This window comes from Perissodus microlepis, chromosome 9 (genome assembly GCF_051167445.1).
Source record: "Perissodus microlepis isolate ML-2025 ecotype Zambia chromosome 9, ASM5116744v1, whole genome shotgun sequence".
In the NCBI taxonomy this organism is placed as follows: domain Eukaryota; kingdom Metazoa; phylum Chordata; class Actinopteri; order Cichliformes; family Cichlidae; genus Perissodus; species Perissodus microlepis.
Genome location: NC_140469.1, coordinates 32,906,281 through 32,975,777, shown reverse-complemented (window position 1 = coordinate 32,975,777; position 69,497 = coordinate 32,906,281). Strand labels below are relative to the sequence as shown.

Genomic DNA, 69,497 nt, shown 5'->3' with positions numbered 1-69,497 from the left:
GAGGATCGGCCTGTGAAAAGTGCCGGTGTGCAAGCCTCCACGCGGGCACCGGGAATATTTGTTTGTGTTGTGTAAAAAGTGTGCCTGACCCCGCGGAGGGATCAGTTGGAGGACTGCTCTGGTGAAGCGGCTCTGTCAGCAGACCTGGAAGTCCCGGAGCGGAGCGCGAGGATCCGGACCGCGCCAGGCACGTGCCCGAGCACGGAGCAGAGGGCCGGGGTCAAGGGTCAGGTTAGTGTCGACCCGAGAGCGCCACGCCTGCAGGAAGAGGTTCCGGTTATTAGCCACTAAAGTTTAAAAGAGCCAAACTGTCCGTGACAGTGACGTCATCACCCTCATCACAGGGATGCTGACGGTGGTGGGCGTGTCTGTCTTGGATAACTGATGGTTATGATCGCTGTTTCATGTATTATGAATGTCAGACAGGAGAGAATAAGCTCCGCCCACAGTACCAGTATACCTGACAGCACCTGGAGCTGACGCCACACCCACCTCAGTTATTATTAATTAATTAATCTACAATCTGCTGATGAGTCTGAGTGGAAACAAACACACAGGTCACAACATACATGTCCAGTTTATTGAACACAAACACTAATGCTGACCCTTTGGCCCCTAACAATGACCTCATCCTGACCCCACCCCCTCCATTTTCCCTGTACAGTCCCACCTGTGCAGCTCATTACAGTCTGCTCCTGTTTCCACTGTGGGCCAAGCAGCAGTCAGAGCACAGAATCAAATCACACAGAAAAACACGCAGATGAAGTAAACGGAGTCTGTGCTGTGAGGGGCGTGTCTGCGGCGAGGGCTCAAATGTGATTGGTCCCTCAGCCAGATGACGGACATCTCCCTGATCCATGATTGGACCAGAGTCTGAGTTACTGACGTGCAGCACATTTGTTCTCCTCCGACGCCGACAGGAACTCCACTCCTGCCTCCGTCACACAGAAGGAGCTGCTCCAGGAGGCCTTGACCCTGGAAGAGAAGGTGGTGCAGTGGACGGTGAAGATCTGCTGTCTCCTCTGCTCCTGGTCGTGTCCTCCTTCGGCAGCCATGTTGTTTCCTGGCTCCTGCCTGAAGCACAGCAGCCGGTGGGTCACCAGCCTCTGCCAGGAGCGGCAGAGGTACGACCGCTCGGAGTCTGAGGAGGAGGAGGGGGGGACGCCGGGCCTCCTGATGGCGTGACAGGTGGCGAAGACAGTAATTCTGTAATCCCTGTGGAGTAGGAGGAGCCAAAAATCAGAAAATTAGTGAGCCAGAGTCCAGAACAGAACCACCACAGGCTCCACTCAGGCCCGGTATTTGACCCAGCAAAACACGAACAAACCAACATTTTACACAAACACTTGTCAGAGCGTGAGCGATTGACCAGCCAACACCCTGACCTACGGTGCTGACACTGCAGTTTGACCACCAGGGGGCACTCAGCACATGTGTTTGTTTGGCGTACCTGAAAGAGAAAAGCTGCGCACGTGACCGTGATCATATCAGAGCTCAGCGGAAGCCTTCAGAGTGGTGGTGATGTCACGCAGCGCACTGTAACGCATGACCTGCGAGCAGCCTGAATCAGTCTAACTCCAGGATACGGTGGACCCACCTGAGCAGGCGTCCCAGCAGCTCCGCACACCTGCTGAGCTTCTCCTCCTGTTTGGTGTAGCTGGCCCCACCCTCGCAGCGATCCACCCAATAAAACGCAGAAATGCTGTCTATGAGGATGAGCGCCAGGGTGGGCCGTGATGACAAGGTGGTCTCCAGGAAGTGGAGGGTGAGGAGGAGCTGTGAGGAGGAGTAGCAGTGAACAAACAGGAGGCGGGACAGACATGAGCGCAGCGCCGCCTCGTCTGCTCCGGCCAACAGCGCTAAGGACCCGGAGAGAAAGGGTTAGTGTGTAACTTCCTGTTTGTGTGTGTGTGTGTGTGCATGCGTGCGTGTGCATATACCTGCGCTCAGTTTGCTGTCCAGGATGCTGACCAGGTGTAACATGTCTAGGCTGTAGTCGGTGTCCACAAACACCACATCCACCTCCAGACCCCCAGCTGCCTCCGGCAGCACGCAGCGGCACAGCAGGTGATACAGCAGCTCCGTCTTACCTGAGCAACACACACACACACACACAGAGTTTACATCCAGGTTAAAGGTGGAGGCACTTCCTGCATCGTGAACTCACCTGTGCCCTCCAGCCCAAACAGCTCCACCACTGCACCTGAGAGCAAGAAACAACACATACAGTGAGACAGTCACTTGACTGACAGCATGTGTCAGCTATGAGTGGGTGGGCGTGGCCAGTCACCTTGGTCGGGTCCTCCGTCTTCCGGAAACAGACGAGGCTCAATATCCTTCAGGCAGCGCCGTGCCTCCAGACGAGCTAACAGCTGACAAGACGCACACACCGTTACACTCTGCTCCAGGATATACACTCTGCCATATTACACACTGCTCCAGGATATACACTCTGCCATATTACACACTGCTCCAGGATATACACTCTGCCATATTACACTCTGCTCCAGGATATACACTCTGCCATATTATACAGTGCTCCAGGATATACACTGTACCATATTACACTCTGCTCCAGGATATACACTGTACAGATCATTACACACTGCTGCAGCACGTAGACTGTACCACACTACAAACTAAACACGTGTTTTGAGGCCAGAGTTTCCGGCAGCATCTCCAGCTGTGCAGAGCTCTGCTCAGTGAAGGTCACAGCAACACACCTGTACCAAACTCGAACAGGTAACTGTCTGTTTTCGTCCTACATCACTTGAAAGCAGACACACACCCTCTGACAGTTACCGTCACGCGGTGCTAACAGCGCTCTCACACAACGTCATTCTCGCTAACAGCGCGGTCACGTGACACACAGGCAAACACGGGCTTCGGTTTCTCACCTGAGCGCCGCTCTCGCTCATCTCAGCAGAGCTCCTTCTCCTTCGGGACCCGCCACGGCTGTTTTGAACTGACTTCCGGTTTCCGCCATATTGCGACCTCCACAGCAACCGGAAACACGTGACCTCCACAGTAGCCGGAAACATAACTTCAGTTAAATCGACTTTGACAGGGAAAACTAAATTGTGTTTTTGTTACTATTGATGCTGCTGAAAAATAAATTTGGTTCTAAGTGTTCTAACACTCTGGGTTTATTTAAAAAAAAAATCAACATCCCTTCAGCTCGTTTGTGGCCATGTGGCCATGTTTTGTCAACGCGAGAGTTGAGCCTCGGGTGTGAAATGTATGGTTTTCAGGGTTTTCCTCGGTTTCCCTGGGTCTTTTCCCGTGTTGTAGTTGTGTGTCTTATTTTGAAAGGATTATTTACGCGTTACCATAGCGCCCAGAGAGCATTAAGGGGCAGAGAGGAGGATGTTACTCTCAATGTTGTTGGCGCATTTCAGGAGGACGCTGCTAATAAAATTACACAATTACACAGCTGAATTCGCATTTATTATATTTACAAAATACCACAGTTTTTGTCTTTGTCTGTATTGTTTTATTTTGTTTTATTTATCCGCAACACCTTAAAGTCCGGTCCGTGAAAATATTGTCTGACATTAAACTGGACCGTGGTGCAAAAAAGGTTGGGGACCGCTGCTGTACAGCACAGAGTGCGTTTAGCTTGTCAAATTTACATAAATCTTCGATCGCTAGCTGTGTGACTCTGTGCTGTATGTTTGTAAGTTTTCTCCTCAACAAACACAACAATGCCGACGAAACGTTTTGCACGGTTTCATTCCATAGTACTGGACTTATCTTTCTATGAAGGTTTGAACTTTAAGAGTGTTTGAACAAAAGAGAAAAGTGTATAAAGCATGAAGTCAGGGGTTTTACAGTCTTAAAACATCTATAATACATTTATAATCTATAATAATTGGTAAATGGTATTTACCGTTTACCATTTATAATAATTGTAAAAAATAAAGTTGGCTACTTCGCGGATTTCACCTACCGCGGGTTATTTTTAGAACGTAACTCCTGCGATAAACGAGGGACCACTATATTATTAATAGTAGAGTCTGGGACATTTAATTGATTAACATCAACATTATTGTGCACTATTATTTTTGTTCAAGGACAGCAAAAACTATAAAACTCTCTCTCACCTTGTTCGTTGCCAAAAATGGCAACTTTTGTGTATGTTTTTTTTTTTTTTACAAAATGCTGTAAAATGTATATTTATTAAAACATTTATCTACTTTTACCGACTTGACTCTTTAAATTAGCTCCAGTCCTTTTCATCAAAAAACCAAAATTTTATCTACATCCTTTTTTTTACACTTTAAATGCCAGTTAGGTCATATATATTACCAGTAACTTTTCAGATAAAACAGTAATAAAGTCCTAATGGTTTCATAAATCTTCGTATTTTTTTTTTTTCATATAAGCATCGGGGACAAGGCTGTCTTGCAATTGTTGAGGTCACTATAGTGTGTGCCCTATTTCTTCCAGGATCACTCTTCATTTGTAGGTTTTAGTGGACTCCTACTACTGTGAAGTGATTTTCATGGGACAAAGGCTTGTATTCCAAGATCTGGGAGATTGTAGAAATGAGCAGTGATGCCCTTCCTACCATCTTTCCAGAAAAATACGTGATCTGGAAGCTGTTAGGCTTACTTACAGCAGCAGCACTTTCTGCACCTGCATAAACTCCAGGACACATTTACTAACAGTTTTTGTTGCTGTATGTGCTGCAGCTTTGATTTTTTTACTATAACCATATTTTAAAGTAAAAGTGTTTTTAGCAGGTGCTTCAAAGCTAAGTTTGACTGGGAAACTCAAAGCTCAATAGTCTGCATCAACAAAAATTCACTGCAGTCAATTTATTCCAGTCTGTCTTGCAAATACATATTTGCGTTGCAATGTCATGCACAACACACAACTATTAGACCCTTAAGATCAAACCTGTGTCATTCTTTTGGTCCACTGCAGTGTAGTAGTCAGGATAGAGCCCAGAGGGTTAATATGTAAAATGTATACAAATATTATTGATTACAGGATAACACATTAATGTTAATAGCAACTGTAAGCTTTTTACTTTGAAGTTACAAGTATAAACAATGCTATTACATTTACAGTTACATTTCTTACTATAAGTATGGAAACAAGTGAACAACATTTTATAATAAGCTTAACTGGAATGCCGTACACTGAAAAACAAACAGCACATAAAAACCACAAACAAACAGCCAGTGCCTTCATCTGTCCATTAAGTGTCAAACATTGCATTGACCTGTAGTCCCTGCTCGTCAGCACATGCTTTTAAAAAGAGCTCCATGTCCTCTGCAAACTGAAAAACAAAGAGGAAGAAGTCCCTCTACACAAAAACACTGCAGATGACAGGCCAGGCAAACATCTGTTGATCTGTTTGAATGCCTCCTCATCATGTGAGCCTTGAAGTTTTTTTGTAAGAAGACTAAGACCACAGTGAGGGCGTTTCATTTCCATGGACTTTCCACAAGCCGCAGTTTCATTTAGCACAGAGGGAGGAGCACATGAATGTTCTACCGAAGATTCAGAAAATGGTTTAGATGCTGGAGACGAGACATCGAGAGGGAGATGGGGCTCCACGGAGAGTGCAGCGGGAGAGGGGCGGGGCTCCACGGAGAGTGCAGCGGGAGGGAGGCGGGGCTCCACGGAGAGTTCAGTGGGGAGGAGTCCTGAATGCTGACATGACAATAATTGCCTTGCCATATCCCCACGCTGTAGGACTGTCATGTTGCAGACAGGGCAGTGAAAGTGCACCGGCGTATCATTTTGTCTGTAAGAGAGAAAAAAAAGAAAAACAACAACATGTAATTTACAGTTTTTTCTGATTGCTTAAGCACATTTTTTGTAACTATTGGCTATTTTTGCAAAACTCTACACACAAATAAGAAAACCTGTCACCCAATTATCAAAACATTGTAGTTCTCTTGCAAAAGCGAACACAGCTAGATTAACTCTTCACACCTTCGTAAAAATGGTGTTTTCGTATCAAACAGTACGCACAAGCCATCATCTACTAAGCACACAATGCGCCAACTGCACACTGATGGTATGAATACAAAACACATCTGGCTTTTGCTTTCTCTGTGTACAGATGTCAATTTGAGGTCACACTTTTGTCATAGTGTCATGTAAACATACAAGGATCCAAACTTCAAGTATTGGTGTTTATTCACACTCATCAAAACCAAGACAAAGTCAGAACACAAAATAGGAATTTCACAAAAAAAAGGAAAACAAAAAGACAATCAGCCTACATCATGTCGTCTTTCTGGGTCCGGCCACAAAATTTCGTCCACATCGCATGCAATATCCTCCAGTCCAAGGCACCGGGGAAAATATCTCCTTGAATGCCGTATCCAGGCCTGACATGATGCCTGGTCAATATCTCCACATGCCTCCTCCATTGCCTGTAAAAGGGCTACCTGTTGATGAGGATGACGGTCGTACACTTTCCAGCGCCAGGCAGAGAAGAACTCCTCGATGGGATTTAAGAATGGAGAGTATGGAGGGAGGTTGAGTGCCATGAAGGATGGGTGGTCTGTAAACCAGTACGGACCAAAGCAGCCCTATGGAAACTAACATTGTCCCATATGATGACATATCGGGTCTGCTCTGGTCTCTGAACAGTGAGCATGTCATGCAAGGTGTCCAGGAATGCAATAATGTGTGCAGTGTTGTATGGGCCTATGGTTGCATGATGGTGAACAACACCATTTTGGCTTATAGCTGCACACATGGTTATGTTACCACCACGTTGTCCTGGGACATTGATGATGGCACGGTGTCCAATAATGTTCCTGCCACGTCTCCTGGTTTTACTGAGGTTAAAACCGGCCTCATCTACAAAAAGTAGCTCATGTCCCATTGCATCTGCTTCTAGCTCCATCACTCTCTGGACAAGACAAAACAAATGCAACACATCAGGCCCATGCACAGCACTACAGTATGCACTTCCAAATTCAGAACCAATGACACTAGCTTACCTGCACATAGTCATATCGCAGTTGCTTTACACGTTCTGTGTTTCTCTCGAAAGGAACTCTGTAAATTTGCTTCATTCTTATTCTGTGGCGCGCAAGTACACGACTTAGTGCAGAAATGCTTGCACTGTGTATATTTTGAAAGATGGTGTCATTATCAATTATGCGCTGCTGTATTTCGTGCAGTCTTATTGCATTATTGGCAATCACCATGTTCACTATATGGGTCTCTTGCTCTGGAGTGAACATTCTGCCTCTGCCCCCAACATCTGGACGTCTAGCAATTCTGTAAAGTAACAATTTCAGTATTTTTGCATGTTTGGTACTGTTGTGTTTCTCATTAGAGTATGGCAGTGCTACAAAGTACTAACCGATTCTCATTTCAAAATGTCCTAATGATGCTTGCCACAGTGTAGCGGCTCAGTTTAGGCTGAACCCGTTGGCCAGCTTCCCTCAGGGTCATCCCATGGTTGATGACATGGTCCACTATTGTAGCTCTGATGTCATCAGTTATTCTATTTCTTACTCTTCTTACCCTTCCTCTTTCCCCTCCTTGTCCTCTTCTTGCTCCTCCTTGTCCTCTTCCTCTAACCCTCTTGCTTCTTCACCTCCACGTCCTCTCCCTCGGCCTCCTCTGATTCTCACTCTTCTCACTCTTACTGCTCCTTCCATTGTACTCCACATAGACAGCTTACCTGTGGCCTGTTTATAGTGCTTAGGCTGATTGCAAAGTGGACTAATTATCTAAAACAGTTTTCACATGTGAAAGTGTGCCAGACAGTTGGCAAAATAGTGTTAATGATAGCCATACATGTGTATAATTTTGCTAGGAGTGTGTTGGAAATTTGGTAATTGAGTGTAAGCAGTGAGTTGTGTTTAAAGTTCTGCAAAAAGAGTGTTGTGCAGTGAATTGTGCCTACAGTTTTGCAAAGTGTGTGTTACAAAATTGCAAACTGAGTGCAAAGCAGTGTTTGTGCTTTTAGTTTTGCAAACTCAGTGAGTGGTTTTGCTATAAGTATTAATAGTTTTAGGAATTGTGCTGTAAGAATCACAGTTAGGGTTAAAGCCATCAGAAAAAACTGTAAATGTAGTTGTACAGAATGCAATCACTTTATCTAACAATCAGATTGTACATAACAACAAAAATATCCAAGCCGTCCTCAATAATGAAAGCAAAATGTTGTGGATCACAAGAGCTGTCAGGAAATGTGGTGAACAGGAAAAAAAATATTTAATGAAAACACGTTTTTCTCTTGCTGATGAATGAACTGAACTGTACAATGTGAAAAGCAGCTTTTAAGTCAACAAAGAGACTGCAGAAGTGCTGAAAAGAAGTGCATATTTATAACTTTAACTATGAGGTATATTTAATACCAACATACCTTTAAAGGCAAAGCATTTTTAATGTGTCCATTTATTTGCTCCTCAATCTTTGCCCTGACAGTAGGGCTGAAAGTGGGGCACAGAGGGCAGTGAAACAGCCAACACGTGGTGCATTCCTGCAATTCTGGCTTGGAGGCAGAATTCAAATTGACATGTTTATCTAAAACAGAGAGAAAAACAGATAAACACCATATACACATTTAAGTTCAGGTTTTAGCAGAAATAACACGTTACAGTTAGCATGTAAGAAATTTGGGGAGAAAATTCTTTACAAAAACATAATTTACCAGACACTTTTATTTGTGACATACGTATCTATTGACATATAACAGACAATTTAACAAATGCTAACTAAAATCTGGGCAATAAAAAAGCAGAACAGAATGGAATACAGAATAGTAGTATTTATAAATGTATAAATCTCTTTGTGACAAACTTTACAGTGTTGATGCAGGTGGAATGAAAGACGTGAACAAAGTGCAATATGCAGTAAATGGAACAATGTGCATTGATGTTACAGATAGTGAAAAGTAGTTCAATAACAAGCAAAAATCAAATATGTTTGAAACTGACCACTAAATGCTAACCAGAGGTGTCAAAAGTGCACATTCCTTACTAAAGTTTAGATACCTCGGGGGTCTGACCGTTGTTGTAACGCTAACAAAGTGCCAACGTAATCAGTGTAAGCAAACTAGATGATTTCTAAAATTATATAATTATTAACGGCAAATTTATACATGAAAGACTCTGTGCCAACCTTTACGATCCACTTGCAAGGTTTCCACAGTCGATGATCCATGCAGTGCTACTGTGGAGGTCACGTGTTTCCGGCTACTGTGGAGGTCCCAATATGGCGCTCCCAGTGGCTGCAGCCAGACCCTTCTCCCACAAAGACCGCAGCTGGAGCATTACCGTAATGTTTATAACACTGCGCAGCAGAATGACTCGAGCTGCAGCCCTCTGACTTTAACAAGATGTGCAGCCCCTCCCCCTTTGAGCCAGCGTCTGTCTAATTGGCTGCCCGTCCCAAACTGAAGGTGTGCTTCACCTGTGTGAAGTTAACGGCAGCATGTGAGTGATCACTGAGGCGCCAAAAGGGGCTGAACTAGTGAGGAAGACGAGAGGTCAGAGGTCACGTTACTGAGGCGGGCAGTCAGAGGTCAGTGACACTAACAGATGAGGCGAGCTAGCAGTGAAAGTGGAGGAGACTCCTGAACAGCAGCATCAGTCTAGTTTATAATCACAAACACAAAGGTGTTACCAGGGAGGCTGCTGATTGGACAATCGTGCCTTGCCTGTTGTGCTGTGTTAGATGATAAACAGCTCTGTTCTTGTGTTTTTCTCAGTGAGGCCGATTTTACCTGCACCACACCTGTCCTGCAGTCTGGCGTCCTCCAGTGGTCCTGAGTGTGAGGATGAGGATTGGTCGTCATGGTGACACTTTAAGCTATATAATCTGAAAACTGATTCTCATTTAAACTCATCACACAGTGACGATGATGATGATGGAGGACTCTGCAGGGAGGACTTTCTCTGTCAGGACTGGAACTACTGCTAAATACACTCGAATACTTCGGTTTGATTGTAGCATTTGTGATATTTGTACTACGCAGTGATGGCGCCAGGCTCACCTGCAGTACCTGTGACGTCCACCAGGGGGTCATGGCCCACATTGATTTAGATTACTCAGAGCCTGACGCGACCACATAAGGATATCCCCTCTCTGACATCATGCAGTTCCATGGGTGGTGCAGCCTGACCTTTGACCTCATTATTAGAAACCATGAACAGCAGGACAGAAAAAAGGAGCTGGACATTATTTCATTTTATTGTTCAAAAACAGACACACACACACCTAAAAATCACTGAAACCAGACTTCATAGAAAAAATTAAAACAAACATGTTTTACAAGAACGTCATCAGCCAATCAGAGGAGACGCTGCATTGTGACAGAGCAGGGGGAGATGGTCACCTGACAATCCTGCAAGTCTCTGTGAACCAGGTAAGTCTGCCTGTGCACACCTGTCTGTCTCTCTGTGGCAAAGGTAGCCTCAAACCTATCAATCATCTGTGAAGCCCCGCCCCCAGCCTTAGTGAGACCACCAGCCTTCATTCTTCCTCTCCTTTGGGTGGGTTTGGTTGCTGCACTCTGATTGGCTGTTCTAAGACCATGTGACAACTCCTCTGACTCCAGTAGGTATCTGATTGGTGGGCCAACTCTCCTCCTCCGCTGCCGCTGAGGCTCCTCCCCATTCTCGTTCTTACCCTGGGTTCCTTCTTTCCATTTGCCATCAGAAGCTCGAGCACTGCTCATGGCCATCCCAACTCTGTTGCCTTGGGAACTGTCTACGATGCTGCGGTGCTGATCGCAATGATGCAGGAACAGTCTGCTGGCACGGCTGAACTTCCTGTTGCAGATGTGACAGCCGAACGGTCGCTTCGGTCTGTGGAAGACAGACGTCTGCAGAGGAGAAAGGTCACGATTAACTGAAGGCTTTTCAGCGAGTGTTTTGGACATCCTGATAATAATGAATTACAGTCGTCCAGCCTGGAAGTAATAAATGCATGAACTAGTTTTTCAGCGTCACTCTGAGACAGGATATTTCTAACTTTAGAGATGTTGCACAAATGGAAGAAAGCAGTCTTACATATTTGTTTAATATGTGCGTTGAAGGACATGTCCTGGTCAAAAATGACTCCAAGGTTCCTCACAGCGTTACTGGAGGCCAAGGTAATGCCATCCAGAGTAAGAATCTGGTTAGATACCATATTTCTAAGCTTTTCAGGGCCGAGTACAATAACCTCAGTTTGATCTGAATTAAGAAGCAGAAAGTTAGCGGCCATCCAGGTCTTTATGTCTTTAAGACATTCCTGCAGTTTAACTCATTGGTGTGTGTTATCTGGCTTCATGCACAGATAGAGCTGGGTGTCATCTGCATAGCAGTGTAAATGTATGCTATGTCTTCTAATGATGCTGCCTAAGGGAAGCATGTATAATGTAAACAGAATTGGTCCTAGCACTGAACCCTGTGGAACTCCATAATTAACCTCAGTGTGTGAAGAGGACTCTCCATTTACATGCACAAACTGGAGTCTATTAGATAGATATGATACAAACCACTGCAGTGCAGTACCTGTAATACCTACAGCATGTTCTAATCGCCCTAATAGGATATTATGGTCGACAGTATCGAACGCTGCACTGAGGTCTAGCAGGACAAGCACAGAGATGAGTCCACTGTCAGAGGCCATAAGAAGATCATTTGTAACCTTCACTAAAGCTGTTTCTGTGCTGTGATGAGCTCTGAAACCTGACTGAAACTCTTCAAATAAGCCATTCCTCTGCAGAGGTCCTTCTGTGGCACGGTCCTTCTACCGTGCCACTATCGAGAGTGTGCTGGTGCACGCCATCCCTGTGTGGTCCCAGAGGGTCATCAGAACTCCCTGGACTTAATTGCCAGCTCAAGATGTCTCTCCAGAGCCAGGGCAATTATAAAGGACCACCTCCATCCTAACCACCACCTCTTCAACATCCTGCCCTCTGGAAAAAGGCTCAGATCCATCAGGTGCAAAACCAACAGACTAAAGAACAGCTTCTTCCCGTGGGCTGTCAGAACTCTTAATGCAAACTAGTGTGTAAAGACTTCCCCAACACATCCACCCTGACATTGCTGTTGATCATCTATGTGCAATATCTCAGTCTTTCCATGTTCTGTGCAATTATTTTGGTCCCAGTCTGTTTCAATGTTTCCTACACATACACCATGTATATAGTTCCACTCACATATGTATACATATACACTGTTTTTTATTTTATTCTATTTATTTAATTATTTATTTATTTTCCGCCTTCGTTGTATATTGGTTTCTCTTCTTTTTACTTTAGCACCTTTGTGGTCCAGCTACCCAATTTCGCTGTGCAAGAAACTGCACAATGACAATAAAAAGTCTCTAAAAGTCTAAGATGATCTGTTAGCTGTTTGACAACTACTCTTTCAAGGATGTTTGATATGAAAGGAAGGTTGGAGATTGGCCTATAATTAGCTAAGACTGCTGGGTCTGGAGATGCCTTTTAAGTAAAGGTTTAACTACAGCCAGCTTGAAAGCCTGTGGTACATAGCTGATTATTAGAGATAGGTTCAATCTTTAATATGGTCGACCTAAGAACTTAATGGCAGGTGCTGTTAGCTGCCTCCTGATTGATCAGTTAACTGTGGCTACCAACCTTTTTTGGGCTCCGTCTGCTGTGTGTGGGTTTGTTTTCTGTGTCCTGATTGGCTGTTCTTTGACCCCGTGACAGCTCCTCTGACTCCAGCAGGTACCTTATTGGTGGGCCGACCATCGTCCTCCTCAGCCTCCGAGGCTCCTTCTTCTTCTCGTCTCCCTTTCTTCTGCCCTTTTCAACCACGTGACTTATGTCTTTAACTTTAGCGTCAAGCCTGTCAATCATCTCTGAAGCCCCGCCCCCAGCCTCATAGAGGCCAACAGCATCTGATCTTTCTCTCCTTCTTGTGAGCTTGGTAACTGCCTCCTGATCAGTCTGATTGGCTGTTCCAGAATCATGTGACGTTTCCTCCAACTCTAGAAGGCATCTGATTGGTGGACTGACTGTCTTTCCTGGTCTCTGAGGCGCCTCCTCTTCCTGTCTTCCTCCCATTGAGGCCATGTGACCTGTGTCTTTATCTCCAATGTCAGAACAGTCAGTCATCTTTGAAGCCCCGCCTCCAACAGAGTCTTTTGATCTTCCTGTCCTCCTTGTGTGTTTGTTAGCTGCCTTCTGATTGGTCTGATTGGCTGTTCCAGAACCCCGTGTTGCCTCCTCTGACTCCAGCAGGTACCTGATTGGTGGGCCAACCATCGTCCTCCTCGGCCTTTGAGGCTCCTCCTCCTTCTCCACACAGACTTGTTGCACCTCCCTTTCTTCTTTTTCTTCCTCCTCCACTCTGCTCCTCTTTGTCCCCCTCCTTCCATTCCCACTCCTGTTCAGGGTCCAGTAGTCGACCAACCAGCTGGGACGTGTTCTCACACGGTTTATGTCTCTTGACCAATAAGGAGCCTCGGTGGGTGCTGTGAGGAGGGGCTTCCTGGGCCTCTGAGGCTCCTCCTCCTTGTCATCCTGGGTGGTCTGTTTTTCCTGTTTGTTTTTAGGAGCTTGGGCGTTGCTCAGGGCCGCCCCACATCCGTTGCTGTAGAGACCACCTATATTGCTGTGGTGCTGATCGCATTGGTGCAGGAACAGTCTGCTGGCACAGCTGAACTTCCTGTTGCAGAGGTGACAGCCGAAAGGTCGCTTTGGTCTGTGGACGGACGGGTGGAGGGCAGACGCCTGCAGAGCGGAAAGGTCAGACAAAGGTCAGGTGAGCGTTGGGTTAATTAAAGCTAACTAAAGACAAAAGGGGCAGAAAAGTCTGGCTAAAGGTCGGGAAAGAAGAGGTTTCCATTAGGGGTGGGTTTTGATTATCAATTTATCGTTTAAAATCGATTCTAGCTTGGATAAATTTATTTTGCCCGAAATGCCAGAATCTCAGGTTAAACCTCACAAAACTTCAACAACCACCAAACAGCTAAAACAGTAAATGAGAGCAGGATTCTGTTCAAAGATGGAAACTAGTGGTGTGCGGATCGATATTGAAATATCGATTGTTCCGATCCCAGTAATTTATGTTCTAGAATCGATTCTCATATTAAAATAACGATATTTTAGTACTTTGGGGTAAATTTGTAGTTTTTCATTAACAGGAACACAGTGGAAAGAAACTATATCATTCGGATCGTCTAAATTGGAAGAAACTACTTCCTCTTACGCCTTTCATAGTCATATGCGAAATACGGCTGTATAAATGTGTCGCAGCCCCTGGCCAGTGTTGCCAACTCCTCAGTAAGGAAAATCGCTATTGGCTATGCTAAAAGTCTCTAGAAGTCGCTAAACGACGTCATCGCCTAATTTGCATAATTGGTCATGCTAATATCATTGTAACCCACGTTGTAGGAGAGAAAAGAAGAAGAGACATAAAGTGAGTAAAAAACGTCCTAAATGCATTTAGAATTTATTTAGAATTACAAATTATTATTATTTTTTTTTTTAGCGATTATTGTTTTTTTTATTTATTTATTTTTTATGTCACAATTCCAACCTTATTCCTTTATCTGCGCTTGGACCGGCAAAAGTTACCCGAAATAGGCACTCTGGTGGAGTTACTTTGTGTGTGTTTAAGTAGTTTTAAACCTTGTGATCCACAAAACAACATAACAGTAAAAGAAGAACTGATTGTGTTACAGTCAGTGCGGGAGCAGAGGCTTCACTCATACGCGATTCATTTGCAGTTTGGACGCATAGGTGGGAACATCTCCTGCCCTGATAGCAGCTGGGGGAGGACTATCCTCCGCCCGTGAGCGCTTTGGCACGGGCGAGGTGCCCACAGCAGCACCCGCTGCTTGTTGAGAAGAGCGATACGCGCTTTCACATCAAAAAGTTGTCATAAATAAGTCTCCAATAACACCAGAAAAAGTCACCAGATTTGTCGCTAGTCGCTTTTTAGAAAAAAAATTTGCTAAGGGGCTCTGAAAACTCGCTAAATATAGTGACAAAGTCACTAAGTTGGCAACACTGCACCTGGCGTGCGCACTTACAACAATGGCTGAGCGTAAACAAAGTCATGTGTGGACATATTTTACCTCCACAAACAGCCAAGACGCGGTTTGCGATACATGTGGCAAGACAGTGAGGTGTTGTGGCAACACCACTAACCCTTGTCAAACACCTCAGAGTAAATCATATCACAGAATATGATGAGCTTATGTTGAGGCGAACTGAAGAGGAGGACAGGGACAGGTGCTGCTAGGGCGAGACAGACGTCTCTCATGGAGTCCTTTAGTGCTGCAGGCAGGCAACATGCTCAAATAGCGCACAACTTCAGGTTTTTTATTTCTATATGATTATACTGCATCATTAAGCAATAAGAACAAGTAGTCTGATGTCCTGTAATCATTGTGAAGCTATATTATTATATTATTATTACAATTACAATTACATAATGCAATTCTATATTGTATTATGAAATACAATGAAACATTACGTTTTTGTACAGAGTATCGGTATCGGATCAGTATCGTCGATACCACCCTGGATTTTACTTGGTATCGGATCAGAAAGGAAATCAGTGGTATCGCACATCACTAATGGAAACTCAAAACACAAAGAATTCACTCTGATTTTTGCTGTTTTGCTTCCACCATGATAAAATCACACTTCATGCACAGCTCTCTCCTCCTCTCTCTCGCTCTCTCTCTGTACTTCAAGAACAGTTTCCCGTCTAAAATCTGTTTTCTGCATTATTCGCTTGCTTGTTACGCACAAGTCTACCGTTGTTTACAGGCTGTCGGCCGCTGTTTTTTTCCTTTTACTTACTTCTGAAAAGAGAGCCTCATTTCTGCTGTTCAATACTGAACAAATTTAAACTTTTTAAAATGATGCAAAATTGCAAAACTCTCAGCTGTGTCTGTAATCAAACCTCTGTAACTTTGCTCTGCTTCACTTCAGCAGCATCAGGTAATGTTCATGTGTTGATTCATGGTTTGCTTTTGTTTTTGATCTACTGCAGAATATTTTTAAGGTCATCTGTTAAAATCCAGGCCAGGAAAATCACCTTCATGTTTTTCTGTGTTTTATCCTCAGTTACTTTGACACAAAGGCCTCTGCTGTGATGCTCACACCTTTGATAAAGTCTCGCAAGTGTCAGCTTTCTTTTTAGAGATATAAAAATATGGAAATTTACTGATACGTGATCAGAATTATATTTCTGACTGTCTGAGGCAAAATTTACCCGATTCAAATCGAATCGAATTGTGGATCGAATTGATTCGGGACCTCGTGAATCGAAATCGAATCGATTCTAGAAATCAGTGACGATACCCAGCCCTAGTTTCCATGGTTACCTACTCGGAACCACTCGCCATGACTGGTTTTCCACTACAATCTGGTAAGTACTTAATGTACATGGTCATTGTTATAGCAATTAATGTGCAACACCAATAAAGGTGGATGTCGAGGCGTGATGGACCCGCCGCTCGGTCTGTGGCGTCGGACTCGGGAACACGGCATTGCTTTTGTAGCCATTTCTGTCGCTGCCCAACTTCAAAAATGGCGCTTTTCATTTTTGTGAATGAGACGCCATCACGACTCATCGAGGGAAGCCACTGACTGGCCAATCAGGGGCACATTTTCATATTTGCTCGAATTTCTTGGAACGCCGGCCGAACAGCACCTGGTACCAGGAACTATGAACTAATGGGAAACCCTGAAAACCGCGGCGAGTCGATCCGAGTAGGTAGAAAAAGAGGCTGTAGTAACAGGTAAAGTTCAAGTAAAGGTCAGAAGACATGGGCTTGTGTTCTGTATCCTGATTGGATGATTGTAAAATATCTGTTATCACCTCTGACTCTAGAAGGCATCTGATTGGTGGACTGACCGTCTTTCCTGGTCTCTGAAGCTCCTCCTCTTCCTGTCTTCCTCCCGTTGAGACCATGTGACCTGTGTCTTTATCTTCAATGTCAGAACAGTCAGTCATCTTTGAAGCCCCGCCTCCAACAGAGTCTTTTGATCTTCCTGTCCTCCTTGTGTGTTTGTTAGCTGCCTTCTGATTGGTCTGATTGGCTGTTCCTGAACCCCGTGTTGTCTCCTCTGACTCCAGCAGGTACCTGATTGGTGGGCCAACCATCGTCCTTCTCGGCCTTTGAGGCTCCTCCTCCTTCTCCACACAGACTTGTTGCGCCTCCCTTTCTTCGTCGTCCTCCTCCACTCTGCTCCTCTTTGTCCCCCTCCTTCCATTCCCACTCCTGTTCAGGGTCCAGTAGTCGACCAACCAGCTGGGACGTGTTCTCGCACGGTTTATGTCTCTTGACCAATAAGGAGCCTCGGTGGGTGCTGTGAGGAGGAGCTTCCTGGGCCTCTGAGGCTCCTCCTTTTCCTGTCTTCCTCCCGTTGAGACCATGTGATCTGTTTCTTTATCTTCAGTATCAGAAGAGTCAGTCATCTTTGAAGCCCCGCCCCCAGCCTCACTGAAGTCAAAAACATTTTTTGGTCTTCGCCTGCGCTGTGTGGGTTTGTTTTCTGCATCGTGATTGGAGGTTCTGACACCACCTGTTTCCTCTGACTCCAGCAGGTACCTCATTGGTCGGCCAACCATCGTCCTCTTTGTCCTGTGAGGCTCCTCCTCTCCTTCCTCTCTTCCTCCTGTTGTGACCATGTGACCTGTGTCTTTAGCATTAGTCTCAGGCCTGTCAATCACCTCTGAAGCCCCGCCCCCAACAGCATCTTTTGATCTTCCTCTCCTTGTGGGTTTGGTAGCTGCCTCCTGATTGGTCTGATTGGCTGTTCCAGAACCATGTGATGCTTCCTCCGACTCCAGTAGGTACCTGATTGGTTGGCAGACTGTCCTCCTCTGCCTCTGAGGCTCCTCCCTCTCCTCTGCATCACCCTGCGCATCATTGGTTTGTTCTTGCTGTTGGTCAGCAGCAGCTTGTGCGCAGCTCGAAGCCGGTCTGTGGACAGAAAGGTGGAGATCCAGAGACGCCTGGCTGGTGAAGTTCAGACCACACACCTGGAGACAGGTAAAGTCGAAGGTCAAAGGTCAGAGAAACAAAGGTGATGTGACGTTCGAGTGAAGGACTGACCTGGCAGAGCTTCCACCATCTCTCTGCTCCTCCGTCTGCTGAGGACTCCACCGTGCTGCTGTCATCCAGCTCCTTCTGCTCCTTCCTCGGCCTCCCCATCTTCCTCCTCCGCACGTCTCTGCTCGCTCTGCTGTGATTGGCTGCTGTTGGCCCATGTGACTGCTGCTCAGACTCCAGCAGGTATCTGACTGTCGGGCCAACCATCCTCCTCCTTGGTCTCCGACCCTCCTCAGTCTTTATTATGACAGATTTGACTCCTCCCCTTTCTTTCGTGGTCTCCTCCCCTCCCCTCTCCTCCCCTCCCCTCTCCTCCTGCCCCTCGTTCTCCTTCCTCTCCTGGATCCGGGTTGTTTGTTCCTCTCCTCGCTTGCTGGTGTGGGACTCCTCATCCTTCTTCAGAAGCTTAATCTTTAGTCTCCTCCTCTTCCCGGCCGCATTTCCTGTGATGTGATTGGTCGATTTGTCAGCCAGTGATGACTTTTGTCTTTCACCACCATCAGGCCACCTCCCCCCCACCATCTTCTTCTTTTCTTTAAATGCCACATTCTCAGAGCAGAGTCGCTCCTCTGCAGGAGAAGAGAAAAGGAAGTTAATGTTCAAATACTGATTAATACAAAGAACCGATTTCATTTATCGCTCACTATGAAAGGATTCTTATAGTGGGGGACTTTAATATTCATCTGTGTTGTGAGAATAAACCCCTGGTCAAAGATTTCTTAAATGTAATTGATTCCTTAAACTTCACACAATTTGTGTCTGGGCCAACACGTAAGGGCCACACCCTAGACCTTGTCTTGGGCTACGGGCTGAATGTATCAATGACTGAAAATTGTGTTTTGCCTATTCTAGACCACTCAGCAATTTTATTTGATATTTTAATCCCTAAATCTCCAGCTTCTGAGAGGGGAAACTTGCCCCTCAGATCATCTCGTTATATTAGCCCCGAAGCATTGCTTGGAGTTAAATTACATCTACCTGATGTGTTGGACCCTATTTTTACCCAGGAGTTATGTGTGGACACCTTGACTGCGAACCTTAATAATGCACTTCTTGAACTACTGGACTCTGTTGCTCCCGTAAGGAAATTAAAATGTCAAAAAAGGAACCCTATGCCTTGGTTAAATGAGGAGCTCTTGAACTTGAGAAGAAATTGTAGAAAAGCCGAGCGTCACTGGAGATCTTCCCGACTAGAAGTATTTCTCCAGGCTTGGAAGGACTCATTGTCTTCTCTTCCATCAGCGATGTCGGCAGCGAAAGCAAATTATTTCTCAAATCTCATCATGAGTCATAAGCATAACTCAAAACTCCTTTTCAACACAGTGTCGCAGCTTACAGAGAGTAAGTCAACTCTCTGCTGCTCTAATCTGATAGCTCATGACTTTCTTACGTTTTTCAGAGACAGGGCTGAAACACTTAGAAATCAGATTACTCCCTCCTCAAGCTGTTCTCAGACTACTCAGCTGCTTTGCCAGTTGGTGCTGATAAACTGTTCTCTGACTTCAAGGTTATTTCCCTGTATGGATTAACTAAGGTTGTAAAAGCAGCTCGATGTACAACCTGTTCTTTGGATCCTCTACCAGCCTGGGCTATAAAGGAACTGTGGTCAGTATTAGGACCCTACATTCTGTTTCTTTTAAATACTTCATTGACGACCGGAGTCATCCCTGAATGTTTTAAATCAGCTGTGGTAGTGCCGATCTTGAAACAGCCTGGACTGGATGTTGACATGGTCGCAAACTATAGACCCATCTCACATCTGTCTTTTTTATCTAAAGTCTTTGAAAAAGTGGTTTTTAAGCAGCTCACTGAGCGTCTGTCAACAAGCAACCTGTTTGAAGCATTTCAGTCTGCTTTTAGACCAAATCACTCCACAGAAACAGCTTTAGTCAAAGTGGTAAATGATCTGCTGGTAAATGCAGACAACGATCGCACTTCAGTTTTATCACTGCTGGATCTAAGTGCTGCGTTTGACACTGTGGATCACTGCATTTTATTGGATAGGCTTGAACATTTTATTGGAGTTACAGGAAATGTTTTATCATGGCTGAGATCTCACCTGTCTGGGAGGTCTCAGACTGTTAGTTTTAAAAATGATCTCTCCGAGACCTGTGCAGTGAGGCATGGGGTCCCTCAGGGCTCCGTCCTTGGACCATTGCTGTTTTCTATGTACCTGCTGCCTCTTGGTGTTCTGTTACGTTCTTTTAATGTAACCTTTCATTGTTACGCTGATGACCTGCAGCTTTATGCTCCTCTAACCATTGGAAATTGTGCTGAAGTCTCTAAACTAGAATCTTGTGTATCTGCAATTAAGGGCTGGTTATCGGATAATTTCTTGCTCCTAAATACTGATAAGACAGAGTTGATGGTCATTGGGCCACACAAATTTCAGCACTTGTCCCAAAATTTCATCTTGAGAATTGATGACAGTGTCATAAATTGCAGGAACAAGGTAAAAAACTTGGGCGTGTGGTTCGACATGGTGCTCTCCTTCGAGTCTCATGTAAAAGAGATAACAAAGACCGCCTTTTATCATTAGAGGAACATCGCCAGAATCAGACAAGTTTTGTCAAGCGACACTGCAGAGGTTCTTGTCCATGCATTTGTGTCCTCACGTATTGATTATTGTAATGCTCTTCTTTCTGGGCTACCAAAGAAAAGTTTTAGAGGTCTACAGATGGTGCAAAATGCAGCTGCTCGAATTTTAACAAGAACTGGGAAATTTGAGCACATTACCCTGTTCTGAGATCTCTGCATTGGCTACCTTGTCAGGTTCGAGCAGATTTTAAGGTCCTGCTGCTCACCTACAAGGCTTTAAACGGATCGGCACCTTCATGCCTCTCCAACCTTCTACACCTTTATGTTCCACCCCGTGCTCTCCGATCTCAGGACTCTGGCCCTCTAAAGGTTCCTAGAGCCAGAACAAAGACAATTGGAGAGCTTTTTCTTTTCGTGCCCCGTTTCTGTGGAACAACCTCCCTCAAGATATGCGGCAGGCTGCTCTGTGGAGGTTTTTAAAACCAAGTTGAAGACACATTTGTTCACCTTATCTTACAAGTCTTAATTCTGTGGCTTTTAGTTTTTAAATTTTTACTGTTTTTAACTTGTATTGTGTCTTTTACCTGTATTGCTATGTATCGCTCTTATTTTTTTTATCTTTTTAGTTTCAAATAGTTGTACAGCACTTTGTTTGAAAGCGCTTTATAAATAAAGTTATTATTATTAGTATTATTATTATTAACCCAGATACTGACTGATGCAGAGAGCCAATCTCCTGTGAGAGGAGGCTGAAGGATGAAAGGTTGGGAGGTCAAGAACACATGAGCAGATTAAAGGCTTCCTGCTCTGAGTGGACTCGATCTTCAAACATCTCATTTAACCTGACACTTACAAAACCTACCCTCAGGTACGTGCACCTCCTGCTCCTCTTCCTGCTCCTCCTCTTCGGCCAGCCCCGGGCTCAGGGGAGCGATGAGTCCAGGAGGAGCAGCCGAGACGTCCGCAGGAGTCGGGGGAGGCAGAACAGAGTGCTCGGAGAACAGAGGCACGCTGGGTAGCAGGGCAGGGCAGTCGGTGCCGTAGGCGCCGCAGCGTGATGCCTGACTCCTGCAGAGCTGCAGCAGAGCGCCCCCTACTGATTCATCCACCTGGAAGGCGCCGCAGTGGCAGGGAACACCTGAGAGGGGAGAGGCGTACGTGTGAGCGCGCTCTGCTTCAAACAGTTAATGGGAGTGTCCAAATTCATGGGCTGCATCCTCCCGAGGACGCATTTGTAGAACGATTACATCACAGCGACACGCCGAAGGCTGTCCAAATTCGTAGACTCCTCCCAATGCAGCCGACAAACTTTTAACATATTTTCAGGCGAGAATGTGGCTGTGTAAACTTCCAATGTCTGCTCGGTTTATCAAGATATCACATATTTGCAAAAAGTGCTCCGACGTTTTCGGAGATGTCTGTTACCCACCAGCTCGACAGCTAGCCGGGAGCTCGAGGGTCACTGAAGCCACCGAGAACAGCAAACTCCCGGCACATCATGTTCAGATCACCGCGGTCTTTTGCTACTCAGGTTAAACGTAATATATAAATCACTTAGACAACCTAAAAATGTTATTGTTTGGCTTTTTTTTCAGTGTTTTATTTGCTCGTGATTAAATCGGTTTGGCTGAGATTAAAGTTATTAGATTAGATTAAATAAAACTTTATTAATCCCCCGGGTGGGTTCCTCCTTGGTTTTCACACAGCTGAATAAACGTCAAACAGAAAACTGGTTAAACAGAAGTGTGAGACGGTCGAGAGTTTACTCCAGTGTCCTGTTATATTTTAGACAGCAAGGAGCAGACGGCCGAGTTTATTAAACTCCACCGAGACAGCGGTGACGCTAATCTGAAGGCTCGACCGTCCAGTTTCACAGCCGTTTACTTCCGGCCTACCCGACCTTCTGAGGACCCGGCCTTCGCGGTCTACGTGGGCCGGGTCCTCAGAAGGATGCAGCCCATGAATTTGGACACGACTAATAACTCAATGTCAGCACTGCAATGAATTCTGGGTAAATTTAGACATCTGTGAGGAAGAAAACAGTGTGTCTGCTCAGGTGTGTTTACCGGGGCAGAAGGTATTTCTAATCAGCGGGTGTGGGACAGGAACAGGAAGTTCACCATCTTCTCACCTGTGAAGTGGCTTCAGTACAAAGCCCGTGGACTGTGACTCTACCTGTGACTCCACCCGTGACTCCACGTCTGTGGCCGGGTGAGTGAGACGCCCACAGGCTCTAAACCCGAAGGTGGCGCCCGGCGACGAGGCAAGCCCCCTTTTACCCAACATTCACAGAGACGCACCTTGAGTCCGTCCGCCGGCTCGAGCCCTCAGAGGAAACCACCCGGAGCGCCTTCTCCATCATAAACATGGCGTCAGCCAAAGACTCTCCACCCTCAGCTTCATCAGCTCCACGTGAAAGTGAAGCTTGTGTGGAAGGCCCAGAGCTGCAGGGGCAGACAGACGCCTCAGTATGTCCTGCTTCTCTTTCCCCGTTTATTTCACTGCTGTGTATGTGTGGATCTGTGTGTACCAGCTCTGCATGGATCTGTGTGGACCGGATCTGTGTGTACCAGCTCTGCATGGATCTGTGTGGACCGGCTCTGTGTGGATCTGTGTGGACCGGCTCTGCATGGATCTGTGTGGACCGGATCTGTGTGTACCAGCTCTGCATGGATCTGTGTGGACCGGCTCTGTGTGGATCTGTGTGGACCAGCTCTGCATGGATCTGTGTGGACCGGCTCTGCGTGGCCTCTGGGTGCCACAGGGGACCTGGGCCAATGTCTAGCCTGTGGAATCAGGTTTTTCCTTCCTCAGGTCGAGCCCTTCGTCACACACACTGTTATTACAGCTGCACTATGGTGCATTGCTATAGCGACCAGCGTAACGGCCTGTGTGTTGGCAGGCTTCCTGTGTTTGAGTCAGTGTGTGTAACTGTGTGTTTCACGCGCAGCTGGTTTGTTTTCAGTGCTGCTTTACAGACACGTTGGACTGGATATGAGTTTGAAGCTCCGTGTTTCAGAGAGCACGGTTATAAATCACGTGTCCCTGAGTCTCACCTGAGTGTCTCCAGCTTAGCTGCTGAGTCAGCAGATCCACCTGGACGGCGGCGTCCCTCCTCTCGGCCGCCTCACTCTGACAGCCCACCTCCTTCCTCTCCTCCCTCCTGTGTCCTTCAACGATCATCTGGAACACCTGCAGGGGGCGCCACAGAGGACAAACGTCATGATCACATCATACAGGGCGTCACACAGCTGGACGTCCAATCAGCCACAGGAGAAAGTTCAAACGAGCTTTGAGCCGACTGCACCACCCAGCATCTGTGGGTGGAGCCACCGTGACAGCGCGATGACATGACCTTCGGCTGATGACATCAGAATATTTACATCAGCGTTTCTCTTCCTTCAAATAAAAGTGTCCTGTCAAAGCGCCGGCTGTACCTGTGCAGGTAACAAGGAAGTGATGACACACCTGAGTCTGTGCTGGTTAAGCTGGAGGACACGCGCTGCCTTCCTGCCTCTGCTCAGTACTGTAACTGCAGCTGATTTAAGGTGGAATGACTTCACTCAGCTCAGATGGAAACACAGAAGTGTCCCCATGTCAGCTGAGGTCCTGCTAACACGGGGACATCACTGCAGAGACCGGAGCCGTCCACCAATGACAGCAGCCACAAGGTGGGCCCAAACCCACAGGGAGTCTTGGAGCTCCTGCAGGAGCAGCCTGTGGAGACCAATGACTGTAGAAAACATGGAGGACGCGACAGCTCCCCAAAAACGAAGCCAAAACGTCTCTATCGCCCCCTGGTGTCTGGCTGCAGTATAGGTCATAAACCCCACCTCCTCCATGTTAGCGGATGGGACTGGGGTCAGACTAAAATAAATTAATTCTCCTCAGATATTTTTTTTTCCCCAAAGATTCTTTCTTTTGTTTTCAATAGTTCTCATCACGCTGATTGATGTCCAAGGGGTCTCCTCTCCCATAAGTCTGATTCTAATTCCTACCGCGGTGATGTTAAATTGGGGTGAAACGTCATCATAGCAGCTTTGACTGGCAGCTGCAGTCACGGAGAAACTTGCGTATCTCTGTTCGGGAATAGCAGATAGAGCGTAGGCTCTGAGAGGAGGGCCAGCGTTTACGCTACGGAAACACGACCGAGTGTTTTAACCTGACAGCCTGAGGTGTTCTTCAGTAAACTGGACTACCCGACAGAAGGACCCGAGGCCCCGCTGCACTTTTTCGGTAAGTTAAACGTGTTTGTCAGCTAATCCGTAACTACCGTCCTTAGCTAGCTCCTGAGACCTAGCTAGCTAAGATGAGCACTCGGCTGTCAGGGTTCGTTTAGCTGTGCAGGTGAATGCATTTACTAAAGAAATCAAGAGAAACGCTCCGGGCTGCTCAGTCACTAATTACTGTTACTGTACTTTTATTACAAGTATTATACTGTAAAAGCAACAGGCTGCATCCTGCTTCAGCTCCTGTGCAGAGCTGATTATTAAATATCTTAAAACAGCAGCATGTTTTCAGTCTCCACATCTATAAAGACAGTAACAATTTTTTTAAAAGCTTGTACTTCAGTAACTCCTCATTAATCAGGAACTGTGGATTAAACTGTAGAATGAAAAAATGTAAGAGAAGAACTTCAGTTCCTGAGTGTGTGAGGACAGAAGAATCAGCTTTATTTCAATTTTGAGGGATAAAACTTATATTTGAGTTTGATGGTTCTGTTGTCTTTGTGATTACAGGAGCTGCCCTCAGATTCAGACGTCAGCACCACCCAGTGACAGCAGACAGATCATCCAACATGTTCACATGTTAACTGCAAAATGAACTGATGAAAACAGTTCAAAGGTTAAAGTACCACATGTGCTGCAGTGAAAGCTGCAGCTGCTTTATTGATAAAGTTAAAGACAAAAAAACAAAAGGATTAATCACTCATGTAACTGTGTCACTGTATATCAGCATCAACAGGACCTCAGTTTGTATCTCAGACCTGCACAGCTTCTGTTTTAAACACTTGATGTACTCAGCTGCATGAAGAGCATATGCGATTTTCTCTGACACAATTAAATAAAACCTGATGAAGGTCAAAGGTCGTCACTTGTATGTTGAACTACAAACTTGTCACCTGGAATTCTTTCACAGTTTTTTGCACATAGTGTTATTTACCATAAAGTGATGCAGAGTTATTCATGCCAGAGTAACCAGAGAGGATCACATATTTTTAAATATATAATAACTTTCTACAGGACTGAATATAATATCTTTATGTAAAAGTCCGGAGCCTCTGGGGAGTATCTGAGTATTTATAACATTACACAAACCAAAGGTCTCATCACAGTGTTGATGAAATGCTGGGTTTATCCATCTCCTGGGGCGGGCCTACGGAGGAGTGCTGAAGATTTCCCTGTGAGGGAGCTGCTGGTGAAGATCATGAGTCCTGCTTGATCAATGCGATGAGCTTCAGTGTTCCTGGTGTTTCTTAAATGATGCCTCTTACAGCGGGTCAACAGAACTTCTGGCACAGGACAGCTGTGATGAAAAAAAGGGAAGAAGTTTCTCCAAACCTCTGGACCCAGAAACCCAGCTTGGTCCTGATGGTCTCCCTCACTAGTTTCTCTCCAGGGTGAATGTAGCTGTTGCTATAATATGGACTCTATTATTAAATGAAAAGAGCAAATTAGACTACACTACTGAGACGTTCTGCTGATGTTTTTAAAGTCTCCATGTTACCAGGATGTAGAGGGCTCTGAAGATTTAAACAGTTTTAGGTCCATTACACTCACAGTCTTATGTTAAAATCTCAAAGGACAGCATTATATTTTTGATATTAACAGTAACTCTGGGCCTCTGTGGAGTGTGCAGCTGATCTCACTTAGAGGTGGGGGAAAAAAATCGATACTGTGTAGTATCGTGATATTTTGTTTGCTAATGTATCGATACAGGGACAGCAGAAATCGATATTTTGTTACAAAAAAAGTTTTTGTGGACTGGAACATGCTCTGACTTCAGAGCATGTTGATCAGCTCCTTTTTCTGAGCAGGAATCCTGACATTCCTTCACTGTCCAAATGTGTTTAATTTTTTTTTGGCAGCAATAAACATGTTTTATTTTAATTAAGTTTAAAACTTTTTTATTTAATGTAAAATTATATTTTGTTTTCATTTACTTTCAGATTCTTCAATTGCTGAATGGGCTGCATAGTTTTCATAAATTGCATAGTTCAGAATAGCTATAATTGTACCAGATGGTTGCATTCAGTTAAGTTGGACTAGACTGTAATACAAACCGTTCAGTTTGTCAACAATAAAACTGACTGAAATGAGAGAAAGACTGAGAGTGAGACTTTGTTATTAGATAAAATGAATATTGATAAAGTTTACCTTTATGTACAGAATCTGAATATCGCAAAATATTTTTAAAAATTGCAATAATATCGTATCGTGCGTTAAGTATTGTGATAATATCGTATCGAGGGATGTGTGGTGATTCCCACCTCTAATCTCACTGCTGTCTAAAAATGGATAACAAAACCTAAGAAGTGCTGAATCCTTCAATAACACAGACTATTAGAGTAACAGGTGTGTAGCATCACTAACTAGCTAGCAACAAGCCTCCAACACAGTGCGTATGCTAGCGGCTAATCTAACTAACGAATTAACAACAGAGTGATTTTAGATGTTGTAGAACTATAAGATGATAAGCTGTGTGTCTTTTTCATAACAGTGACGTGGTTGTATTTACCTTAGTTTAACGAGTCGTCAGTCGCGGTAAACCCATAAGCCGGGCTACGTAAAAAGTGTAGGGGGGCGTGTTTGCGGTCACGTCCAGCGGGTGTGTGGGTGGAAGCGTGACACAGTCGCTCCACCTCAAGTCACTACTGCGCAGATCCAAGATGGCAGCCTCCACAAGCGGGATATTTTGGCTTCATTTTTGCACAATGGCAAGATGGCGAGTTGAGCAGTCGCACGAATTAGGAGCTCGTTAAACTTGTCCCAGAATTTACCTTGTGTTCGTTATTGTTTCCACTCGAAAGTAGTAAAATGACTGCCCCAAGTATAGTTAAACCTGCTAAATTCAAACTCGACCTCAAGAAACAAGAAACAACATTGCCATGTGATGAAAAGGAAGACAGCAGAGAAGGAACGGATCATGACTAAGTAGCAATGGACGTAGCAGTGATGAGCAAAAGGGAACGGGGCAACGATTCGGTTCCATCTACACCTAATAAGAAACCTGCAGAAAAGAAAGCTAAGTCAGCAGAGATAAGTGAAAGTGACGAAGTCTCTAATGCTACTATATTGAAAGCGATTCTAAACCTTGAAAAAAGAGTGGACGAGCAGCTAGCTGACCTGAGTGTGCAATGCAAGAAAGCTAGTACGATGCTAGCCAGCCTAGCCAAAGCGGTTCAGTTCAACTCGGAGGAGGTGAAAGAATGTAAACAAAAGGTTAAAGAGTTGGAGAGACGAAACGAGCAGTTGACCAAAGATAACTACGATCTCAAGGAGAGAGTGAGAGAGCAAGAAAGGTACAAAATGAGGTGGTGCCTCCGGATTAAAGGATTAGAAGAGAAAAAAAGATGAAGATGTCAGATCGCTGGTTATTGGAATTCTTGGCAAGATCGCACCTGATATGATATCAAAGCTTGAAGAATCTGTGGATGTGGTGCATAGAGTTGGGAAGAAGATTGAGAATAAGGTCCGACAATCATCATTCTGTTTGCTCTGAGACATGTGAAAGAGGAGATTTGGCGTCGCACCAAAGATTCGGCTGTCTGTAAGAACGAGGGTTTCCACTTCGCTGAGGTGCTGCCGCGGGAGGACTGGGAAGAGACGAGGCGGAAAATTGAACAAGCCAGACGGGCTGGGAAACGGGCCTTTTTCCGGAGTCCTCATGGATACATCGAAGGACGGAGGATCGGTGACGTTGAATGAAAAACCTTATGTAAGACTGTATACAGTGGAATATTGTCAATGGGACAAAAGAGTTCTACTTAAAGTTAAAGATTATTAGTCACTGAGTTGGTGACAAGTGTTACGATTTAAACTCATATTTATATTTTTTTTTTTTCTTTTTAAAAACAATTATTATTAGTTATTTTCTTAGCATATTCTTGTTATGGTTCACTCAAAAATTTCTTTTGGTTCATTAAACGTTCGGGGTTTGAAGGAAATTGTTAAGAGAAAGGCACTTTTTTTATTTTGCAAGGGGCAAAAATGTCACTGTCTGTTTTTACAAGAAACTCACTCTGTGGATGCCGATGCTACCTTTTGGGCTAATCAGTGGGGAGACAAGATTCTTTTCAGTCATGGATCTAACAGATCTGGAGGTGTGGCGATTTGTTTTAATAAGTTCCCAGGGGAGATTATAACATATAAAGCTGATAGTGAGGGTCATTGGTTAACTGCAGTCTTGAAGAGCGAAGGTATATTTCTAATTGTTACAAATCTTTATGGACATAATAATGAGGGTCAAAATAAAAGTCTATTGGAAAATCTAACAAATGTTATTTCAGAGTTTAAAGTTATGTACCCCACAGATTACATCCTAGTAGGAGGAGACTGGAACATGACACCAGATGAGTGGATGGACAGATGGCCTCCTCGCTTAGGAAGGAGGCAACAGAATAACATTATTGAGAACTTTTCTAGTGATAATAATTTTACAGACATTTGGAGAAGTTTGAATCCTGGAGTTAAGAATTATTCATGGTTTAAATCTAATGGAGAAAGCAGGTCAAGAATTGATTATTGGTTAGTGAGCGATGACATTTTGAGGTGTACTTCACAATCTAAAATCTCCAAAGCACCAACAAGGATGAGATGTAGTAGCAGGGGATATTGGAAATTTAATGCCAGCCTTTTAAATAAGGACAAGTATTGTGATAAAATTAGACATATAATTACAGATATAAAAAATAATGACTCAGTAGTGGGTAATATACAGAAATGGGAATTTGTTAAATTCAAAATCAGAGAATTCACTATAAAATTCTGCAAATAACTGAACAGGGAAAACGGGAATATGAAAGTAATTTACTTCGTGAAATAACTCAGTGCTGTAGTACAGAAAAACTAAACGTGCAAGAGAAAAATAAATTGATGGAGTTACAAACTAAATTAAACGATCTTTACCTAGAGAAATTGTACTCCTCAGAATATTCAGCAGCTGATTCTGATCGTTTCTTTGATAAGATTCATAATCTCATCCCATGTATTGACAAGCCGTTCAAAGATCTGTGTGATTCAGAGCTTAAAATTGAGGAACTGGATTTGGTGGTCATGAAAATGGCGTTAAACAAGTCCCCAGGGACAGATGGACTCACTACTAATTCTTATCAATTCTTCTGGAAGGACCTAAGAACTTTATTGTTTGATGCATTAAAGGAATCGATAGAGAAAAAAGAACTGATGCCGAGCATGAAACAAGGGTTGATAACCCTGATCCCTAAATCGGGTAAGGATAAAAGAATTTTAGACAATTGAAGACCCATCACCTTACTAAACACTGACTATAAGATCCTGTCTGGAGCTGGAGCTGAGAGGCTAAAGAAATGCATCTCAAACATTATCAGTGAAACACAAGCAGGTTTTTTGAAAGGAAGACTAATTCATAACAATATTAGGCTGGTTTGGGACCTCCTTGAGTACAGTGAAATAATCCAAGAGAGAGGGTACATCCTGTTCTTGGATTTTTACAAAGCATTTGACTCAGTTGAACATACATTCATATTAAAAACTCTGCAGTCTTTTGGTTTTGGAGAGGAATTTATAATGTTATAGAGATGCTATATAATGACATCAACAGCTCTGTTTTGCTAGAACATAGTACATGTTCAAGGTTTGAGGTTAATAGAGGGATACGGCAGGGATGTAGCAGCTCACCACTTCTGTTCATCATGGTTGCTGAGCTGTTGTCTATTTTGATTAAAAGCAGTCACATTGAGGGGTTAACTGTGATGGGTGAACAGATAATAATCAGTCAGCTGGCAGATGATACCACCCTGTTTTTAAAAAATGAGGACCAGATTCCTTTAGCCTTACAAGTGATCAACCACTTCTCCAAAGCTTCTGGCCTACAGCTGAATATTAATAAATGCGAAATTCTAGCTGTGCATTAGGCCTGCACAATAAATCGAAAATTTATTGTCATCGCAATATCAGCCTGTGCGATGGGCCCATCGCAAAAGACGACATAAACTGCGATAATTGGGTACCTTAAAATGTTTACACATGTGCTTTAAAGAATTTACCAATCAAATAAACCCCTTTACACATTAGACCAGTCGAATAGAGCCCTTCACAGCATTAACCAATCAAATGGATTAGAGGCCCGCTTCCTATGCAGGTGGGGAGCGAACAACGCTGCAGCAACGAGTCAGAGTTGTAAAGGCTGACATCGAGATGCATGACGAGAACGCTACTGACTATGAACTCGTGCCTAAAAAAATAAATAAAAAATAGTACCTCGCTTATTTGGAGGTACTTTGGATTTGATAAAGACGACGTTCTCCAAACACAGGTGCTCTGCAAAACTTGCCAAACACTCATGGCAACCACCAGAGGAAACACGACTAATCTCCCCCATCATCTTCAATACAACCACAGAGAACTGTTTGAAGAGTTACAGAAAGACAGGGCTAGCCAAACAAAGGTTGCTAATGTTAAGACAAAGAGCGCAGCAGTCCAACAGCCGTCTCTGTATCAGAGTTTTTCAAGTGGAACAACTCATGAGAAAACGTTAAAGCGGTACAAAGAAATAACAGAGGCCATTACACATTTTTTGACAAAGACATGATGCCTATAAATACAGTTAGCAGAGAGGGCTTCACCAGTCTGATACATAAAGTGGACCGGAGATACCGCATCCCCTCACGAAACTACTTTTCCCATGTCGCCATTCCACAAATGTACGAAACATGTTTGAACTGAGCCAAGCTGAAAACTACGCAACAACTACAGTAAAGTTTCCTCTCCAGTTTTGACGTACATCATAACTACTTGGTGAGTGGTAAAATGATGAACAGCTGCACTGAGATGATTTGCAGTATAATTTAAGTTATGTTTATTTAAAACTAATTCTAGAGACCGGGAAGGATGTCTTTCAGAATTCAAGCCTCAGAAATCTTTTTATGGGGGCAATGTTTCAATGTTAAAGTGCACTTTGTTGTTACTCTGCTAATACAGCAGCTTTCATTAAATAAAACTGTTGCAGTAAAACAGAAATTATGTATTCTGGTTTTTTTGGGGTTTTTTGCTAATTATTTTATCGCAAGTCATATCGTTATCGCAGTATTGATCACAGTTATCGCACATCACAGGTTTTCCTAATATCGTGCAGCCCTACTCTGCATGAGTGTCCCCTGCAAGCAATAAATAATATACAGATAAAAAAAGAGGTGAAGTACCTGGGCATTGTAATTTGCAAGGATAAGACATCAACAGAAAATAAGAATATCTGTACCAATATAGAAAAGTGTAAGTCAATTTTAAACAGGTGGCTGCAGAGGGGCATAACTCTGTTTGGGAGAATCTTGCTAACCAAAATGGACAGTCTGTCCACACTAATCTATCCAGCCTTTTCTCTGCCCATATCTCCAAAACTAATTAAATCTATAAATAATCTTAATTTTAGGTTCATATGGAGGAACAAATGTCATTATATAAAGAAAAATGACATGATTAAGAATTATGAAGAGGGTGGGGCTAATGCCATTGACTTTGATGTTATGAATGGTGTACTAAAATTGAAATGGTTAAGATCTTTCTTTAGGAACAAAAATTCCTTTTGGAACATTATTCCCAGTGTGATTTTTGGCAAAATGGGTGGAATAGACTTTTTGTTACGTTGTGACTTTGATTGCAGTTCGTTACCTGTTAAACTCTCAGCTTTCCATCAGCAGGTCCTTCTCTACTGGAAATTAATCTATAAACGTGACTTTACTCCTCACAACACCCCTATATGGAACAACAGGTATATCCGTTTGTGTAGGAAATCTGTGTACATGGATGAATGGAGATCTAAAGGGATTTGGGCTGTAGCTCATTTTATGGATGAGAATGGGGTCTTATTAAAACATGAGACGTTTTGTGAGAAATCTGATGTAAGATGTACTGCTATGAGAAGTTGATCAGGAATATTTTGATTTTGATAAGTGAAATATAGAAATTATATCCTTAAAGAATTTGAGACCATGGCGGTTATGGCGATAAGAAAAAAGTATATTTCACTTCCTGGTCAAAGGAGCTTGCAAAGAAAATGCTCAACCGAGGATATTACATATTCGGATTAATGATGGTGCCTTGTATGTTATACTGTTGTTTGTAAATAAAGTTCTTTTAAAAAAAATTGCACAATGGGAGGAAGCGCTGTCGCGTCGTCCATGTTTTCTACAGTCATTGGTGGAGACGCAGCTGTTTAAACCTGACGATCTTCATATAAAGAAAAGTAAAGGCGCTTTTCTCAGATCCAGAAAGAAGGAGAGCAGGACTCTAACGATGGCTTTAGTTTAGAAACAACGTTTACAGTTTAAATACGTCAGAGCACAACTTTATTGTTCAAGCTGTGGATAACCTCCTCACTGACCCGCCCTCCACCTGTGGACCCCCCAGGCTGCGCCCTCAGCTCTTCTCTGAACTCATGTAACTGTGTTTGGTTTCGTTGTGAACTCGAGACTAGATTTGCTCACAGCCTCACGCGATCAACCTCCAACCTTACACGCTGAAGACGTCACTCTTTTACTCTCGCAAATAAACAATAGAAAACAAACTTCAGTCTGTTTGTTTGGCCTGATTTTACTTCTGAGCAGACTTCCGGTAATCTAATTACTTTGGTAGCTGCTGCTCCTGTTTGTTCGAATAAAGATTCATTCAAAAAAAACAAACCTTAATTCTCAGTGACGTCACAGCGCCTCGTCTCCTCCGTGAAGCCGCCGTTAGCCGTTACTCAGACCCGTTAGCGGGCGGCTGTGCACCGACGCTGTGAGCTCCGCGGGCCGCTCTAGGCCTCATGCTGCGGGTCTTTAGAGCGGCTGGAAGCGGAGAAATGAGCGGGACCGAGCAGCTCGCTTTTGGCGCCGCTGATAATTCTTCTTCTTCTTCGCCGCTGTGCCGCGCTCTGCCGCCCCCGAAGGCCGCAGCAGGAACTGCACCCTCACATGACGCCTGCACACTAGGACAAACAAACACCGACTTCTTCTTCGTGCTCTTTAATTATGGGAATTCCGACTCTTTTTAGAGAACCGACTCTTTCGGCTCGACTCACTAAAAAAGACCCGGACTTTCGGATCCCAAGCGGCTCTTCAGGTTGTTTTGTTGCTTTAATTAATTTATTATCAATAGCAATATAAAATTATGCACAAAATTAACTACTAATGTAAAAAAAACGTGTTTTTATTTATATATGTTTATTATATAAATAGTCTTTTATTTATTCACAAAATGTAAAAAAAAAATTATAAAATCCAAAAAACAACTATGTACAATTCAACTTTTAACTATTTAAATTTTCAGATTTTTCCTTTTAAACAAATTTAAAGGAAACAACACAAGACACTGCAAACCACAACACAATAAAATATTGATTAAAATATGCAAAACACAAAGAAAAAAAATGAAAGCCCAGGTCTTTAATTAAGGGAAAGGTTGGCATTTAGAAATATTAATATCACACTCAACTGACTGTGTTTTATCTTTCCATTGCACTGATGGGTGGACAGTTCTCAGGTGCCTGTGCAGGTTGTTTGTGGAGCCGGCTCTATATGATAGTCTTTTCTCGCAGACTCTAAACTCTGCCTTTTAGTGTCAATAAAATTTAAATGGTTCCAGATTTTGCTTCTTTTCTTGGTGTCTTTCATTTTCTTTAACATACCTTTCCAATGTAACGATGTTGTGTCTTGTTGTTGCTCCCGGCTCTCGTTCTGTCTCTCTCCCTCCTGCTCTTTTCATGTGCTACTGCTGTTGCCAAACGCAAGGCTCTGTTTGCGCCCCTCCCGTCTCTGCTCTGCACAAAAAAACACGGCTCCCAATAGAGAGTGAAAATGTGACGTCATTCCGGGGTAAAACCGCAAAGGATTCTGGGAACAAGTGGCAAGCGGTACTAGCCCATGCAGGCTTTCACATGAAAACAGTCACACAGCGATAAAAAGAAACACAAATAATGGCAAGAAGCTGTTGTATTATTAACTGCAATAGCCGGTCGCATGACAGCCACGGGAAGCCGACGGGTAAAGAGATCGGTTGTTATCGGATTACATCGTTGAAGAGAAATTGTTCAAGCGATGTTTCATGGCTTGAACATGAACATGACGGATGGCCTGGATTGCAGACCAAATATAACGTCCCAGAACACTCCAGCTCACATGTTAGTCTGCTCCAAGCATTTCCACAAAGGTCAGTCTTCTGTTGTAGTTATTACGTAATTTATCATAACATAATTGTTGATTTAGGTTACAAATAAGTCTTATATTGATTTGAATTGAATTTGTTGCGCTATGCTGCTTTGTTCACTGTGGCTTTGCGGGCTAATGTTTGTTGTGTTTTGTAGGAAAACCAGCCAACAAAATGCAAGAATGTGATCCAGACTGGGCCCCCTCTATCAACCTGGGTTTAAAGCTGCTACCACAGCGAGATTTGATTGGTTAAGAGAGAGAGCGCTATCAAAACAGCCACGAAGCGTCCCGCATATATGTGCCCAAGTGTTGTATTGAAGCAATCAAGTGATGAATAACTGTTTTCCAGTATGTTGTTTTGCAATGTTGTTTTTTTTTTTTTTTTTCATTGTTGATTAGTTTTTCACCGAAGCAGCTAATAAAGCATAACGGCATACAATTTTGCCTCTTTCTTGTAAGATTCTATAATAGAATGAAACAATAATGGCAGTTATAAATAAAGACAATAAATTGAATGAATTACGAAACACTCATTTTATTTCTATTAGATCTGAAAATGTTGTGTAACACTACAACCTGAAACAACAAATAGACGCGTTGTCCTGTAACAACAGCTGTGAGATGGAATAGTCCAAATCACCAAAGTAAACTGGACCTGGGCTTGTTGCAGGATCTGAAGTTACTAAACATGTTGTGAGTGTATGCACTCACACTTAGGACCATATAATAATAAATATGTGCGTGATGAAAGTTGGGCAGCATGCTAACGTCCTTACTCCACTCTGTATGCTCGTGTGGGTCTCACCTTTTCACTCCTTTGATTTTTTCCTCATCCTCTTTTTTTGCCTTTGCGTCACGTCTGTCTTTGTACGGACCTGCCGTGTTCTCCGTCGTTTTATACATAACTGTTTTTGGGGCAAATAAAATGCAAGTAGGGATTAAAACCGCAGAATTAATGATTACCGGTGCTGGAAATACTAGCGCTTGATGCAGTGTTTTGATTTTGTTGCCACGGGTACCCACAAAGCAATTTGCGAAAGTCACGTGGTCTGTCAATCTCTATAAGGATCCGGCTCACATCATTCACTTCAAAGAGTCGGCTCTAAGAGCCATTTCGTTCGCGACCGACCCATCACCAGTACAGTGGAACCCCGGCTTATGAAGACCCCATTTAATGAAAAATTCAAGTTACAAAGGCACTTAACGGCAATATTTTGCCTGTAGTACGACAAAATGCCCGTGTAACAAAATCCGTTTGTGAAATGCGTTCCGCTGTTCCACGTGAAAGATGTTGTCTCTGAGTGAGCACTCAGAGACGGACTGTGTTTCAGGTTGTGAAACCCACGAAACTCGAAGCTAAAGTCCTCAGAGAGACATGTGAAAGCAGCAGCGTGGAGGCTGCTGGGCCAAGGCTCTCCACATTCTTTCAGTTCATTGGTGGGTTCGTTTCAGCTTTTGTACCGTTTCTTGTCAGCGTCAGTCGTTTCTAACATTGCCATGTTTGTCAGGGCGTTTCCTCACAGCGGCCCCTATGAGGCTGCTGTTCCTGAAAACACTTTCAAATGTTTTGTATTTGCTTTTATTTGTTTTGTTTAGGTTCTGCCAGAGGTTTCTTCCTGTTAAAAGGGAGTTTTTCCTTCCCACTGTCGCAAAAGTGCTTGCTCATAGGGGATAATTTGATTGTTGGGTTTTTCTCTGTATGTATCATTGTAGGGTCTACATTACAGTATAAAGCACCTTGAGGTGCTTTATACTGTTGTTGTGATTTAGTCCTGTATAAATAAAACTGAAACTGAAAATAGAAATTATTTCTTTTCAGATGTTTTAATTTGTAAGTTGTTTTTTTTCTTTCAGCAGCTCAAATGTTTGCTTTCACTCAGGTTTAGTGGCCGACCTCGCTGCACCTGAAAAGTAAGCAGGTCAGTGACACGTGTGCAAACCTCACTAACCCACATACAGCCCACTTCCACCTCCAGTGGGCTGAACCAGTGAAGCCGCCCTTCGTGTTAGTGTGGATCACAGTTAATGTGAGCGCTGGGGGGGGGAGTAATCTGTGAGGAAACTAAAAGCTGTGCGATACAGTCAAAACTCACACATCGATGTCCTCACATGCATTTTCCAAAGATGTTCAGCGGGCCACACTGGTGTCTTTACGAGGTCCATTCTTTTCTTTGTGTTTTGCATTTCCCTGATGTAGACAGATGTGAGAGAGGTTGACGGTGAGCGGATGTCTTCTTCCTGTGTCATATTAACACAGGAAGCATGAAAGAAGTAGCCAAACCTCTGACATTAGTCAGTCTGAGCAGCGCCTCACAACTGGCAGAGCAGCAGCCCTGAAGCCCGTCTGACAGGCACCAGCGAGTGGAAGCGCTCCTTTCTCTGTCATCGCTCCGTCTTTGGGCTGAAAGGTGAGTGTGTCTGCCGTTTCTACCTGAAGCTCCTCGTCAGCTTCAGGGTCGGCTGGGAGATTCTGGCTTGGCCGTTGAGGGCGAGCGCCACAGAAGGTTTCCTTCCTGCGAGCCTGACGTCTGTGCTCTCGCTGGTGTCGATTAAAAGCAGCTGGAGGCCATCTTTGTAAACCTGTTGTGAGAACATCTGCAGGGTTTGCTCCTTCTTTCACGCTTCATCATCAGTCAGCTGTTTGTGGTCCCTTCATCTTTAATCTGAGATCAGGTTCAAACCAGTTTGAGCTGCAGTGGCAGGAAACAGCTGAGGGTGGGGTATGCTGACATTCCCGACTCCTGATTGGTATCGGGGGTGTCCCCAGGCGTTTCCACTTCCCTCACATCTCTCCTGTGTATCTAAGTCCTCCGTGTTTCCTCTGTTCTTTGTTGGGTCGTCTGTTTACGTCACGTCAGGTCACAGAGTTTACTTACAACTGTTCATGTTTGGATTAATCCGCGTCTACGTTTTGCATGTGCCTGTTCATTTTCATGTCTCCTGCCAGAGTTTTCATAGATTGTTTAGTTTTCTTACTTTAGGTTTTAGTTCAGTTCCATCGCTTGTTTCGCCTTGCTTTGTTTTTGTTTTCTGGGATTCAGCCCAATAACTTGACTCGTTTCGTTACTCCTCTACTCGCGTTCTCCCGTCTCCTTGGATCTGCTCCGGAAACACATGTGCAATTCCCGCCGTGACAGTCATGTGGAGAATTCAGACAGCGCTGATGAGGGCAGGTACTTCCAGGTCACGCCTCCTTCCTGAACTAAACCCCGCCTCTTTCTGTGCCTCTGTCATAGTCGTCCATGTGTTTGTGGTGCACTGATTTATTACTGGAGATGTTTGCTAACACTGACTGTGTTCACGTCGGCGCTCTCACAGTGTAAAGCTGGATCTGCGTCATCGCTTTGCACCCGCGTGCCCTCATTACCCATGATGCATCAGAGTCTGATCACAGTGTTTTCTGATGCTAGCAGGAAGCCGAGATGACGGCGCCGGACCTCGTCAACATCCTGGACGACATAACGGATGAGGAATTCAAGACCTTCAAGTGGAACCTGAAGAACGAGCGGTTTAGAGACATCGAGCCCATCAAAGTGAACCAGCTGTCGAAGGCGGAGAGGTGCGACGCCGTGGATCTGATGGTGCAGAAGTATGACATGGACGGAGCCGTGCAGGTGATGGAGAGCGTCTTTAAGAAGATCAACAGGAATGACCTGGCTAAGGAGCTGCGAAAGGTCATGGGTCAACCTGCAGGTCAGTGACGCTGTGGGCAGGCGTGCACTTCCTTTAACCCGTTTGAGCGTTTGACATTCAGGTGACATCATCAGGGTCAGAGGTCACACGCAGCGTCACGCTGTGACAGGACGTGCAAACGGGAAGTGTGTGCAGAGTGTCTCTCTCCCTTTTAAGGTGCATTCAGAGCAAACAGCTGATGGAAGGAGCCGCCCGAGTCAGAGCTGCCGGATTAAACGTGTTTGTTGGATGTTCTCAGGAACTCTGAGGCTCCCGTGGTCAGAGGTCTTCAGCCTCACGCTGAGGCTCCCGTGGTCGGAGGTCTTCGGCTTCACGCCGAGGCTCCTGTGGTCGGAGGTCTTCGGCTTCATGCCGAGGCTCCCGTGGTCGGAGGTCTTCGGCCTCACTCTGACCTCGGCATTAATCCGCCCTCCTCTCTCTCACAGGTCTTCCAGGTCCCAATCTGCCAAAGACCGCTACCGACTCCTCGGCAGAGGAGAAGCTGATGGCCGTTCGCGCTCAGTTTATCGACAGAGTGTCCGAACCCGTCCTGAGGAAGCTGCTGGATAAACTCCTGGAGCGCCGCGTCATCATCGATGATGAAATGGATTTAGGCGGAGTGAGGAGCAGGGCGGATAAAGCCCGACAGGTGATCGACGTGGTGCGCAGAAAAGGATCCCAGGCCAACTCGGCTCTGATCGCCGCTCTCTGCGAGGTGGATCCGTGCCTTTCACGGGAGCTGCAGCTGATGTGACGCACTGCCAGATGTTCAGCACTCACAGGAGAGCAAATTAGGAATCATCTGTAACACCCAGAAGCAGCTGATACAGTTCAATGTTCAATCCTCCAATCCACTTACAGAAACACGAGCGCGAGGCTCGTCTGTTTGGTTTGGTTTTCACATCACAGGTTTTCGCAGAGACGATTTTCTACGCGTCTTTATACAAACAAAGATGTTCAAACAGCAGAACATGTCAGAGTTTCAGCAGGTTTCAGGACTAAAGTGTTCCAGAAACAAGGCTTTGAGTCAAACCTGAACAGTCGGCTCTGTGAAAACCTTCAGGATGGATGGAAACCAAGATCTCTGACTTCCAGTCTCAGAACAAAACAATCAGGAAAATGACTTTATTTGTAGAATTTTCATTGGACACTGATGTTAACGAGAAGTTTATTAGATTTTATGGAAACATTTTAGAGCTGATTAGAATAAAAGTCCAACAGAAACCAACAGATTAATGAGGATTTTGGCTGTTTTCATGTTGTTGAAGTCAAACGTGTCAGAGAGCAGAGGGTCAGACTGTTTCATGTTTCTTTCTGTAACTCTGATCAACGTGAAAATAAAAGATGACTTTCCTGTCACTGTGTCTGGTGGTTTGGTTTTGTAACACACCTGTTCAGCTCTAATAAATGTTTGAGTTTTAAAAGAAGAAGCAGCAGGAAGACAACAAAAGAAGACGTGGCAGACTCTCAGAACTATCTACACTGATGAACTCTGTCTGAGTACCAGAGGTAAAACTCCAGTAAAGACCTGAGAGATGATCTGGACCTTCAGCTCATCAGGAAACCGTTCCTCATGAAGGAAAACAGGCTGAGGTGTGAAGGTCAGAGGAACAAGACGATGTGATATCGTCGTGTTGGTGTTGTTCCCAGATCAACATAGTAAATGTTGTTCCAGGATCAACATTGCAAGTGACCAATCACATTGTTGTGACGTTCTTCTTTGGCTCGCCAAGCCATTCGTGCATTTATGAAATTCCAGTGTTGCAAGGACAATGTCAATTCTGCTTAGCGTTTATTAAAGTGTCAGGGTTAGGTCAGGGTCCGTTGATTGGCGGACAGAGGCGGTTTCTCGCAGCTTAAGTACAGTTTTTTGTTTTACGGTGGTTTTTCCCGAAGTCGCAAAAGTATGACATCACAACATTCTGATTGGTCACTTGCAATGTTGATCCTGGAACAACATTTACTATGTTGAGCTGGGAACAACACCAACACGACGATATCAGATCGTGCAGAGGAACAGGTCTGATGGAGAGATGGAGCCACATCATGGTCAGTATGTACGAGGTCAGGAGGAGGTCTGTAGTGGCAGATGTATTAATCACATATTTGAATTTATATCACTTTAGTAATATTGATATCACTTTCTCAACCTGGTATGGCAAGATCACTCCTGACACTAGTTGTATGCATGCATGTGGAATCTTATCACAAGTGGGCCCCAAGTTTTATTGCACTTGACTTAAAGATCTCCAGACATCCTGCTCTTAGGGAGGTGACGGCCAACCAGAAAACAAGGTCAGAATTCTCTCTGTGAGGGAGGGGGTTTAAAGATGGGGCTGATGGTATAGCCCCCCACCCCCACCCCGTGAGAGGGGCCAGCGTGTAAGAGTTGTAATGTCTTTGTCTGTGTATATAAACATGTAGGGGCGGTGGCAAAATTTAGAAATGATCCCAGTGTTCTGGCTGGGATGTTTCTCTCCATGTTGCAATATGTTATTGAACCATTTCAAAAATGCTCACTGGGTGTGTTGCAGGTTATTGTTAAGATTTTCCACAACAGGTCCAACACTGAGAGTCTGCAGGGCTCTGTCATGGTTTCAGCTGCAGGTCAGTCAGTGGTGTTTGATCAGAGTCTGATCCACCATGCAGAAACATCTGGAATCATCTGGATTCAGGAGTGAAGCAGCTGGTTTTCTAGAGAGTCCAGGATGTGGACTTGAAACTCTGAGGTCAGTCAGCATGTTTTAGTTGTGCTGAGATGAATATGATGTGAAAGTTGTGCTGACACTAAACTGCAGACATCAGGCTGATATTATACTGATCCACACTGAGGATCTGTTTTCTTCTTCTCTGGTTTAGTCCATTGACTGTAGTCCTGAATCCCAGTGTGATACATTATGGTTATCTAGTTATTACTGTCTGGATTTAAAATGATACACACTGTGTTTATGTTTGAGACAAACCCATCACATCTGTCTGTTATGATGTTTGTGATAAAATCCTGACTAAAAACAACGCAAAAAATTCTCAAAGCAGCACGATGTACTGAATCGTTATGTACTACTACATCTTTACTGCAGCAGCCACATGATGTCATATTAGTGAGAACTCAGACAGAGAGCCTGAAGCCCCCCCGGCTTTCTTCTCCTGAGAGATTAAAAGGCCTTGACGTCCAGCCTGTTATGTTCAAACAGATACAGAGTGCTCGTCTTTGTTAAAGATCAAAGAACATCAGATCAGAGTTTAGCGAGGTGTAAGTTTAACCAATGTAACGGATACAAAAAATAAAACATAATAATTATTCTAAAGACCTCACACCGAGTCTGAGTTAACTGTGTGTGTGTGTGCGCGTCAACAAGGACTTTAAAATATTTGATAACAGGAGGTTGTTTTGTGTAATTGTGAACGTTTTCACATCTACTTTAGTTAAACGAGGATTCTGCTTGTTGGTGTCAATTTGGGCTGATGGGGGCTGTAGAGTGTCTGTATACACTGGAGAATCTATGTTGCATATACAGAAGAGAAGAAAATGTAATGACTGTGATAGAGAGGGTGGTTGGTGATGTCACAGTGGGTGGAGTTAGAGAGGAGGGACACAGGGTGAACAGGTATAAGAGTGAGGTGAAGAGGAGATTCAGTCAGAGTAACTGAGCATGAAACACAGAGGAGTGCACCTCCTCATTCAGGTGATTCATCTGCAGTAGAACAGTATCACTAGCTCTCACAGGTTACTCCAGCCCAAGAGGAGCCCAAGTCACTGGATCAAATGCAAAAGTTTGAACATTCAAGTAAAGTGAAAGCAGCAATGTAAGGTTCACTATCGGCATGCACAGTGAACCAGTCAGCCAACCTCGTGATAAAAAAAGAAAACACTGATGGAAGTGGGTGTGGCTTAAATGAGCAGGCCCAGGTCCATCTGAGGACTATGGCAGAGGTCGGAGGGTCACTGACAGATGGCTGTGCTGGAGGTAAGGACAAGATTTGTGGTGCAAGAAAAGAACTGACATGGAGAAAGCAAAGATATGATCTGCAGAACTTCATACATGTTTATTGCAAACCAGTATGTACAGATAATATTGTGAAATTGACTAATTATAGACATGAACTGTTTGGAGGTTGATTTTTAAATATGCAAATGAGGCTTCATCTCGTTTAAGAAACACTCATTTGCATAACGTGGATATTATCTGCTTTCATCCCTGCGCTGTAAGAGAAAACGTGTTGTGGAAGCAAATCTCCAAACTGAGCGTCTCACCTAACAATGACTTCTGGAAGACGTGCCCATCACATGACTGCACCTGAACACATGCTGCAGGTTGTTTGGACCTGATCTTTGATCGGTCTGATTCTTGCTCTCTCAGTCGATATAAATATCTATTAATGTAAAGTTTATATTATTATTATTTATTTTTATTTATTTTACAAATATAGAGCCTGACCACATTAAAAACTAAATCCATGACCCAGAATCATTTGGAGCCTCCTCCCGGCTCACGCTAATCCAATTTCATCAAAAATAAATGCTCATGCTGAGCCACAGTCATGTCTCTTATATCTAAAGTCACAAAATACACTTTATATGTTAACATGAATAGATTTACTCTCCCTTTGTATTCTGTCTGGTGGTTTTTGGGGGGATCTTGGGGCCGTAGACCCAGAGAGTGATGTTCAGACCAACATCCCTCCATCACTGTGAGACTGGAGCAAACACAGAAATTTCAGGAAGCCAGTGTGGTGATGAGCTCGTTATCTGACACATGGGTGGTGTTTCATCTCAACATCAGAGACTATGACTTTACTCTTGTACCAGAAAACGAGAAAAAGCAGAACAGGTCCCCTTTGATTGTGACGTCACACTGCGTCGCTGTCCTGACACCATTGGCGCCCTCTGCAGGCTGCAGCGCTCAAAACTACACCTGACTGTGCTGCCAGAGAGAAAATGAGACCATCACCACCAAAGAAAATTATTTTCTGTCTGTCTACGACACTGTCCGAAAGACGAAGAGACGGATTTTAGAGCTTTTTCTAGTTTAGAGACAAAAAGTCAGTGAGATTCAGTGTGAGTCTGATCATTATAGCAGGGCCACAAACATGCTGACATAAATGCCAAGTGACAGAAAACATCCAGAGGCTTTTCCTGTTAAATCCACCGTCGCCAGCTTCAGCACAGAGCGGCGGCTTGTGTTTGATAAGAGGCCGAAATGAGGATGAGAGGCGAGCAGGCGCCATATTTATCTCTATCTGCTGTGAGGACAACAGCCTCAGCTTCGGAGGATCTCTATTAGCACTGCTACGTGTTGGAAGAAGGTTGGCTAGCTACACCAGGTCTCCTGCAGCTCCTCTTGTTCTCGGTAAAATTCTTCTCTGTGGAGTAAATTTATCAAAACAAAACCACTGCAAACTTTGTCGTGCTCTCTAACTGCCTTTGTGCTTCACGTTCTCCATGTGCTTGATGATGCTGAGCTAGCCCGCTAACAGGTTAGCAGCCTCATAGGTGAAAACTGAGAAGGGCAAAAAACTATCAGGCTAATGGCTGAGTGGCTGGTTGCTAGCAGGCTAACAGGTTAGCGGGCCGATGGGCTCGCCGCTGTCATCAGGACATGATGCCAAACACGGGGTTGTGTCGACAGATGCTCGGCCCGATCTCGTCGTAGTCCTTCTTCGAGTGACACACCTGGAAAAACTCCGGCTGCAAACACAACAACACACAGTGTCAACAAAGGTTCCTGGTCTCTCCAGACGGGCCATCAGTTATAAACTGAATGCATATTTTATTCACTAAGACCTGAAACCATAAACTCGTCAGGAAAGAGTTTACTGAGCAGGCTCATTTCCTCCAGCCACATGTTGTTTAGGGAAATGCTTTGTGTGAAAGTAGAAGAACACAAAACTTTTGGTTACCGTGGACGCCAACATAGAGCCTCCGAACCAGACGGCGTAACGCTGCATGTGATGTGAGACGACCTGAACCTCCATCGGCTTCGGCTGCCAACACACAAAAACACGTCATCTGCATATAAATGATTCACATCACAAAGAAACTGGGAACAAACCAGTGATCCAGTTAAATGCCGTCCAGGTAAAGGCTGTAACATTAAAGCTTAACTCTGCTCTGTGCTGTTATCAGCTGCACCAGGATCTGGTGACTATTAATCACAGGTGGCAAAACTACAGACAAGTACAAGTACAGAACCTACTGTTAAAAATACTCCTGTAAGTTCAAGTACAAATTCTTTACTCAAATAAAAGTGAAAAGTACCGGCTCTGAAACGTACTCAGAGGAAGAAAGTTCCTTGAAGAACATTTCTACCACATTTTTTATTAATGTAATAATTTTAACCTGAATTTTAATTCTAATAAATGTACTCAGCTTGAATCAGGTAAGTAGAAGATGAGCAGGAGGGAAAATAAAAATACATTTCTTTTTTCTGTTGCCTCCGTTGTAGAGGGAAGGACTTTGTTTCTAACCAGGAACACGAGCACAGTCAGAGGGTGAAGTGGATTCAGCAGGTGGGGAACCTAAAGTCAGCTGTAATGGCTCAGTGTGGGGAAAAGAACCAAACTCACAATCATTTCTACTGAGAGCTACAGTAGATGTTCTTAGTGTGCAGGCTGTGATCAGCTGATCTGCTGCTCTCTGTGGATGTACACACCTGGATTCAACCAGATGTGAGCAGATGTTTCCTGAGTTGTCCTGGTTGATTTCATCCTCTACACTGACAGTTTATGCTATCTTTATATTAGACAGTGACAGTGCAGCAGTCACACACTGGTCTTTACTTTAAAGCCATCACAGTACAAACTCACCTGTTTATGCTGCACTAACCTGCAGCCTTTAAATAACAGTTAGTCTGCCTCAGTTTGTTTAGTAGCAGGTTTAACAACATGAGGACTTCTATGTGAGCTTTAAATGAGCATCCTTCCCTTTAACTCTAAGCTCTCTTCTTCCTCTCCTGTCCTTCTTTCTTATCTTTCTCCATCTCTGAATGAACGTAGCTCTCTGTCTTTTCTCTCCCAGTGAAACAAGCAGCTGGACCTTTAGCACACTGTGAGATAAACTGCACACAGACAGTTTGTGTGTTTGCTGATGTTTGTTAGCTGCATTTCAAATTACCTGACAGTACAAAAGTTTTGCTCGCTCCTCTTCAGTAGGGCTAGCTAAATGCTAAACATACGGAAACCTGCACTCCACTTTAAACCCAGAGTATAAACTACAGATAAACCTAAAGTCATGATCCTGTTCGAAAATGTAAGGAGTAGAAAGTACAGATCGCTGAAAATTCTACTTAAGTACAAGGTATTTGCACTTTGTTAATTCCCACCTCTGCTATTAATAGGAAGGTGATTCCAGCTGGGACCACCATGGGACCAGCACTGATCTGGACTGTGGAGGAGCTCAGTGGGGACCAGTTTCAGCCTTTTGACTGAAAAGTTCCACACAAACAAAGAAAAGCTTTACCTGAAGCTGACCAACGTTAAAAACCTCTGCTTCCATATGTGTTCAGGTCATAAAGGTCTGGATCGGCCTGCACTCACTGGTCAGGCTCACCTTTATCCGTCCTCCGCTCAGCTCTTCGCTCAACTTCAGCCGAGCGTCCACCACCCTCTTCAGGTCCCTCTGCAGCCGCCGGCCAAAGTCTCTGAACATGGTGGAACCTCCAGAGAGCACGATGTTCTATTGGACACAGAAGACTCACACAGCTTCAGCAAATCCTCAGCCTCAGTCATTCACAACAAATACACTTCTTCAGTTTTAAGTTCTTCTCTATTTGTTTTTCTTTTAGTTTGGTTATTTATGTGATGCTTTTAATGTGAAATTCACCCTGAACTTGTACAGGGTGTGTTGTACCGCGGTACTAGCTGGGAGGGGCTCCAGCTCCACGCCCCCACCCACCAACGACCCTGAACTGGATAAGTTGTCAAGAAAATGGATGGATGGATGTAATTTATCAGAACTCATCCAAAACTCACAGTGGTTTTTACACAAATACACGAAGAGATATAACAACCACATGTGTGCGTTTGTAACGATTCCACCCTTGTGAATTACCTTGTAGAGCGGTCTGCGCACATCAATTGGACAGCTCTGGATGACCTCATCAACGACATCAGAGATAGGCTGCATGAAGTCTGGATTAGCAAACTGGAAAACACACATTCACATGTCAGGTATTATTATTTATGTTCTTTTGTTTTTATCAGCATGTGCAGGCATTAGAACAGAGCAGCTGCGGGGTTCCTCAGGGTTCTGTTCTTGAGCCTTTACATTTTCAAACTATATGAAGCTCAGTTAATTTGTTACTTTTATTCATTTTTGTTGACTGAATGAAAATAGATTGGAGCAAAATGTAAATAAAAAAAAGACTTTGTTGTAACCTCGGGGTGGAAGAAGATCTCAGGGCCCAGGAAGCGTTCGTAGCCCACGTCAATGTGGAAGGCGGTCTTGCTGATGGCGTTGACTCCACGGTACTGTTTGATCCACTTTCCTGGGTCAGAGTCATACTTTGTGAACTCCTTCACGATGTCCGGACAGATGTAACAGTATCGCTCCTACACTCATAAGTACACACAAATACACACTAAAGTACACAGAAGTACAGACAGGAGGACAGAAGTGGAGGAGCACTCTGGTACCTTCACGGCCTTGGCGGTCTCCAGAGACTGCTCCGGTGGGATCCCCACCTCTCGGTCTCTAAGAAGCTGTTGGATGAAGAAGGTGATGTCCCGCCCTGCTATGGGGATGTGTTTTATACAGCTGCCAATCACGTAGCCCTCAGCCTGTGACACATGAGCCGACCGGTCAGTCAGCAAAGAGGCTCAAACCCCGCCCCCTCTGTTTCAGGTGGGTGTGTTTCTCACCACGGGGATGGCGTGTGTGACGCCGTCTCCGCTGTCAATGACGATGCCGGTCAGAGTCCTCTGTCCCACCTGCCGGGATGTCCAGGACGCCGCCAACGCCAGCACCGCCTGATGGAGAGACGTACTTTACGCCACAGGGTCCTGGAACCTTCCCCAGGATTCTGGAATGTCCTGGAAGCTGTTTAAGGATATCAGCGCGTCTCACCTGTACTGCGATGTAGAGTCCAGGTATGTTGAAGGTCTCAAACATGATCTCAGCCAAGTACTCCCTGTTCTCTGGAGTGTTGAGAGGAGGCTCTGTCTGCACACACACACACACACACACACACACACACACACACACACACACACACAGAGACACACACAGATACACACACGTGCACACACAGACACACACACACACACAGAGACACACACACACACACACACACACACACACACAGAGACACACACAGACACACGCACACACACACACACACACACACACAGACACACACACAGATACACGCACATCAAATCCGTGACACTGTGAGGTAAGGACGCTACAATAATGCCGATAAAAGCTCGACAGTCACATGACCCCTACGAGCGAGCGCTTTGGTGACCGTGGGCTCAGGATCCTGCTCTCAGCTCGAGGTTCGGTTTAACAGTGGATTTTAAACTGCCGGTAACTGTAGCAACGGCACTAAAGCCTCATCAGTGTTACCTTCAGTCAAAGAGCTGAAGAACTTCCTGAAGAATGAAACAGAATCAAACACAAACACTGTGAGAGTGTACCATGAGGAAGCTGTGGTCCTCAGGTTCAGCTCGCAGGTACTTGAAGATGACCTGCTCCATAAACTTCTCCATCAGGTCCCAGTCCTCCACCATCCCGTGTCGGATTGGCCACTAAACAGCAAAGGACGGAGAACAGCAGCAGACCAAACCATCAGGTTTCATTTACATCTCGTTGCACAAACAGGGTCCTGCTTCTTTTCCTTCTCCTACCTTGGTTGCATAGTTGGGTTTGTCTACGGCTTCGTCGCCGATGTAGAAGTCCAGGTCATCGACTCCTCGTACGAGCCTCCTCTGGGCCTGCTCTCCCACGCTGGCAGACTCCTTGATTGCGATACCTGGTGCATGCCATTAACACAACCATAAACATACGTGAGTCACGGCTTTCACTGGTTACAGCAGAATAAACCATTGAAAAGTTTATTATGGCTACTCAAAGCACAAAGTGCCGGTGTTCTGGGAATCCATCCTGCCTGAAAAAACATCCTACCCAATGTTTCTGCGCAGACGCGGCGCATGCGCACTACACCAACGCCGAATTAACTTCTTTTTCTTTCACCCATCCGGAATACTTCTTAAGGTTATGGTTATGGTTAAGGTTATGGTTATGGTTAGGTTTAGTAGCAAGTCACTGTCAAATTATAACACGGGTAGGACGTTTTGTCAGAGTAGGACGGTTTCACCGGGGTGGGGGTTAAACACACGGTTTGTTGAGTCTGCAGCTGACAGAGAGGAGCAGACATGTGGAGCAGTTCCTCCCTAACCTGACCGTCTGCATCGCTTACAGGGAGAGCCTGCAGTGCATCAGTGTGTAATGCACAGTAATCTCACGCATTTATTAACTGTGAAAGTCTGCAGCAGTACATAACCAGGCTCGCCTCCTGTTGGCACATTTACACATGTGGGTAACGAAGCGCTGACATGCTGCATGATGGGAAATCAGTCATCAAAGCTTCAGAATCTCTCACCAACAGCCTTCAGCTGACTGTTGGTGTATACATGAAACTGAACTGAGTAACTCCATGAAGGAGGTGATAGAGGCCGTGATGAAAGCACAACCTCATATCCAAACTGTCACGCGCTCCGAAACCTTCGGTTGGTCCAGTTTTAGTCTGATATCTGGAACCTGTTTGCATTTAGCCTTGACGCAGCATGTGAGGAGGTTAGTGATGTGGTGGAGTGTGCAGCATTGGACCATAAAGCTCTCACATTTAAGTCCACGCTGGAACCAGTTGGCCCATCACATAATGTTTTGTAGCCGACCACTTCAAAGCGTTCCAGGCTCTGGTTGCCTAGGTGACCTAATGTATTTACCACCAGGTCATATGTCACTCAGTGGTATTCTTCGCTGTCACGGGGCAACCGTGGCTCAGGGGGTTGGGAAGTGTATCTGTAACCGGAAGGTCGCCGGTTCGATCCCCGGGCTCTCTGTCCTGGTCATTGTGTCCTTGGGCAAGACACTTTACCCTATCGCCTACTGGTGTTGGCCAGAGGGGCCGATGGCACGATATGGCAGCCTCGCTTCTGTCAGTCTGCCCCAGGGCAGCTGTAGCTACAACCGTAGCTGCCTCCACCAGTGTGTGAATGCGAGAGTGAATGAATAGTGGCATTGTAAAGCGCTTTGGGTGCCTTGAAAAGCGCTATATAAATCCAATCCATTATTATTATTATTATTGGGTAGACCCTTGAGTTGCTCGCCTCCAAGTTGAGGAGAGAACATCACAGATCTGCACACTTCACATCAGCGGCCCTTTCTTCATCCACGTGCGCTTGAAGTGGCCAAAGATGGTTCACTCGTTACTGAGAATACCTTCCAGTGTGTATGCAGCTTTAGACTGGTTGGTTCTGACTTGGAACTGATGTCACAGTTATCTTATTGGGAGAACTGGGACAAAAGGTGTTCCACAGGGGTCAGTACTTGGCTCTGACCTATTTACCTGGTACTCAAATAACCTGGTATCACTGACTAACAGCAGCTCTATTCATTACTATGCTGTGGATACTGTGGTGTACTCATTCACACCTTCTACTGACAAAGCCTTGAACTACCATTCATCCATTTTTATCAACCATTTACCCAGTTTAGAGAGGCTGCAGCCTATCAGAGGGCTGCTCTGAACCTAAAAACTGTTTGTTTGGTCATTTCAAAGATGTGATTAGATTTAAGCTCTTCTGGTTAGATGAAGACTTATATTTTTATACTTATGTGGAAGAACTGATGAAGACACAGAGTTAGGTTCACTTTGAGCTTTAGAAACAGAAAGTGAACCTAACTTAACCTTAACTGTCTGTCCGTCGTTGCTGTGAGATGCTTACAGGACGGCATGATGAACTGTGGCTCGGTGTTTCCTGCATAGCCGATCTTTGTGTATCTGCAGCCACACAGACAGAAACAACAGTTAGACATAAAGGTTCTTAACATCTGGCTGTGGGTCCAAATACGGCCTCTGTGGAAAACAGTGGAGTGACTCCCAGCAGACATTTATAAATTCAGTTTTGCACATAAAACATTGATAAAACATCAGGAAATGAGTCAGCAAACAGAGGCGTGACCGATTACTGCTTTGTCTTTGACCTCTATGTAAATATTCAGTTCATGTAGAAAATGATGAGCAACAGTAACAATAATCAGGACCTGCAGATACAAAGCACTGAAACATCATTTCAGCAGTTTGACTTCAGGAGCGTTTGCCTGACGACACTGAGTTTGACGCATTTTTACTGCAGACCTGTGCTTAGGATGATATACTTTTACCTCATCACAAGGGAAGAGTACCTAAAGTAACTGTAGTAACTGTAAAGTAACTGTAGTAACTGTAAAGTAACTGTAGTATTTTCACTACATCAAAAAAACACAGACAAAAAAAAAATGACATCTTGTTCCATGAAACTGAGTTCTGACAAATAAATCATGAAAGATTAAAAATGAACTGAACTGGCTGTGATTGCTGGATAGACCCACACGTCTAATACCTGACCCTGGACCCTGGGATCAGTTCTAATACCTGACCCTGGACCCTGGGATCAGTTCTAATACCTCACCCTGGACCCTGGGATCCCTCTCCAAAGCCAGACCAAACTGATCTGGGACCTGCTCTGAGTGTTTTTGGCTGTTAAGCGTGCGTTCATGGCTGACAGTCAGCTCAGCGTCACCCTTTAAACGCCTGCAGCCGTGAGCTATTTCTAAACGACCCCAGGATGTCACCTTGGCTCGGGGGCACGGACCGACGTCGAGGCTGAAGGAGATCACGCGATCTCTGATTCTGAACAGCCAGCCGGGCTCACACAGGGGGAGGGGGGTCGGTGTGCAGCTGTCCCACATTCACACTGTGGCCCAGAATAGATCGCACACAGACTGCTCCACAACTTCACCTGAACCTCCACCCAACCAGCAGCTCCCGCAGCAGCAGCTGGATGAACATGTGGAACAGCTGGAGCTCAGTGTAAGCACCGCCATCAGCCCCTCACCTGCCCCAACCACCTGATCATCACAGCGCGTTTACCTCCACCCGCTGATGGATGATTCCATGAGCCAGCTTTTATTTTGGTAAACTGTCCCTGTAAACACAAGCACGCGCGCTCACAAACACACAAACACAAACACGCACACTCACTCCGGAGGATTAAAGCCAGGAAAGCTGCGGGTCCAGATGGCATCAGCTCAAGGGTCGTCAGGTCCTGCGCAGACCAACTGTGTGGGGTGATGGAGCGCCTCTTCAACCTGAGCCTGAGGCTGGGGAGAGTCCCACAGCTCTAGAAAACCTCCTGTGTGTGGCTCTGACATCCCCCCTGATGAAGACCCTGGAGCGGCTGGTCCTGGCTCAGCTTCGCCCCCTGGTGAGCTCATCACTGGACTCACTTCAGTTTGCCTACCAGCCTGGCATCGGAGCGGATGATGCCGTCATTCACCTCCTACATCGTTCCCTCGCTCACCTAGAGACCGCTGGGAGCACTGTGAGAATCATGTTCTTTGATTTCTCCAGTGCCTTCAAAACTATTCTTCCCACGGTCCTGAAGGACAAGCTGGAGCACTCAGGAGTGGATCATCACCTCACAGCATGGATTCTGGACTACCTCACTGACCAACCACAGTCTGTGAGGACTCAGGGCTGTGTGTCGGACAGGGTCGTCTGCAGTACGGTGGGCCCACAGGGAACGGTTCAGGCTCCGTTCCTCTTCACTATCTACACTGCAGACTTAATAATAATAATAATAATAATAATAGATTTTATTTATGAGCGCCTTTCAAGTCACCCAAGGACACTTTACAATAGGATAAAACACTTAGTAAAACAATGGCAAAATAAGAACAATAAAACAAAAGCACAAGATAAAATTAACAAACAGTGGATTCGCAGTGAATATGCAGATTTGAACAGATGAGTTGGGATTTAAACTGGGGGAGAACCAATGTTTCTTATTTCTGGGGGCAGAGCAGCTGAAAGCTCTGCTTCACATGGTGGTGAGGCAGAAGGAAGGTACAGCAAGCTGGATAGAAGAAGAAGATCGAAGTGATCTCCCACAATTCCACCCAGTGCTTCCTGCAGAAGTTCTCTGATGACTCTGCAATAGTCAGCCTCATCACTGATAGGGACGACAAGGAGTACAGAGGACTGACTCAAGACTTTGTGGACTGGTGCCAGCAGAACTACCTCCAGATCAACACTAGTAAAACCAAGGAGCTGGTGGTAGACTTCCACAGGCACAAACATCCTCCACTGCAACCACTGAACATCCAAGGTATGGACATTGAGGCTGTGGACAGCTACAGGTACCTTGGTGTTCATCTGAACAACACACTGGACTGGACTCATAATTCAGACGCCCTCTACAGGAAAGGGCAGAGCAGGCTGTACCTGCTGCAGGGACTCAGGTCTTTTGGAGTGGAGGGCCCACTCCTGAAGACCTTCTATGACTCTGCGGTGGCCTCAGCCATCTTTTACAGTGTGGTCTGCTGGGGCGGCAGCATCTCTGCCGGGGACAGGAAGAGACTAAACAGGCCAGCTCTGTTCTAGGATGCCCTCTGGACTAGTGCTGGGCTATATCATACTGTTCACGGTAATACCGGTATAATGTTGGGCAACGATAGGAAAATGAAATATGGCGATAGAATATGGGTAAAACGTGCATGCGCAGTGCCTTTGTTTTCATACGCACATGGCGGCGACGCAGAATGAGAAGAGCGAAAGTGGATCGTTGAATGAAACAGATGAACCAGAACTGGTTTGTAAAACTGCTGCAGCTTCAGTGGTGTGGAACTGGTTTAGCTTTCGTCCGTCAGATACACAACAAAGCACTATTTTTGGTAGAGCATGCTAGCGGACCGTCGTCATTACCGTGTTGTTTGGAAAATACGGCACACTTAAAATCAGTCCTTTGATTTTTCTGAAAGTCGACAGTGCTCCTTATAATCCCGTGTGCCTTATAATCCCGTGTGCCTTATGTATGAACTCTGGTTGTGTTTACTGACCTCGAAACGATTTTATGTACACGGCGCTCGAAAATCTGTCAAATGTTTCAGTTAGGGCTGCCACAAACGATTATTTTGATAGTCGACTAGTCACAGATTATTTTTGTGATTAGTCGACTAATCAGATCATCATCCATTGGACGTAAAACGTACAGCTTATTGCACCAGCATGCATCTGCTCTTATATAACTATCATTAGCTTACAGCTTTAAGTGTTTAAGGTATGTGCTAACTAAAAATAAAGACAAGATGATAGTTTGTTAAATTTTAATGAAATTTGCAGATTGTTTCGGTGAAGTTTAATAAACTCCTTGCTATCTAAAATATAACGGGACACCGGAGTAAATTCTCGAGCATCTCACACTTCTGATGATCAGCTGTCTGCTTGACGTTTGTTCAGCTGTGTAAAAACTATAACTTTAATCTCAGCCAAACCGATTTACTCAGGAACAAATAAAATACTAAAAAAAAAGCCAAACAATAACATTTTTAAGTTATCTAAGTGACTTATATATCATGTTTAACCTGAGTAGCGAAAGACGGCGGTGGGTTTGAAAACGATTTGCCGGGAGTCCGGTGTTCTCACGGCTCTAGTGAGTCTTGCCCCCGGCTAGCTATCGAGCTAGTGGGTAACAGACGTCTCCGAAAACGTCGGAGCACTTTTGAAAGTATGTGGTGTCTTGATAAACTGAGCAGATATTTGAGGTTTACACAGCTACATTCTCGCCTGAAAATATGTTAAACGTTTATTTTGTGACCCAGAAAGAATAATAAGAGTAATATTAAAACTAACTAGCTGCCGCCATTGTTGGAAACTGAGCTGGGCTGCGCTATGAATTCTGGGACAGAGCTACTTCTTCTTCTTCGGGGTTTAACGGCAGCTGGCATCCATGTACATGCAGTGCTGCCATCTTCTGTTTCAGTCCGTTATTACACTCTTAAATCCTACTACTTATTCCTGCGTCTTTTGTGATCTTACAAAGCTTCAAATGACGCGTCGACTATTAAATCAGTCGTCGACAATTTTGATAGTCGATGTAATCGTGACTAGTCGACTAATCGTGGCAGCCCTAGTTTCAGTATGACTTTGCTAAGCTACGAAGCCGCACCACTTGATGGATTGTCGGAGCATTACGGCTATCGTAGGCGGAGCCTCGCGGAGTGATACGTACTGTGCTTCAACATAATATTACCGTATTGTGTGTGTTTAACCTCTTTTTAAGTTTTGTGGATGTTATACATGGTTATGCTCAGAATATGTCAGCCCATTTCTACTGGAAATGCCTTTTGGTTAAACTGTCAGTAAGGAATTTGCATTTGCACTGTTAAATTTTTATATAACTTTAATGCACATAAAAAACAGCTGCTTGTTTAAGTGAAAATACATTGATGGGGTTTTTTGCACTAATAAAGTTGTGGAGTTGTAAAGTATTTTGTCTCGTGTCAATTATATCGTCAGTTATATTGTTATCACAAATGTTCAAATGTATATGGTGATAAATATTTTTGGTCATATCGCCCTGCTCTAGTCTGGACCCAGTGGAGGTGGTGAGTGACAGGAGAACGGTGGCTAAGCTGTCATCCCTGTTGGACAACATCTCCCACCCCATGCAGGAGACTCTGACAGCACTGAGCAGCTCCTTCAGTGGCTGCAGCACCCACGGTGTGGGACGGAGAGATTTCGCAGGTCTTTCCTCCCCACTGCTGTCAGACTCCACAACAAAGACTCCAACTGATCAAACACACAAACCCACACATGTGCAACAAGACTAAGTGCAATACTCTTTCTGGCATCGTTGTATTATACTCATACTGTATATAGCATTTGTATTCTATTTTATTCGATTGTATATAGTATTTTATTTTATTTTATTCTATTCTATTGTGTACAGTATCTTATGGATATATTATTCCAGTGTTTTTTCTCTAATTTTTCTATGCAACTTTGCACTGTCCACTGCTGTAACAAAACTAATTTCCCACGCGTGGGACTAATGAAGGCTATCTTATCCACATACATGATGCTGTTCACAAAAACACATGACGTCACATGTACTGCCACTGCGCGCGCGCATGTGTGTGTGTCTGTGCGCGTGTCCTGACCCGGTCCCGCAGTCTATCACGCACGGGGGCAGCTGCAAGGACATGGCGCGGTCCTGCTCGGTCCGGCCCGCAGAGCTCGGTGTCGGTGTCGGTGGTCGAAGCGGAGTCCGGTGTGTGATGGAGGGAGGAACGCGTCCGCTCTGCGTGCGGGTGCGTGAGCATATGTGTGTGCGCGAGCACTTCCGGGTCGGAGGGCGAGATGGAGAAAATAGAAACAGCTGACGCGGCCCCGGTAACCGGAGTCTGTGCTACGTTCACGTAATGTGCGTAAATGAGATCGCTGCTGTTCAGAGCACAGAGAATGAAAGAGAGGAGGAGGAGCAGGCTGTGATTGGCTCATCCTGCTTCCAAAATGTCAACTAATGCGCACTTTGAACTTCTAAATAAAGTTTATGGACGACAATGACGCGCTCGGTGTGATGAGGCGGGACGTACAGCAGGGGGCGGCAAACACTCACAGCAGCATAGATAGATAGATAGATAGATAGATAGATAGATAGATAGATAGATAGATAGATAGATAGATAGATAGATAGAACCTGCAGGTGTTCAGTCTGCTGCTGTAGTCAGGCTGAGCTCTCCTGTGGGCACAGTGCTGTACAAAAGTCTTGGGCCACCCATCATTTAAGCAGCTAGCCCTCCTCCTACTTTTTAAAGTGCTTTTGAGCAACAGATCTCCAGCTTTCTGAAGCTCTTCTTTGGACACTGGCTGCTTTTACACTCACGTTCAGTCCTCGTAGCTCACAGGTGTGAGTTGTATTTGTAGACTCTTTGTTCCCAGCAGGCACACAGACACATTTCTGTAGCTGTGTAACTGCCAAAGATAACACAGTTACAAAACCTGCACAGCTCAGCAGTGAGTCCTCAAACACGTGAGGACACTGGACAGAAGAACAAGTGCCCTAAAAACTCTCTGCAGGTGAATAGCACCTGAGACATGATGTGGACCTGAGACATGATGTGGAGACATGACGTGGATCTGAGAGATGATGTGGACCTGAGACATGATGTGGAGACATGATGTGGACCTGAGAGATGATGTGGAGACATGATGTGGACCTGAGACATGATGTGGAGACATGATGTGGACCTGAGACATGATATGGAGACATGATGTGGACCTGAGACATGAAGTGGAGACATGATGTGGACCTGAGAGATGATGTGGAGACATGATGTGGACCTGAGAGATGATGTGGACCTGAGACATGATGTAGAGACATGATGTGGACCTGAGACATGATGTGGAGACATGACGTGGATCTGAGAGATGATGTGGACCTGAGACATGATGTGGAGACATGATGTGGACCTGAGAGATGATGTGGAGACATGATGTGGACCTGAGAGATGATGTGGAGACATGATGTGGATCTGAGAAATGATGTAGAGACATGATGTGGACCTGAGACATGATGTGGAGACGTGATGTGGACCTGAGAGATGATGTGGACCTGAGACATGATGTGGAGACATGATGTGGATCTGAGAGATGATGTGGAGACATGATGTGGACCTGAGAGATGATGTAGAGACATGATGTGGACCTGAGAGATGATGTGGAGACACGATGTGGACCTGAGAGATGATGTGGAGACATGATGTGGACCTGAGACATGATGTAGAGACATGATGTTGATCTGAGAGATGATGTGGACCTTAGAGATGATGTGGATCTGAGACATGATGTGGACCTGAGACATGATGTGGAGACATGATGTGGACCTGAGACATGATGTGGAGACATGATGTGGATCTGAGAGATGATGTGGACCTGAGACATGATGTGGACCTGAGACATGATGTGGAGACATGATGTGGATCTGAGACATGATGTGGACCTGAGACATGATGTGGAGACATGATGTGGATCTGAGACATGATGTGGACCTGAGACGTGATGTGGAGACATGATGTGGACCTGAGACATGAAGTGGAGACATGATGTGGACCTGAGAGATGATGTGGAGACATGATGTGGACCTGAGAGATGATGTGGACCTGAGACATGATGTAGAGACATGATGTGGACCTGAGACATGATGTGGAGACATGACGTGGATCTGAGAGATGATGTGGACCTGAGACATGATGTGGAGACATGATGTGGACCTGAGAGATGATGTGGAGACATGATGTGGACCTGAGAGATGATGTGGAGACATGATGTGGATCTGAGACATGATGTAGAGACATGATGTGGACCTGAGACATGATGTGGAGACGTGATGTGGACCTGAGAGATGATGTGGACCTGAGACATGATGTGGACCTGAGACATGATGTTGATCTGAGAGATGATGTGGACCTGAGACATGATGTGGACCTGAGACATGATGTGGACCTTAGAGATGATGTGGATCTGAGACATGATGTGGACCTGAGAGATGATGTGGAGACATGATGTGGACCTGAGAGATGATGTGGACCTGAGACATGATGTGGACCTGAGACATGATGTGGACCTGAGACATGATGTGGAGACATGATGTGGACCTGAGACATGATGTGGAGACATGATGTGGATCTGAGAGATGATGTGGACCTGAGACATGATGTGGAGACATGATGTGGACCTGAGAGATGATGTGGAGACATGATGTGGATCTGAGACATGATGTGGACCTGAGACATGATGTGGAGACATGATGTGGATCTGAGACATGATGTGGACCTGAGACGTGATGTGGAGACATGATGTGGACCTGAGAGATGATGTGGAGACATGATGTGGATCTGAGAGATGATGTGGACCTGAGACATGATGTGGAGACATGATGTGGATCTGAGAGATGATGTGGACCTGAGACATGATGTGGACCTGAGACATGATGTGGACCTAAGACATGATGTGGAGACATGATGTGGATCTGAGAGATGATGTGGACCTGAGACATGATGTGGAGACATGATGTGGACCTGAGAGATGATGTGGAGACATGATGTGGATCTGAGACATGATGTGGACCTGAGAGATGATGTGGAGACATGATGTGGATCTGAGACATGATGTGGACCTGAGACGTGATGTGGAGACATGATGTGGACCTGAGAGATGATGTGGAGACATGATGTGGATCTGAGAGATGATGTGGACCTGAGAGATGATGTGGAGACATGATGTGGATCTGAGACATGATGTGGAGACATGATGTGGAGACATGATGTTGATCTGAGAGATGATGTGGAGACATGATGTGGAGACATGATGTTGATCTGAGAGATGATGTGGAGACATGATGTGGATCTGAGAGATGATGTGGACCTGAGAGATGATGTGGAGACATGATGTGGATCTGAGACATGATGTGGAGACATGATGTGGAGACATGATGTGGACCTGAGACATGATGTGGAGACATGATGTGGAGACATGATGTTGATCTGAGAGATGATGTGGAGACATGATGTGGATCTGAGAGATGATGTGGACCTGAGAGATGATGTGGAGACATGATGTGGATCTGAGAGATGATGTGGACCTGAGAGATGATGTGGAGACATGATGTGGAGACATGATGTTGATCTGAGAGATGATGTGGAGACATGATGTGGATCTGAGAGATGATGTGGACCTGAGAGATGATGTGGAGACATGATGTGGATCTGAGACATGATGTGGAGACATGATGTGGACCTGAGAGATGATGTGGAGACATGATGTGGATCTGAGAGATGACGTGGACCTGAGAGATGATGTGGAGACATGATGTGGATCTGAGACATGATGTGGAGACATGATGTGGACCTGAGAGATGATGTGGAGACATGATGTGGATCTGAGAGATGATGTGGACCTTAGAGATGATGTGGACCTCCAGCACATCAGGAAGCCGTTCTTCATGAAGACACAGGCTGAGCTGTGATGTCTGATGGAGCCACAGTTGAAGGATCATGTTTCTGATTTTCCTCCATGCTCAAGACTTTTGCACAGTCCTGCAGCGCAGCGTGATGATGCAACACATTCCTGGCTCAGACTCAGTAGCAGTTTTTGATACGGGCGACACAGGCGGTTGCCCGGGGCAGCATCACGGGCATCGGCAAAAAAAAAAAAAAAATTACTCGTACTCATGCTGCCCCGACATCATGCCAGCGCATATTGGGAATGTCGTAGGCACCGACTGAGTTTGCTGGGAGTAAGGGCGCCCTCCGTTTGCGAGGTGCGCCTGCTGCTTGCTGCACAGGGAGGAGAGGGCGGGACAGCGGGGGATTCTCTGGCTGGCTGGAGCAGCATCTAATAACCAACTCACAAAATAAAACAAAATTAATTGTTTTAATTGCTGCTTAAGTCAAAGTAAACTTTATTGTTATCTCCGCTACATACAGTATAGTAGTGCAAGTAAACAAACAATATATATAAGAAGAGTAAGAAAATAAACATACACTTTAGGACTAGCGGTAAAGGGATCAATAACAATTTAAAATTTATAATTTACAGTTTGATGATTTAAAGTCTCACACACAACCCGTCGAAAGGAGAGGGGGCCGGCTGCTTCCAAATAGAGCACATTTCATTCATAATGTTGTAAATCCAAGCCCATTATGGATTCATGATTTGAACCCTGGGTTGTGCGAAATCCCAGAAATACAGCTTAGACAAAGTGAATCTGTGAACTAAGGTGTAGGTCTGTTAGGTTATGTTGTGGTGATCCTCGGGTTGGGGGATGGGTGTTCATACTGGAGTGCAAAATTAAAACCAGTGGAAGACGGACAAGAAAAGTTCAAAGCCATCAGGTGCTCAGCTTAGAAAAAAGAGAAAAGAAGAGGTGGAGAAACAGCAAAAGATACAGGTAAGCAGATGTGTGATTGGATAATGGCAGGTCATCCTGAAACAATCAGAATCAGAATACTTTATTAATCCCTAAGGAAATAATGTGGGTTACAGTTGCTCCAAGAAGAAATGGTAAAAATAGTAACAGTAACAGACTAAACTCCAAACAATACATTATGTTTCAGATTTTACACATTTAAGAAACAGCACTAATATATGCAGATCACTCAATTCTAAATATCAAGGACTAACAGAGGTGATTATAAATAAATATCAAGAAAATTAGTGAGAATATTCCAGAAAAGAGCGTGTGTTCAGCACAATATTAATTAGTCATTGTCAATTCTTTATTTGTCCTGTTCTCATTGTATGGCGAATTATGATGGCAGTTTGGTAGCCGTTTGCATAGTAAGCATACTCTCTCTCTTCATGTATGTGTGTGCTTCTCTGGTGAAATTCAGTATGGTTCCAACAAGTTTTATGTTAATGTACAATCCATAATGTGTGTGTGTGTGTGTAGGTGGGGGAGGGGGGGGCGCCAGAGGGAGTGTTCGCCCAGGGCGCCAAACAGGCTAGGACCGCCACTGCTCAGACTGACGTTTCTCATCATCGTCACAAACACGTCACGTGTTGGAAAAGTCGGCTTTTGTTGCTCTTACATCACGTTTCACTTACAAACCACGATATCGAACATTTTTACACGTGCACGCTCGCACCCACGCGCGAGGAGCTGCAGATGCGAGTGACGTAGGATGAGGAAGTGCGCGCTCGCGGAGCAGAGCTCCTCCTCCTCGCGGAGCTGCGGGGGAATCCCGGAGGGGCGTGCCCGCTGTTTGCGCGTGAGTGTGAGCAGCACGTGCATCGTGAAGGGAGCGGACTGATTATCGGTTATTGATCAGAAGCAGCGCGCGCCGTCGCGCCGCCATCACGCTGAATGTGTTCGGAGCGCGTCCTCGCGGCGCGCCCCGCGGCTGCGCGCGCACCTCCGCCCGCCGGTAACGGAGCACCGCGCGGAGCCTGAACCGGTCTGAACCCGATCCTCGGACCGTCCTCGCTGTGGGCGGAGTCTGAAGCGCTGACGTCACAGCACAGCTGATCAGCGATCGATACTTGTGTGAGGAGTTGCAGCACGTGACTGTCAACTACAAAAGGCGTTCTCATTGGCTGAGGAGGATGACGTGCTGGTGGTGAGCCAGCAGGGGGCGATGGCCGCCGCCTACAGCAGCCGGGACCTGGTGGAGGACTTCCTGCGCTACAAGCTGCTCGGCAGGGGCGTGGCTTGGCCTCAGCGGCGGGCCAATGACGAGAGAGCCCCGCGTCCAGGTGAGGAGACGTCCACTTAGTTACCCGCTTCCTCAAACATGTCGCAGAGTAATGGCATCATCATCTCCTCCTAGACCCTCCTGTGGCCCCACCCTGCCTGCAGGCCGTGCTGCGGAGCGCCGGCGACGAGTTGGAGCGACTTTACGGCGACGAGCTGTCTGCGCAGGTGACGGTGCTGCAACTGCGTGGGAACGGCGGTGGCGCTGCACACCGGCGCCACCTGACGGCTATCAGAGAGGAGCTGTTCAGGGATGGCGTGAACTGGGGACGCATCGTCGCCATGATGGAGCTGGGCGGAGCTCTGAGCGCCGCGGCCGCCAAGTCGGGCGACGAAGGTCAGATGGACGATATCGCCAGCTGGATGGAGGAGAGTCTGGACTCGCAGTCGCTCCGGAGATGGATCCATGACAACGGAGGATGGGTAGGAGCACGATTTCCCTCCGAGTCCTTATCTCCTCTGATGTTTCCTTGTCTCCTTTGCTGTAACCTTTCTCTGTTTCCTTGTGGTTGACTTTCCTGCTTGGCTGTGTCCTTCCTCATGCATCCTTCCATTCCTGTTTCCTCATCTCCTCCTCGCTTGTCTTCCAGCTGAGAGCCCCTGAATTTTCCTGGAATTCCAGGACTCCTTGTTTCTCATCAGTTGATGAGGTGGTTTTGGTTCTTCCTCTGCTTTTTCGGGGGTTCTGAAAAGGTGCTTGAGAGTTTTTAATGTTTAATGAGGTTCAAGTGTACTTGAAGAAGTTCATGTAAGCTAACGGTGGTCTGGCTGTGGTTGAAGGAAGTCCAGGACAGAGTTCAGGATCGACTGAGCACGCTCTGCTGCTTCAGGGAGTCGCAGATATGTTTGAGGCGTCCTTGAAGGAGGTGAACCTGCAGGAGTGAGAGAGCTGAGGAGATCGCTGCAAATGTACCAGGAGGTCCGACGAATCAGATCAATCAGACAATATCAGAGCCACAGAGAGTGTATGAGCACTGAACATGGGGGTGTTTGTGAGGACCCTAAACCTGGTCCTGACCTCACCCTTCAAACAGACACACACAGACACACACACGCACACACACACACACACACACACACACACACACACACACAGAGTATTTTGGTTTGATTGCAAATTATATGCAAAGTGTAGAAAATCCCTAAAACTCTGTGGCCTTTGTGTGTGTGTGTGTGTGTGTGTACATGTTTGGACATCTTGGTGGGGACAGTAAATTGGCATGCACTACACCTGTGGGGACCAACAGCCCATCCTCACGAGTTTGAAGACACTTTTGAGACTCAAAATGTGGTTTTAGTGTCAGAGCTACAGTTAAGCTCAGGCTCAGGGTTAGAGTTCATTTCAGGTGGGTAGGGCAAGCAGCTGGGGAAAGCATTATGTCAATAAGATGTCCCCACAAGGATATAAAAACATGACTGTGTGTGTGTGATGATAAAACCGTTAAACTGAAACTGAGACACACACACACACACACACACACACATCTTGTCTCTGCAGGCTGATGACTTGTTGCGTATCTCATATGTACAAACTGAAGGTTCAGCTTTGGTTGTCATGGAGATGACTGTCAGATTCATCATATGTTTATCACATGTTTGAAATCCTCATGTGACCTGAGAAAGTTGAAATGAGCAGCGAGCGTCTCCCTCCTGCAGAGGGAGCTGCGCTCTCAGCTCTGCTCCAAACCTCCAGGAGGTCGCTGCATCACTCAGAGCTCCTGAATCATTCATTCATCCAAACATCGGTCAGGAGAACTGAAACCCAGCAAACGAGCCTCTGAGCAGCACGCCTCCTCAGTGAGGTGTGAGAGGAGGAAGCCCCAGGGAGACCCAGGATGCGCTGGGAGTGCCTCGTCAACCTGGAGAAGCAAGAAGTGGTGCTCCTACAGAGGGAGGCCCGGAGTTGCTCCTGATAAGGACTAGAAGAAAGGCCCTGTGACCTCATCAGGACGGGGCGTGTCTGTGAGCACAGCCTGGGTTTGAGACAGGCAGCGATCTGAGGCGGAGCATCTGAGGCCCGCTAACGCCCTGCTAACCCCGCTAATGACCTCTAACGATCCACTAAGGCCCTGCTAATGATCTGCTAATACCCTCCTAACACCCCGCTAATTACTCGCTAACGCCCACTAATGACCCACTAATGCACTGTTAACGCCGTGCTAATGATCCACCAACAACCTGCTAACACCCTACTAATTACTCGCTAGCGCCCGCTAATGCCCTGCTAACGCCCTGCTAACACCCCGCTATGACCCACTAAAGGCCCACTAGCTCCCTGCCAACAACCTGCTAACACCCTACTAATTACTCGCTAGCGCCCGCTAATGCCCTGCTAACGCCCTGCTAACACCCCGCTAATCACCCACTAAAGGCCCACTAGTTCCCAGCCAACAACCTGCTAACACCCTACTAATTACTCGCTAGCGCCTGCTAATGCCCTGCTAACGCCCTGCTAACACCCCGCTATGACCCACTAAAGGCCCACTAGTTCCCAGCCAACAACCTGCTAACACCCTACTAATTACTCGCTAGCGCCCGCTAATGCCCTGCTAACGCCCTGCTAACACCCCGCTAATCACCCACTAAAGGCCCACTAGCTCCCTGCCAACAACCTGCTAACACCCTACTAATTACTCGCTAGCGCCCGCTAATGCCCTGCTAACGCCCTGCTAACACCCCGCTAATCACCCACTAAAGGCCCACTAGTTCCCAGCCAACAACCTGCTAACACCCTACTAATTACTCGCTAGCGCCTGCTAATGCCCTGCTAACGCCCTGCTAACACCCCGCTATGACCCACTAAAGGCCCACTAGTTCCCAGCCAACAATCTGCTAACACCCTACTAATTACTGGCTCCATCATCATCTTCACTTTGTGGTCCTTCATCAGTAAACTGCACACCACCAGCAGGCCTGTTCCATGGGTTTGTGTGGTTTCCATGCAGCAGGTTTTCAGTATGTGGCGTGGTGTGTGGTCATAAAGCTCCTGAAAATCACTCGAAAATAAAATGGAGTCTGGTGCAGAGAGCGAGAGGCCCGAACAGTTCACTTTCTAATTATATTCTCTCCTGTCGCTGTGGTTTCCTTCAGTTATATCTACTGCCTGATAACACGAGAGGCTGTGTGTGTGTGTGTGTGTGTGTGTGTGTGTGTGTGTGTGTGTGGTATTACCCAGAAATATCTTTCCAGGTAATCAGTGTGGTTGAGTTTCCGCCTCAGGCTTCAGGTCAGCTGACACACCGTTTCTTCAGAACCTGCTCACAGCAAAGAGCACACACACACACACACACACACACACACACACACACACACACACACACACACACACACACACACCTACCTATGTGTGTGTGTGCAGAGAGCTCTAAGAACACAGGCAGTGGTGAGCTGCGCTGCTTTCTCAGAATTCTGCAGTCAAACTTTCCATCGTGGCGCTCAGCGCAGCGCAGTGGTTTCTCTCTCTGATGTTGTCTTGCTGGAGGATGGCGGCTGTTTCGAGCCCTGAGAGCACCCGAATGTGAAACATGGGGTCAGCCCATCACGCCTGGCCTTCCTGCAGCTGTGTGAGCCGTGCTCTGAGGACAGTACTGACTGAAGCAGTCGAGTCATCTCGCTAACATCTGATCTCTGAAGGCTTTATCGAGCTCAGACTTCAGGGTCAAATAACTCCCAGGTGTCTGTGCAGGTAAACCCCGCCCCCACATGTGACTCATCATGCCAGCGGGGTGGGAATCAGGCCGAAGCCGGACTGCTCACTTCTTCGCCAGAATCCTGCTGACTCCATGCTGAGGACTGGTGTTGGCCCTCATCGGCCTGCAGGCCTGAAGAAATAAGCGAACGCTGCAAAGCCTGCAACTCCTCCGACGTCCAGCAGAGGCAGCAGTGAGTCAGTCCCTCAGACTCCGTGTTCAAATAAAGGTGGTTACAGCCTCGTACACAGACTGTCACCTCTTTAAACTCTGTTAAGGCTTTGAGTGATTAGGGGCGTGGCCTCTGTGACTGACAGGTGGACGGTGCTAGCTGTCTGCTAGCTTCACCTGAGCTGGACCTCTGCACCGTGTCTGTGCTGCTGGAGCATTTTTATTTAACATCATGTGACCGATAACATGGCTGCTGTGAGGTTACTGTACTAACAGAGCGACCAAGAAGGCGGAGCTCCAGACTCTGAGGAGAAAGAAGCCGGCACCTGAGCAGGACGCCTCGTGGACGCCTTCAGGTGTTTCAGGTATGCAGAGGAGAGGAGGAGGACTGGGGCACACCTGGTTTGGGAAGTAGGAGGTGGGAGGCAGATGTCTGAGGTCTCCTCTGCTGCCTCCAAACACCTGTGCACAGTTACAGTCAATCTTTAAATTACATTTCAGTATAAACGTCTGACAAAGAAAGCTTTTAACCTGGACTCTCACTGAGTCCACTGAGTCTGGAGCTGCTTCAGCCCATTGGACAGGATGTCAGGGTAAAGGTGAGCTGTCAATCATCCAGCCTGTGCATGTGCTCTTCTTCTGTGGTGTGAAGCTTCTTTAAAGGCGGCGGTCAGCTTCCTGTCAGGCTGAAGGCCGCTGGTGTTTGTCAGCAGCTCAGCTGGAGGCCCGAGTGCAGCTACAGGAAGTGCTTCACAGGAGGGTTCTCCCCTAATCTTCATATCACACACACACACACACACACACACAGCATGCAGGGGAATAACCCAACACTCCCTCGTTAACACTCGACTGCTTGCACACAATATGAAGCAGCAGCACCGGCTTTGTGTCTTTGCGTGTGTGTGTGTTTGCGTGTGTGTGTTTGTGTGTGTGTGTTTGTGTGTGTGTGTGTTTGCGTGTGTGTCTAGACCACAGGTCTGAGTCATGTGACGCTGATGTTGGAGAGCGTTGATGTCCACAGTGACCAGTTTGCCTACACGAGTCATGGCAGACTGATCACACGATCAAACGTTGGGCTGATTGTCACTGAGTGATCAGCTGCTGGTTTCTGTCTGTATGTGTTACTGAGGCTGTGTAAATAAAGCTGAATGAAAGTACACACTGTTCTGATCTGTCAAAAAACAAATACTGTCACGGTTCAGGTTGACCCAGTATTTTGAGTTGTCATGTTTTTGCAGGTTTAGTTCAGGTTCCATGTGTCATTCTGTCTGTCTCAGTGTCAGGTCTGCGTCTTGGTGTAGTGTTCTCGTTTCCTGTTTTATTGTGAAGGTCTGCGTCTCATGTGGGTGTGTTCAGTTTTACCTCTGTCTCGTCTTGTTGATTATTCCCAGCTGTGTATCCACCATGTCTCACCCGTGTGTTCTCCCTGCTGTCCATCGTCAATCTCCTCTGCTCGTTCTCATTCTGGTCCAGGTTTGTGCTCTGTAGTTTAGTTGTTTCCAGTCTAGTTTAGTTCGTGCTCCATTTGCTGTCTGTCCATATTTATTTTGTGTTCAATAAATCACCCTTACACCTTCACGACTGCCTGCGTTTGGATCCTCCTTTTCCTTTTCCACACGGCTCTTTTCACTCGCCGTGACAAATACGACAAATGAAGTGTTTCCTGTTTGTCTTTTTTCCCAGGATGCTTTTGTGGAGCTGTATGAGTCCAGACCCACCGACAGCTTCTGGTCCCTGAGGACAGTGTGTGGACTGGTCGTACTGGGAGCAGTTGGGGTCATACTGGGATTTCTATTCAGCCAGAAACAAAACTGATGGGAGGTGTTATCTGGTCCAGCCATGGAGCTGCAGTTCCTGTGGTGTCCACCAGCTGCTGCTGTGCTCCACACTGAGACTCCAAAGGACACTGACTTTGTGTGGGTGGATTTTTATGGGGACGTAAATTTCACCACCAAAATTCTCTGAGTGTTACTTTTAAGGCTTTGTTGGCTGTTTAAACTTTGAGTTTCTCATGGTCACAATAACATTCAGCCAAAGGACTCGAGGGAAGACCGACCTCCAGCTGACTGTAAATAAGGCATTCTCTCACTTTTTTACCCTGGAAGTTTCCTTCCAGCCTTTATGTTAATCTGAGCAAAAGACATCCTGGACCTGCATCAGACTAAGCTGGCCTGAAATGATGAAGCAAAGCATTTAAGGAAGATTCACAGGAACAGCCCAGTGAACGGACAGGAAGCCAGCAGCTGTCAGAGGCACTAACAGCTGCACAGCACCAGAACAAGCTCCAGCAGGACTGTGAGCCAACGGCAGCGCCTGATTGGATCAGCTTCAGATCAGGTGACTGAGATCCAGCTCGACCAACATCGAAGAAATGTTTATATGGTACATGAAGCTGATGAATATCTGATTATTGAAGTCTGGTTTGTGACGCAGTTTGGTGCTTATGTTAGCACCAGTGAGGATGATGATGATGGTGACAAGGAGGAGCCAAACCTTTGAAGAAACTAAGGAACCATGTAAAAAGATTTAAATGTAGCAGAAATGCTGAAACCGTCTATAAGGATGTGCTGAGCCTCAGACTGTGTGAAAAAGAGACCCATGTTCATTTCCTGTTTGCTCTGCCTTTCAAAGTAAAGGTTCTACTTAAACAGACTGCTTATTAAATCATTGTTGTATTAAATGTAGTCTGAGAGTTTTTATTACCATGAAGTAAACAGAAGTGAAAACCAAAACTCAGTGTTAAAACTGTTAAAAAAAATATAACAGAGCTCACTCACTATGTGTTACTATGCCTCTCTGTAATAGGTGTAGGCTGCTGGGGGATTCCCATGATGCACTAGGTGTCTTTATCCTGTCTTCCTTCTCTCACCCCAACCAATCACAGCAGATGGCCCCGCCCCTCCCTGAGCCTGGTTCTGCTGGAGGTTTCTTCCTGTTAAACAGAGTTTTTCCTTCCCACTGTCGCCAAAGTGCTTGCTCATAGGGGGTCATTGCTGGGTTTTCTCTGTATGTATTATTGTAGGTCAACCTTACATTGTTGAGGCTGTTTAAATAAAGCTGAGTTCAGATTCGTCTGTTGGAGGCTTTGTTTCCTCAGCTCGTTTCACTCCAGGAGCTTCGTTCATAAAACAGAGCAGCTCTTTGAGCTTTAGAAAAGTTTTCCTTTGATGTGGAAGTCTGAACTTCAGGTCCGGAATGTTCCGGCCGTCTTGGTCTGAGCTGTGGAGCTGAGGCCTCTCAGGAGAAGTGAGGACATCCATGTTTTTGTGGTCGATAATGTTCAGTTACACTGAGAATGTAAATGTTGATGAATCTGTTTGAATTGTTTTGAATTCAGAATCAAACTGAAACAAGTGGTCCGGCTCGAAGCTCGAGTTGTTTTCCAGATGAAGGTGCTCTGATTCCTGATGAACTGAAGACCTTTGGAGGACTTTCCCTGTCAGATATGTGGATGCAGGACCCAAACACAGGACTCTTAGAATGAAAACAGTGTGTTTGTTTACAGTGCAGAAAGTCTTCTGAGCGTGCTCCAGGTGAGGATGTATGTCCCTGACACCTGTGCAGCGTCTTCCTGTTGTGACGGTGGTCCATGTTTCACTCCCCTTGCTCAGTATCTACAGTGCGCTCACTCCATTCCCTCGTCTCCGTAATCCTGCAGGAAACCATAGAAGCAGTCGTTAGGATTCCCACCAGCGACCACACAAACACTTTGTAAGACTTAGTTT

At 45.5% G+C, this 69,497-nt stretch overlaps 6 protein-coding genes across 20 annotated transcripts in view; 2 read left to right on the top strand and 4 right to left on the bottom strand.

Moving 5' to 3' along the window:
- The window catches only part of kmt2ca (lysine (K)-specific methyltransferase 2Ca), a 48,315-nt gene extending 48,102 nt beyond the window's left edge, over positions 1–213 (bottom strand). For 5 of the 10 annotated variants that reach the window (XM_084940234.1, XM_084940237.1, XM_084940235.1 and 2 more), the window contains exon 1: positions 1–212. This exon is cut by the window's left edge and continues 348 nt beyond it. The gene's annotated coding sequence lies outside the window, so the exon portion shown is untranslated. The other 5 variants (XM_084940242.1, XM_084940243.1, XM_084940244.1 and 2 more) reach the window with 3 other exon arrangements.
- Positions 214–558: 345 nt separating this feature from the next.
- Positions 559–3,014, bottom strand: xrcc2 (X-ray repair complementing 2). The gene is made up of 6 exons (XM_084940324.1): positions 2,898–3,014; positions 2,291–2,372; positions 2,168–2,203; positions 1,941–2,090; positions 1,598–1,859; positions 559–1,215 (listed from the first exon to the last, which is right to left on the bottom strand). Exons 1-6 carry the CDS (start codon positions 2,916–2,918, stop codon positions 879–881), a joined length of 888 nt encoding a protein of 295 aa, XP_084796450.1. The 5' UTR covers positions 2,919–3,014; the 3' UTR covers positions 559–878.
- Positions 3,015–10,161: 7,147 nt separating this feature from the next.
- On the bottom strand, positions 10,162–33,659 carry LOC146380909 (uncharacterized). 3 transcript variants are annotated; one of them, XM_084940264.1, is made up of 8 exons: positions 33,438–33,659; positions 25,878–26,085; positions 23,616–23,751; positions 21,422–21,697; positions 18,025–18,590; positions 16,821–17,951; positions 12,578–13,678; positions 10,162–10,813 (listed from the first exon to the last, which is right to left on the bottom strand). In XM_084940264.1, exons 2-8 carry the CDS (start codon positions 25,887–25,889, stop codon positions 10,280–10,282), a joined length of 3,756 nt encoding a protein of 1,251 aa, XP_084796390.1. In that variant the 5' UTR covers positions 25,890–26,085; positions 33,438–33,659; the 3' UTR covers positions 10,162–10,279. The 3 variants fall into 3 exon arrangements, with proteins under 3 accessions (XP_084796390.1, XP_084796393.1, XP_084796391.1); XM_084940267.1 differs by lacking the exon at positions 25,878–26,085; XM_084940265.1 differs by lacking the exon at positions 33,438–33,659 and having other exon boundaries at positions 25,878–28,607.
- A 288-nt stretch (positions 33,660–33,947) lies between these two features.
- On the top strand, positions 33,948–39,973 carry LOC146380908 (uncharacterized). Of its 3 annotated transcripts, none has more exons than XM_084940344.1 (3): positions 33,948–37,350; positions 38,356–38,635; positions 39,061–39,973. In XM_084940344.1, the coding sequence occupies exons 2-3, from the start codon at positions 38,365–38,367 to the stop codon at positions 39,366–39,368; spliced, it is 579 nt and encodes a 192-aa protein (XP_084796470.1). In that variant the 5' UTR covers positions 33,948–37,350; positions 38,356–38,364; the 3' UTR covers positions 39,369–39,973. The 3 variants fall into 3 exon arrangements, with proteins under 3 accessions (XP_084796470.1, XP_084796469.1, XP_084796468.1); XM_084940343.1 differs by having other exon boundaries at positions 38,353–38,635; XM_084940342.1 differs by having other exon boundaries at positions 33,948–38,635.
- A 2,662-nt stretch (positions 39,974–42,635) lies between these two features.
- actr3b (actin related protein 3B) lies at positions 42,636–56,055 on the bottom strand. 2 transcript variants are annotated; one of them, XM_084940318.1, is made up of 12 exons: positions 55,821–56,055; positions 50,564–50,619; positions 48,461–48,585; positions 48,251–48,361; positions 47,679–47,774; positions 47,474–47,581; positions 47,249–47,392; positions 46,991–47,164; positions 46,665–46,757; positions 46,164–46,289; positions 44,516–44,599; positions 42,636–44,303 (listed from the first exon to the last, which is right to left on the bottom strand). In XM_084940318.1, the coding sequence occupies exons 1-12, from the start codon at positions 55,862–55,864 to the stop codon at positions 44,208–44,210; spliced, it is 1,257 nt and encodes a 418-aa protein (XP_084796444.1). In that variant the 5' UTR covers positions 55,865–56,055; the 3' UTR covers positions 42,636–44,207. The 2 variants fall into 2 exon arrangements, with proteins under 2 accessions (XP_084796444.1, XP_084796445.1); XM_084940319.1 differs by lacking the exon at positions 50,564–50,619 and having other exon boundaries at positions 55,821–56,054.
- A 5,100-nt stretch (positions 56,056–61,155) lies between these two features.
- LOC146380906 (apoptosis regulator Bcl-2-like) lies at positions 61,156–68,452 on the top strand. The gene is made up of 3 exons (XM_084940339.1): positions 61,156–61,914; positions 61,989–62,335; positions 67,456–68,452. The coding sequence occupies exons 1-3, from the start codon at positions 61,797–61,799 to the stop codon at positions 67,585–67,587; spliced, it is 597 nt and encodes a 198-aa protein (XP_084796465.1). The 5' UTR covers positions 61,156–61,796; the 3' UTR covers positions 67,588–68,452.
- The last annotated feature ends 1,045 nt before the right edge of the window (positions 68,453–69,497 follow it).

Coding starts and splice junctions, on each gene's coding strand:
- xrcc2 (XM_084940324.1), bottom strand. CDS start 2,918: ATGAGCGAGAGCGGCGCTCAG. Junction 2,204..2,290: donor AGACGGAGGACCCGACCAAG/GTGACTGGCCAC, acceptor TCTTGCTCTCAG/GTGCAGTGGTGGAGCTGTTT. Junction 1,860..1,940: donor GGACAGCAAACTGAGCGCAG/GTATATGCACAC, acceptor CCGGGTCCTTAG/CGCTGTTGGCCGGAGCAGAC.
- LOC146380909 (XM_084940264.1), bottom strand. Junction 18,591..21,421: donor GGAGGTGCACGTACCTGAGG/GTAGGTTTTGTA, acceptor CTTCTCCTGCAG/AGGAGCGACTCTGCTCTGAG. Junction 10,814..12,577: donor GCAGACGGAGCCCAAAAAAG/GTTGGTAGCCAC, acceptor TCTCCTCTGCAG/ACGTCTGTCTTCCACAGACC.
- LOC146380908 (XM_084940344.1), top strand. CDS start 38,365: ATGACGGCGCCGGACCTCGTCAACATCCTGGACGACATAACGGATGAG. Junction 38,636..39,060: donor GGTCATGGGTCAACCTGCAG/GTCAGTGACGCT, acceptor TCTCTCTCACAG/GTCTTCCAGGTCCCAATCTG.
- actr3b (XM_084940318.1), bottom strand. CDS start 55,864: ATGTCCTTGCAGCTGCCCCCGTGCGTGATAGACTGCGGGACCGG. Junction 48,362..48,460: donor AACCCAACTATGCAACCAAG/GTAGGAGAAGGA, acceptor TTTGCTGTTTAG/TGGCCAATCCGACACGGGAT. Junction 47,775..48,250: donor AGGACCACAGCTTCCTCATG/GTACACTCTCAC, acceptor GTGTGTGTGCAG/ACAGAGCCTCCTCTCAACAC.
- LOC146380906 (XM_084940339.1), top strand. CDS start 61,797: ATGGCCGCCGCCTACAGCAGCCGGGACCTGGTGGAGGACTTCCTGCGC. Junction 61,915..61,988: donor CGAGAGAGCCCCGCGTCCAG/GTGAGGAGACGT, acceptor ATCTCCTCCTAG/ACCCTCCTGTGGCCCCACCC. Junction 62,336..67,455: donor TCCATGACAACGGAGGATGG/GTAGGAGCACGA, acceptor CTTTTTTCCCAG/GATGCTTTTGTGGAGCTGTA.